Source organism: Cuculus canorus, chromosome 10 (assembly GCF_017976375.1).
Source record: "Cuculus canorus isolate bCucCan1 chromosome 10, bCucCan1.pri, whole genome shotgun sequence".
Classification (NCBI taxonomy): domain Eukaryota; kingdom Metazoa; phylum Chordata; class Aves; order Cuculiformes; family Cuculidae; genus Cuculus; species Cuculus canorus.
Genome location: NC_071410.1, coordinates 15,445,982 through 15,518,070, shown reverse-complemented (window position 1 = coordinate 15,518,070; position 72,089 = coordinate 15,445,982).

Genomic DNA, 72,089 nt, shown 5'->3' with positions numbered 1-72,089 from the left:
GTGCTAAATTCAGCCATATGTGTGTACATATATTTAAGTCCCTGATGTATTACCTTTCTCACTCTGCCCATTGAAATAAAGAATAGAATAGTGCTATGATAATAACATATTTGTCACTAAAATATAGCGAAGATTTCAGTGGCTGCAAAGAACAGCTCCTATTATTGACTTTAGCATTAGCCAAAGAACCTCAATAGCTTCAGCAGAGCCACGGCAAATCTGACCAAATGATAATATTCCAGACCACACAGTAATATTTTCCTAAGCAAAGTAATTTAACCATAAATATACTCTCCTTCCTACTTACAGGAATAACCCATGGCTTTCACTGTATCTAGTTTTCTGAGGATGTGATGGTAGGATCAAGTGTTAGAGCTTTAGCAGGTCACTGCTTTTCTCCGTCAGTAGCACAGCTGAGAGCCGGCCAGGCTAGCAACTACAGGGCCAGCAGGTGGCTGGAAGTGGATGAGAAATCTTTATTGTCTAGTGTCTGTTCCCTGCGTACTGGTAAATAACTCGAACACAGATGTTCCTAACAGAAATCTGTGGTTTGGGACGTAGCTGTTGCTGTCCCATGAAAGAGAAAAGTCTTCAAATATTTAGTGGTCTCTGACAATAGGAACACCTGAAACCACAGGCATTTTTGCAAATTACTTGGAAATAATTAATTATCTTTCTAGTAAAAATTGAAATTGCAATTACTAGCCATTTTAATTTAGGCAACCAACTGTTCCTACTTACAGAAAGGCTGCATTATTGTCATTTCAAAATTACATTGGAAGGTCAGATGTGTGAATTTAAAGTGTAATCTTGCAGATGCTCTCACAGATATTGAACCTACCCTTCACTGCTCAAATTCTCTTGAAATCTACAAACACCATCAGCTCCAGGTCCCATTCAGAATCCCACAAACAACTAAATATCTTCTTTATGTTCCCACCATAAAGAATATATCTCCTCTAAAATTCCCAAAATGTGGTTAAGGGAAAATGAAACAAAATACACAAATGAAACCTGTCTCATTCTTTCCCAAAGCATCAGTTCAGTAGTTTATGATCACAAGGGGTTAATTTCCACTGGAGCTTCAAAGCAGTAGATATCGCACAGAAAATAAATCAGCTATTATATAGAAGGGCCTCCAAAAGCCTGACAAAAACTGACCAACTTTCACTCAGAAAGTCCAAATATTGAAAATCCTAAATTATGCAATGTTAAAGACAAATACTATCTTTGTCTATTCAGACAGGGCTTAGTACCATAGGAGGTAACAGACATAGCATCCAATATGCAGGATTTCAGGCAATGAAATTTCCAGTCTGTGAGGAATTTCAAGATGCTGACTTCTGAGAGGTTCAAAATGGAATGAACGTAAGTAACGAAGAAAGTTCAAAAGTGCCAGTCAGTAATACCGGAACAATCTATACAAATCTTGATGAAAATGATTCATTTTGAGATGTTCACATTCTTAATTTCAAAATACTGAATTTGAAACTGACCTGTTTACTTCATATGCCTCTACTGAAGAAATTAAAAGGTCAACATTAGAATGCTATTTTAATAATTTAGATTTTGACAAAATGCCAGACTTCCTCCTGGGTATTTGTTTTCATTGACACTCTTCACGTACTTCGAATATCTACTGCATACTCTATAGTTTTCAAAATTTGTCTTTTGCAGCTATACTTTTCTGTATGACAACTATGTATTTTAGTTACTTATTTACTGCTTAGGACCAGGAACAAAGAAATTTGCAGTGTACCATCCTAGTTCTATGAAACCAGACAACTACTGTGATGGCAAAAGATTTCCTGTCATTAATGGAGGATGGGGGTAGGTACTGTCTAGGAAAATAAAAAAACAGAATTCCCTTTCCTTAGAGCAACAAGCCCAGACAAAAAAATATATGTATAACCTGCTTCCAATTGCAGGTGCAAGCCAGTCAGCCTGGTTTTTTACCTATCTACCTATTGTTTCATTCATTTCCTACAGCCTCTAATATATTCTGGCAATGCTGTTGCCTCACCACATACCAGTCCGGCTAGCAAAAGTGACAACCAATCAGCATATGTTGTGGTTAGTGTTTAATTATAGTATTTTGAGAATGACTGAAATATTTTTCCCACTTGATAACTTTTTCTAACTATCTGACAATAAAAGTCCCAGAGCCCATGTCTGCAGTGGATTGAAGGGAACGCAACTGTTGTGCCTCTGCATTCCTACTTGCAAGCCTTCTGCAAACTGCATTATCATTAGCAATATTTTAATAAAATTCATGTTAACAATACATGGAAAAGTGGTCATTTGAAGAATAGACTTTAAACTCTAAATGCTGATCCAAAAGAGCAGCAATAAAGTTCAGGCAATGGTGCTCAAATCCAAGGTGGAGAGGGCAGAACTAGAGCAAGTATACACTTATCTCCTTAAAGGATATTTATTCATAGCTGTGTTTCTTACTCCTATAAATCCATATGATGTTGGTCATACTCCAGTCCAAGCTTGTAACTATTTTTTTGTCTCATGAATTCTTTAATTTGAATTTATGCTAAGCATTGCTGCCAGCACAACATATATTAATGATGTAGTTAATGTACATGGAAAACAGAATTCAGGCAAAGAAGGAAGTTTTACTGGTCTGTCTGTTTCCAGTTTATCACATTATCAAGCTGTTAAAGGTTGCCCTAAGCGGTAGATACTCTAATTTAATCATTAGAAGCGCTATTGCTCGATTTGTTTAGCTCCCATCACCTACATGATAAGACAAATTAAGTACAAATAAAGGAAAAAAGAATATTTAACTGTATAGAGGAAGGCCAACTAGGAGACGAAAATAGAATGAAAAGGAAGAAATTGTGTTAGGAAATACAAATTAGTTTAGTAAAGAATGAAGGTAGCACCAACAAATGCTGGTAGCATGCCTTGAAGGGAAGGAGCAAGGAATTTTCTTTGAGTCCAGATTCAAGTGTAAGAGAGTCAGGATTGAGATTGAGTGAAATCACTGTTTCTAGCATCTGAAGTTTTGGTCAATCAGAAGTTGCTCCAGCACAGACAAAGAAGAAAACAATATCTTCTGTGACAACAAAGGTGATTCCTAGCCTCCAAGCTTAGGTTAAAGCACTGTCCTGGAGAGAAGAAACACTGTGAAACCCATATTTCTAGACTGATATTCACAATATGGAAGAAAGCATTTTAAATGCTTTGTATGAAGAAAGCAATAAACTGATGCCACAGTCAGTTGAATTGCAGGAAAATCACTAAGCTGAGGAAATGGTAATCACTATAATTAAGTGAATGCCTAATTAGTGCATTTCATGAATAACAAGGCATATTTGCAATGACAGCCTAAGGCACGAGATAACTCCTCGCATGAGGGTGGCCACTGCTCTCCACTCCAGGGATGGCCACACGGTACATGGGAAGAAGCCCACAGAAAGGTCTTAGGTCAGCACCTCAGTAACCTTGCCGTGGAGCAAGGCTGCACTGTCATATACGTTATCCAAAACTCAGAACCAAATGATACCACCTTCCCGTGAGAGTGGAGCAGAGCCCTCACCTGTAGCCGTGCAGGTCTGCTAATGCATAGCAACAGTCTGTGCCCAGATGTAAATTCAAGGGCCAAACTATAGCACACAGCATGGAATATAAGATCACATATGCACAGCATGCACATCGTCTTCTGATACAACTCTTCATGTAACCTTTACTGCGCTGATGAAGCACAGCGTGCTGCATTTGTCTCTGTAGGTGTTAAAAGACTAATTACATCAATATGCTACATTAATATGGTTTATGATGGAAGGAGACTAATAGATGAGAAATAGCGATGTGCACTTTGAGGAATCAATTGCTGGGAATTAGACTTATTTTCAGTGTAGTAGCAATTTTATTTCATTTTGAGAAGATTTGGGGATTAATAGTTGGAAAGCAAAGATCTTTTTCTCCGTTAGCGAAAGGCAAATTATGGACAGTCCTGATGAGCAAAGCTGAAATGAGCTGAAGAAGATCAGCTGAAATAGACAGGAAAACATAATTCTGGAATTTTCGTTGCAGAACTTTGGCCCCAAAACATACTATAAATCAACGTCTGCTTCCACTACAACACAGACCTTTGTTTCTCAGGAACTGCAAAACCGAGAACAGGTTATTATCATGCTAAAAACTTTAAAAACATTTTATTTTTCTCTGACAGAAGAGTTCATTTGAGATTTAGATGATTTTTCTAAAGACAAACAAAACCCAGCCACCATAACAAAATCCACAGCCACAGTTGGAACAAAAATGTCGTTGTTTTTTACCCATGAAAAATCTCCTGAACCTGAACCTTTCACTACCCCTTGACAATAACATGACAGAAGAAAGGAAAAGATTGTGCAACAGTATCAGAAGTCTCATCTGACTGAAAATCAGATTCAGATCTAAATTTTGACCACTCAGAGTTTCCCTCTCTTGCATGTCATGGCTTTGGGAAAATTTTATAAGCACCTTAAAGAAAACAGTCACTTTATCATACATTAAAGTAGTGGAGAACACAGGCAGATGAATGGTGAAGGGACATATTCACAAAGTTCACCTGCACACTACTGAAGTCGTGCCTCAAACAATGATTCAACCTGATCCAATGACAGATTTCACAATTCCTGACACTCAATGATACTTATTGCCTAGAAATGCAACAAACCCACACATACTTAGGAAAGGTTATGTTTAGTATTACAGTATATGTCCAGCCAGTTAGAAATCATTAACTCATTTGCTCATGAATACTTGTCTGCTCTGAGCTCTATTTTAAACCTGTCTGCATTAGAATATATTTTTAGTTCTGTTTTATTTCTGTGGAGAGTGTAAGAAGCAGAACATTTTATCTCCTCTTCATAAAAGGGATATAAATCATCCCATTCTAAAAAGGTGGAGCAATTTTAACTCTAGTTCTTTTGCAATCAATTTGATCTATCCTATGAAAGAGGCCTCATCCTGCTCCTAAGCTGGCTCTCCTTATCTAACTCAAGTTAGATAACTGTTCAGCAATTTGCTTGCACTAAGAGAAGTAGTTTTTGCTACTCGAATTATTGCTCTGCTGTAGAAAATGAGAGCATTAACACAAATATCAGGAGCTGCATTACGCTGAAATAACCCATTTGCAAAGAGATCATCTGTACTCACTCACGATCCAGCTTGCTACACCAGAACACGTGGGATCTGCTTTGCTCAAGTGTTTGTGCACATGCACTACTGCAAGTGTCTTAACTAACACCAGGAAATTACTCAGGGCCTTCAAGACAGAGCTTGCTGAACTTGGAGCTGGAGAGTCTGAGGCTGACCAATAAATATCACTCACAGTAATTTCACGTTTTCATTTGCCATTGAGTATGACCGGAATAACCAATCTGGCTTTCAGAAACGCTTTCAAAATGAGGCTTAGTCCATGCTCTGACTTATTGCCCAACAAAAAAAAATCTTAGGGCATCTAGTCCCTACATCACACATAAATTCTGAAATTTATATTTGTTTTTATTTTGACATTGATTGCACTAAAGTATTCTAATTATCAGAATAATGATTTATTTTCCCCATAAAAGAAGGTAAAGAATACCGGATTTGTGAGAAGAAAATACTTTGGAAAGAGCAATAACCATTTGATAGAATGCATGATTTAAAAACACCTGAACAACTGGAGTAGAGGGCTCCCTTTATATAATTATAAAATCATTGTTGGTATGACTGATTTAATTTGAATAGCATTCCCCGGGGAAATATACTGTGCGATCAACTTGAAATGATTATGATTATTTGGCCTTCAGCAGCACTGGGATAAAGTCAGCAGCAGAGCTGGATGGCAATATGCCCACAGCTACACCTAATGAAATGAAGCACATCTGTGGCTCTGACAGGAGGAAATACCAGCGAATGAGCTAATCTCAGAGCAACTCATTCCATGCCCAACGTCAGTAGAGTCTCCAAGCACCCATAGGCTATACCCCAAGGTCCTTACTCAGCTTCTGCTCAGAAGTGAGGGAATTTTGATCACAGGCTGAGAACCAAGAGGGGCAGATGTTAGATTAAAAATATTCTTATATAGAGGAGGCTGACTCACTGCCTTGTTCAATTTGGTAGGAGATGCTGGGAGGGGTCTTCTGTGATCCTGGACTACAAGAGCATGAGGTGACCCTCAGTAAGCCATTTCTCTCTACAAACAGAGGTGGTCAAATATGAGAACTAATATTTTTTGATAGGTTAAATGGAGTGGGACTTCATCAAGCTGACAATATCTGCTTCATTTTAAGCTGCTCTCCAAACATCAGCAGGCAATGTTTCTGTGGGCTGTCTTAGCAGTATCTTGCTCTGACATAAAATAGGGGAACCGCCCCAGAAAGTTGTTCTTGGAGGACTTCTGTTCAGTGAACAAGCCCTTGGTGGCAATATAGACTATAGCTTTTATAAATTGCATTGACAGGCTGCACAACATTGTTCTGTTGCTCTCGACTAACAATCTAGAGAGTAGATGAAAAGTCAAACCTCTGCCTTTGTCAGATTTGCTGGCACTCTACTGCAGGAGACCAAAATAGGTGCTTAGAAGGAAAGAGAGTCAGTATGTAGCTAAACGGTGGTTCAAGACAAAGAAGCAGCTACTTGAGGTCATAGATGAAAGGAAAAACCCTGATAGAAAAAGGAAAAAAGAATCCCTTAAGCATATGCTGTGCAGGAAGAACATAATTTGCCATCCCTCTCCGTGGAGACTAAGCTAGACTTTGCTTTCACAATTCATCTGGCCTCCAAGAGTAAAGACCTGTCTATCCAGAGGCTCTGAACCATCTCTGCCCTTGATTTTGTTAATGGCAGCAAACTGGAGGGCAGCCTGGCTTCTTTGTTGACTGCTGTGTCTACAAAATGCCAGCTCCTCAGAGGAAAACGTGATGATGCCAGAAAAAGTAAATGGCTTGTTTTCCATGTAATAGCAGAATAGTGTTCTGACCACAGTAAGCGGTTTTTACTCCTTCCACACAAGGCAAAAGAGGTCTGTGCAAAAATAATCCCCTCTATCACAGGATGAAAGGTACACATAGTCTAAGAATGACACAAACTTTCGCAGGGACACAAAATGATGTATTCGACTTGTGCGGGACCTGTGCAGCAGCCAGTTTCCCTGGGGCTTTTGGGAAGCATCCAGGCCCAATACATAAGCTGCTTATTGTTCAGGTTTTTCATTTTCAGAAATCTGGTTCCCAGTTCTCCCTTCCTGGAATGAGGTGCTGTTAAGAGGCACAATGCAAAACACAAAACATAATTGGGATGGGTAGAGAGATCCAATTAAAATGAGAAATCTTCCTGGAGCAGGAACAAAAGCCAAGAAATGAAGGAAATTATTAAAAAGCTGAAAACAAAAATAATTTTAAAAAAATTTTGATTTTTCTGTAATCTTTTGATTCCGATGGCACCAAAACAAGTAAAACAGAATATGCAGTGTTCTTCTGACTGGAGAGGAGGCAAACCCAGTGTAATATTAATAATCACCATTTTGCTAACTTGTCAGAGTCCCATAAATGTTTCTGCGAACACAAAATAACACCAGAGAAAATATACCATCTGTCCTCAAGTTCTGCAGAAGCCGGTGCCAGCAGGATAAAAACAGAGCACCGGTTTAGGCAAAGGTGGGTGTATAGTACTCATTGGCAAGGAAACTACTGCAGGGAAGACTGAAAAAAGAATGTTTTACTGTAATGAGAACTATGAAGTCACAAGTAGTTTTTTTCCAGGAGGAGGAAATAATAAACTTTGAAGTCAGAAGGTGGGGAAGGACTAAATAGGGAAGATCAGAATTTCTAGAGTAAAGTTCTTATCTACATTTAATATAACAGGAATGAAGTATCATTAAAACTGTCAAAATAAAAACTGCAGTTCCAATGAAGTTCACCAAAGTTCATTAGAAGGTTCTGGGCCTCAGGCTGCCTGTTGTGCACACACAGCTTAAGCACCAGGCTAAGGGTTCTGCAGGCTCAGCACGACACTTACCTCTTTGCAGTACTGGAGACATACACATGGCTCCTAGAAGGGTACAGAGAGCAATCTACAACAGAAACGCAACAGCATAGAGCGTCTTAGCTCACTTCAGGAACAATCAGAAAGCCTTGAAATGTGTGTATGGGAAAAACCAACACCTCCTCTTTATTCTTCAAAGAAATGTTGCTAATGTATTTTCTTGACTAGTCAAACTGGGATCTTCTGACTGCGGCTGTTTACACAAATTCCAGAGGCTAGAAAAATACAAAATAAGCTGCTGGTTCTCCAAACCCTCCTTCTAAGCAGCCTGTATCAACTGCACTCCTGTTTACTGAGGCTACTCAGGATAACACCATGCTGCATTCAGGTGAATTTGTCTGACCTGACATTCCTCTTTACCACATGAATCAAAACTTCAAAGGATCTTCTGAGTATGTATCCTCCTTGCCACAGAGGCATTCTGGAAGATGTTCTGTTGAAACACTAGCTGTTCCTGTTTAGAATTAAATCAGAACAGTTAATGTAATATTAGACTGATTTATCTTGATGCAGCACCGTATCTTCTAGACTTTGTTTTCAAAACTTCCTCTTAAATGATTTTTTTTTTAAAAGGAAGTAGCAATGTTGCCGCGGAGGAGAAAAAACGCACATAACTTTCTTATTATAAACTGTTTTCGACTAAAAATTTAGTTTTAGGACAAATTTGCAAGGGCTTAGACGCTTAGGAGGCAAAAGCTTGGCTAAAATATGAAATCCTTTTAAGCAGCTCAGCTTTCATAGCATGCTACAAATTCATGAAGAAAGGAATACAGGAGGATTGTAAAATTTCATGCCTGGCACTTGCATGTTATCTTTGGGAATCCAGCCTGAATAGGAGAGGCATAAAAGGAAAGTATAAGCTCCAATGTGGTATTATATTTCAGAAATTCTGAAATGAAGCAAACCAAGATTGATAAGTCAGATCTCTCAGACAGCATTTGACATGTGTCCATCGAAATACAAGTTAATTATTTTAGACATTGTCTTGTATCTTGAAGGATGCAATTTGGGATGAAAAATAAATTTAATAGTACATATATGCTGATCAGTAACATTTGTACGCATGGCTAGATACAGACATAGTAACATGAAAGGATAATTAAGATTTAACATCTCTATTTATAGAACAAAAGCGAAGCAGATTCATTATCTTTAAATGTAAAGGCTGGAGTGAGCACAGGTTGATATTAGTTGCTAATGAAAGAAGATATAACTCATTACAAATGTGTGTTCTTTTTCAGTGTAAAATAACATATGAGATACAAGAAAAATGAAATGATAAAAAGAAAGGACAGAAGCTACAACGTAGGAAGTGAAGAACAAAAAACACGTATGTTCTAAGCCACTGGGACATGAATTTTTGCTAAAGTAGTAACGAAATGACTGAAAAGATAAATCTATACAGATACAAGACAAAGTAGGAACAGGGATTTCTCTTTGAATGAACTACTTGCAATAAAAATATGAGCCACTTCTGATTTCAAAACAATCCAATAGCTACCTTTATTTCACAACTGTTAAATTAAGGAAGTCTGTAATGCTCAAGGAAGACCACTTTTTACCGTTGATAATTAAGAATATTTAAATGAACATATAGTTATCTAAAAGAGTAAGGGCTATTCTGAAAGAGAGGTATAAGGATATTTAATTCTCAATTTTATTAAATCCCTTATTATAATATTAATAGTAATCAGATAAAGTAAAGTTAAATGATTCAATGACTCAATTTACATTTCAAGACATTAAAATGTTAGAGCAGAACTTTTTAAATCTTATATTAGGATTAGCTCTTTGAAATATCCCTGGAGAAAACTTGTAGGCTGCTTTTTGGTTTTCTTAGTATTGTACATTTGTATCCAGTTTTCTATAGAACAGTCAGGAAAAAATGCAGCAAAAATATTTCAAGGTATTTCAGAAGAGAGAGATTAGACTGCTTTTTACTTTTCTTTTAATTGACTTACAAAGAGCTGTAGAATGCCACTGAAAATTCCCTATTGCAACTTCTTCATAGGATTTCAACTGCATTGCACTAATTTGAATTCTTTATTTCAAGAAGAGTGCTGCCGCCAAGATTACATGAAGTGTTAAACTCTCAGCTCTGACAATTCATGGCTTCTGTACAGAGAAATTTCCCCTCTTCTTCAACTATGAGTGTTTATTGCATAGCACAGAAGTTCCATTTGGATTTGTTGCCTCTTGTTCACAAACTTGATACGAAAATCAGTGATCATCAAGAACTAGTTAAAGTCTTGTTGAGATATTCATGTGCTTTTTATGTAGAGATGCTAATAAGGATGATTTTGATATGAACTTCCAGTTGGGAAAAGAAAGATGAGCAGACTGAGTTATCACTGTTTGTTCAATACTCGCTAACAGAAAAGAGTAGCCTTCAGGTTAGATGTAATTCAGAGAAAATACATTTGATGCGACTACAAAGTGATGCATCGACATCAATTTTGTCATTTAGATGCAAAACACGAAAAAGAATTGAAACTCCCTGTTAATATTCTTTGCTTTAGTGAGCTGACCTTCTGCAGACTGGTGATACAGTTCATACATGGAAAAAAGATGCATGGAAATTGAATCAGTTAATGCTGCTGGAATGAGGAAGGTTTTGCTGACTCCAAACTACAGACATTGACAAGAAACAGCAATGGGAAATTTGTTCCAGCCTTTCATCTAACCATGAAGCAACTGCATTTAGGAACATTATGATAAGGTGAAAGCAAAATAAGAGTCATTTTATGAAATGTAAATAAACCAGAAAAAAAAGAGATACAAGGGATAAAAATATGCAAACTGGGACTCTGAAGATTTTTTTGAAGTCTTCTTTTGGACATATCATTTTGGTAGGGTAGCTTGATTTTTCACACTGCTTTGACGGTTTTCCAGGCTAGCTACCGTTTTACAGCATGTGAAGTTGTATCATCATAACACACCACCATAAATGCTATTCCTTCCTCACAATGAGACTGCACTGCAGAATGAATGAAAACACGTTTTGTTTCTCTTCTTCCAAAACAGAAACAGCAGGAAAATGAAAAACAGGTTTATATCATTGCATTGTCTAAGGGGCTTGGTGAGTTCAGCAATGGCCATTTAAATGATATTGATGTAATTTATTCATAATAACCATTAACAGCAATATAAGTACTTGACCTAAAAATCTGAATGCTGAAACTGATTTTTCCCTTGTTTTCTTCTGCTCACTACCTTCGCTTATTAAGAGAAGCTACAAGGCTAAACACAGACAGATTGTCCTTTGCCCTTTCACTGAAACAGAACTCTGGTTCAGAAACTTCTTTTTTGGGACCAGCATGCATCTGTGGAAAGTTTCCATTGGTGGTTTTAAGCTCTGCATATTTAGTCGATAGTGTTACCCAGATTTTCCAAGCCCACACTACACAGGGACACTGGCTATCTACGCACTGACTGTGCCCTCACTGACTTAAAATAACTCTGAAAATGCTTCTTCCCCACCTCCACAATTATTATTTACAAAAGTTTTTGCCCATGGCTCCCTGTAGCACAGTTTTATTCAGTCTACCTTTACACTTTTAATGCCTTAGACACCCTAATTGTGGAAAAAAGGGACAAATTGCAACTTTCAGGTAGCTCAGACTTCCAGAGTGCTGTGGCATACAGTGCAGATGCAATTTTAAGACTGGCACAGAGAGCAAATTAGCAGCGAGCTCCTTCTGCAAACACAGAACCTAAGCAAACCAGAATGCAAACCAATCAATGACTGGAACTGAAATCCTCCGAGTTCAAGCAATTTGAAATACTGAACTGCTTGGAAGGAGTTTCACATGTCTTATTTAGCACCTAAAATAACACCAATGATCACTACTAACAAAGACAGTTGTATGTGATACTTTCCAACTCCAGATGACTCAAACCCCCCCATTCATTACAGTGATCTATTTTTCTCACCTTAGCAAATGATGGCTGTCTAAATTACCACGCAACAAGATGCACTGCAGCTGCAGGGTTGATTCAAGAAGGAAGGAAAATGAAGTTTTTATGTTGTGACATCTTTGTTGTTATTTAATGAATAACCTGGCTTATTATGCGCTGGGGGTTATGAAGCAAGACACTTAAGACATGTACGTGATAATTAAGACAGTAATAGACCAAAATGTGAGATTTCTTTCTTAGGGAAAATAGAAAAGGTTAGCAGTTATGAAGTAGAAGAACGTGAAGACAACTAATGAGGAAATAAATAAGGATGGTTCCTCCTTACATGATTGAGTCTGTCCTCTGGAGAGAAGCACCTATTCTCCCATAGCTTGCTACCAGCCCCTAGAAATTAGGCAGTCACAGGCACAAAAATATGGATATATCTACAGGCAACGTTAACAATAAAACAGTTTTCAGAGCAAAAAGTGCTGATACTAAATATAATCTGAAGGGAAATCAGGTATTTCACCCATCTCTCACCAGCCCCAAGGACGGATTTTATTCATTGGTACATCAGCAACCTGGAATCTGGTGAGCAGACTCCTGAGGAAGAAGCTTAACCAAACATACAGGTCAATGACAGAAAACATCAGAAACTATTGCAAGAAAGAGTCGTGGATTCAGCTCAGATGACAGAGCCCTGAACAGGAGATGCAGCAGGGGCACCACTGAGTGATGGCCCTTTCAAAATATGCATTTGGCACAGAAATGGACTACCCATTTATGACTAGATAGATGTTGCCTTCACTGTACTGTTGAATCATAAAGTTGTACATACAATTTCTACGTATGTAAATGGACATAGAGTGTAAAAGTTAAATTGTGTTTATTCTAACAACATGAAAGCCTGAGAATATAAAGGTCTGTCAAGTGAAGCCAGAATAATTCACAATGGTCTTCTTACCACAAGAAAGGACATCACTGAAATGCACATGATATAGCTCTAAGCAACCTGAACAGGAACTTCAGGATTTAAGTGAACTAGAAAGGCTAGAGAAACAGAAATCAATGCTCCCATGGGCATAGCCAGGATTTACACATTTAACTCCTATTAATACTAATGGGATTTATGTCCATCACTACCTCATACATCAAGAGAAGAATTAAAAGCTAGGCCTATCTTGTTTAGGAAAGGAGGGGATTAGCTGTATATTTCTGCCTCCTAGTACAAGACTTACAAGCCTCACAGCTTGGGAAATTATCTACTGTGCAGCAGCTATAAAGTACAGAGATTACTGTTTCAGAAAGAGTCCATGGGAAATTTCAAATGGCAAATATCAACTTTAGAAGCCTGGGGTATCTGTAGGAAGAATATAAATTTCCATGGACAACAGGAAGAGGAACTCCTCATTTCTCCGAACAGCGAGGCAGTAACCGGCACCCTGGTGAATGTCTGAGAGCTGCAGACCCCATGCTGAATAGTTCCCTGCACTCACACACTCATCTGGCCGGGCAAGTGAAGAGGGTACTTAGCAAGCCAAGAAGTAAGAACACAACAGACTGGTAAGACACAGCTGTAGGAGTTGCACTTCAGCAGATGTTCAAAGCCTAATTAGCTCTCCTTTGGGCTGCTACACTAGTACAGAGGGGATTTAAAATTGCTTTGAATTCCCTCAGTGTGTAGGAAGTATGCTAGCTCAAAGAAAAGGGTAGCTGGGTGATGCAGGAACACATTCCTAATAGCAGACCTAGACTTACATATCTCGCCCTTGCCTTAAAACAACTATTGCTTCACAGTAAAAGAGTGTGTTCCGGTCAACAAAGCAGCACAGGACCTATCCCGAATGAAACGTTCACACTGAGGTTCTTTACATCAAGGCAGATGCGCCATTAAATACAGCATATCACTGCTCGTGATGCTTCCAGCTCCTGAGTGAAAGAGTGCTTTAATATCCCCTCAGAAAACGTGGCCTTTCTCACACAAAACATAATGTAAACCAGTATTCAACATTTTCCAGGAAATATTCTTCACGCTTTAGAAAGGTTCCACTTAGGACATCGTTCCACCCTCCACTAGAGAGAGAAACAATTGCTCTGTTTTCATTCAAATATGGATACAGTAACTACCAAAATTTGCACTTTCACCTAAATCTTTGGCCCAGCACCTAACCCAGCTAGAAAATGACATTTGCCAACAGAAGAACAAGTATATTTCAAGCCAGAAGTGTTTTACTTAACGTTGTTCTCAAATTGCTTACTGTTTGCATCAACTAACACCACAATGTGTTTTACCTTCACAGAAGGCATTGTTTACATTCTCATGGTTACTGCTTTGCACAAATACAATTAAATTTAAATAAGCAGGCTCCTCTCATCAGTGTTCTTTCAGTACTTTTAGAAAAGCTAGAAATTCACATTTCTGTTACCTCTGTAGCAGCTTCTCTGAGGTCTGAGCTTCAATGATGTTGTGCGAGTCCATCCCATGTGAATGATCTCAATGGCTTCATCTAAATCAATCAGGTAGAAGAAGAAACATATGCAAGAATGGCCCAATGATACAACGAGAAGCTTTCACTGGGCATCATCAAAATACTATTATTTTGCCCAGCTAAGATTCCCAGATTGTTCAGAAAAGAAGGGACCAAAAAGATAGGGTGGTTTAAGCTTTGCCTTTTCTGCCAGCCCAGCCTTGAATAAGAGCCAGAAATGCGTGCCTTGTCTGGAACTGTTCCTATACTGGGCAAAAACCTCCATTCCTGTAGATAAAGTCATATCTTTGAATACTTTACATAAGAATAAAAAGATCCAAATATGAAGAACCGTTTGCAACTATCTTCACCCTGTATCTGCACCAAATCCTCTATTCTCTTTACATATCCAGGCACGCATATACTGAAGTCAATAAGATAATTCAAGATCTGCAAATGCAGCAATTCATATAGTCCTGGACTGACATTTATACACTTGTTCTATCTGCAAATATAATATGTGCACTTTTAATGATAACAAGAGATGAGCAAAAGAGAAAACATGCTGTTACCAGCTCCAAATTCTTTTATTCCCTTCCAGCTCTCTTTGATATTCATGCAGAGCTCTTGCTCTATTTAAATATCCACGCACAAACTGTAAGCCACCCCTTCGTGTTTTCTGAACATAGCGAAGGAATATTAACAGCTGCTCTTTGTTGGCATTAGTGAGTGATGTATAAAGGCACTGACAATCATTTATTAAAAGACATTAAGACATGCATGCAAACTCTGCAAATGTTTGAAACGCAAACTTCAATTAAGAACTAGATTTCACAGAGTATATTTTTAAACAGCTTGAACTAAGAGTCAAGACTCAAAAGCCCCTGAGGAATGAGCCGTTAGGGGTCTGGATCCCAGTTCTCTTATTAGTAAACCAACATTTTCTTATAGAAAGTTTATTTGTTAAAAACTTCATTTATTTATCAAATTTTCAAAACAAATTATATAATTTGGTGGAATTATTTCAAGCTTTTAAATAGCAGCCTAATTAGTTTAGCATAGATTTGGGAATCAGAACTTCAATTAATATTCACATTTTCAGGTCCTTAATTTCTGCTAAACTAACTGTGTTACTTCAGTTAATAGCTTTTCCTTCCTGCAGCATACAGTTTAACATGCCTAAACATTTCTGTATCAATTACCAAATCTAAATTAAAAGTTTACCGGAGTTATTTATTTTTCAGCATCCCCAAGCATGGCTACGGTCCATGACTCATGAGATAAGTTTTGAAGGTTTCTTATGGTACAATGACTATTAATTATATGTAAAGGTTTGAAAATGAGCGAACTGTTTAAAAAGAGTTTGGATACAACTTAATTTTACCTATCAGCATCAGACCAACTCTGATGAGGAAACGTGTACTGAAGATAAATTGCACTGATGTTGCTGTCAACTGAAAATGTCTAACATGCGGTATGAAAATTATTCTAATTAATTTCTCTCTTAAAAGCAAGCTTAGATGCACAGAAGGTTAAAGAAAAAGAATAGCCAAAACAGGTAATTTCATACAGCACAACCTCTGTCAGTAGTATGATCAATTTAGAACCAGAAGTACATACATGCATGATTCTTTCAAATTATTTCTCCCTTGCTGGATTTAAATCAGGGGTTTAAATCGATTTCCATTAGCTAAGAAGTCTCCCTCCACAGATGAGAAGAGGAAGTGTTACCATGAGCTCCAGTGTAGCACAAGGCAAGGAGAAGGCAGCTGAGAATCTAGTTCCATTATTACATATAATGTTTTACAGGGATGCATACGAATCATGATAACATATGATAAAGAACAAATTTTTTATCTTATATGGACAAATTGTATATAAATCACACCAAGATGTTAAAATAATTCATATTATTTTTTGAGATATTTGATATCAATTTTTACCAGTAGAACCATTTTTACAATTAGCCTGGACCTTGCCCTGTTAACTGCTGATGCCTTCTAGAGTTTGTAGACTATGGGAATCTCAAATTCCTCACCAGACTTTGGTTAAAGAGTCATATTTTGACAACAACAACATTTATTATTTATTTTTCAACATCTCTTCCTGTACATCATGCCCTACTTAACGTGACAGTTGCCGGGATGATTGACGTGAGCCACTGATACCAATGGGGTGTAATACAGTGAATACGTCAGTGGGAAAATGGCATTTTGGAAAGCTATAATTTTGAAGACTAACCTCCAATTTCAGAAAAACGTCTTCCTATAACAAAGCCATTACTGCAGGTTATATTGTTTATGAGCTGAAATTTCTATTTTAAATGGAAGAATTGCCCATGACTGACAGTGATGTTCAGATTCATACTGACGGCACATACAACTTATTTCCTGTATCTCCATACACTATATTTCCAAAATATCTTAATACTTTAATATCACCCCATGTGAATTTTCAAGCTTTAAAACATTGCGATATTTTTTCTAGATCAAAGATAGGGCAAATATACTGGAAGATTTTTCAACCTGTGCCATTTCAGCACAGCATCGAGTTAATATCATTGCTTTCAGGGTCAGCGTAACTTAACATCGGCAGGACAGACAAGATCTTTCTAGAGGTCATTTCGCAAGTCCTAAATGGACACTGCTGGTTGCAGCTACAGAAATTGTGACCAACACATGCTCTGTGAATTTAACACAGCACTTCCTTTGATGAACTGTGTTTGGTAGTATGGCAAGGAGTGCTTTGCAGAAACCGTATTCATACAGGTGAATTCAGGAAGGACTGACAGCTCAGTCAAGATGCAGTAATGGTGGGACTAAAGCAAGAAGTAACTAGTGCAAAATGGGTAACTGCAGTCCCATCTGGTATCTGGACCTAAAAACTTACTTCAAACATCCCTTTGTCACTAGTTTCTTTAGAAGTCCTTTATACTGGCCTCAGAAACATTATGCCTCAGCCGAGAGAACCAGCTGAATACCAGGGCCTGAACTGAACCCATTTCTCAGCCACCCTCAGGGTAGTCTCCCTACACAACATTTGCTAGCTCCTCCCCTCCTGCATCCCTCCGAGGCAACCAGCTGATGAAAAGACTCAGCTCATTTATTTATTTGCTCCTTCTGGTCACCACCTATCCTCTATTCCGTTGCAAGAGGTTGAGTACAAACAGTACAAACGTTAATTAAAATTCCGCTTGAAATAACTCAGTCTTTTAAAGCAACAGAAAAAGTTCAAAAACTAATAAATTCAGAAAGACTCTCCTATTGCATTGTTAAGGATTGCATACCTAAAACAACCAAGGAAATGGGCTTTGACTTTGAAAACCTGAACTTAGCCCAGATCACTGCTTTTGTACTTGCAAGTTCAGTAAAGAAAGGACAGGAGAGGAAGAAAACTTCTGGAAGAGTTCTGCTGGCCCTGCCAACAGCAATGGCTTGTCAGTCACAGGCACCTGTGTTACAAAGCTCAGTATTGCAAAGAAAAGCACAGGCTCTGGAACCACGGTAGCAGGACATTTCTTTTTGACAGGGATATAAAGTTTTGAGGTAAAGGCCTTACTAGAATTTTCTAAAAATCTCCCCTAGATTTACAACGCTGTTGAAGAAAACACCATTCACTTTGGAGCTTTACTGTATTGGGTTAATTAAACAGGTTAAGTTGAAGAGGCTGCAGGAGGATGTCAGAGAAAGAAAAAATGAAAGAAAAATGAAATAGATTCCTTTAAGTTTCAGAGAAGGCCTGGATGAAAGGATTAGGAGACAGCCGAAAGGGAAGAATTTCTCAAAGAGCCATGCAGACATTTCCTGCAATTCAACAGAGAGGCCACTGCCTGAAGAATGCAGAATCGGCGGGTGTATGGTAAGGACAACAGGAAAAGTTATTCTTCAAAGGGAATGGAGTTCTGAGCACTGGCAGGTGACGAGCTACATTTACAGATGGTGGTTTAGTTCTCTAAGCTTTCTCACTGCTCTCAGATCAGGATCTGTATACCTGCCCTCAGACAACGACTGCGCGCCTTCCAAAACAACAAAGGAGAATGAAAGTAATTCTTGTAGTGTCTAAAACCAGAGCTCTTGAAGCTGTTCTAGTGCTAAGAAACATGTACATAAAGACAATTAGAAGGACACTGCTATGGAAACAAGCAGAGACTATTAGAGAATCATCTATAGTTATTCCTATAGGCCTCCTCACTGTAAAAGAAAAAAAAAACAACACTGTGTTTCAGGAATCATCCTAAAGTGAAACAGCTTTGATTAAAAGACTTCTATGGACACCAACCGTAAATTAGATTCTTTCAACCAAAAACAATTAAAGACTTGATTGAAAATGTTATCTTTCTTTCTGTGGCCACCCATGCCTAAAACTTAGCAAGTTCTTCTAGAAGTTTTCTGCTATTTCACACTTAAAATGTGAATAAGCCCCTATGGTTTATGAAACATACAACAGAAGCTTCAAAAATATAAAGAAAACACTAAGAGGATATGGCATAAGCTTTGATACTATGAAAGAATTTGCAGAAAAACTGGTACATTTAATCTTGGGAAACATTGTTCTGTTTTCAAATTAATAACAAATGAGGATGAATATTTGTTTCCCTTTGATGATCTAATGCATTATAAAGCAAAGTGAGAAAAACCAAATCATCACTTGATTTTCAGTGGTGTGTTGGAAAATTTTCCAATACCCACCCCTTCTTCAAATGTCAAAAAAGTGTCATAATTTACATGAGAAAAAATTCCACTGATCTCAAACACATAAGAACATACTTCAGGGTGTTCAGGGGATTTTTATACATCTGTCTTGCATGAAGATTCCAATCTATTGGAAGATACGTTTGTACATTAAGCATATTTACTAAGTTGCAATTTTCAAAATTATCTGAATGTTAAGAAGCAGACGACAGAAAATGCTCAGGTGCCGGATGGGTGAGAATTGCCTGTGCGTGTTTCCAATGTGCCAATCACCATGTTGAAACATTCACAGTAGTTTCTAAAAACCAGAGAAATCTGATCTTACAGAAGATGTTTCTGCCATGCGACATTTATCAAAGGCTTACTAGAACAAGGACTTGAAGACCAATTGTTTGATCAGAAATGTATTTTTCATCTAAAAGTCCATTACAGAAAAGAAAGAGAAAAGATTTCATTCACATGTTGGTTCTTAAATAGCCGACTTGAGCAAACAAAGTTACTGTAAGCTAACTAAGCTATTTTCTGTGGAGAAAAAACCCACAATGTTGGCCTTTCAGGATATTATAAGGATTATTTGAAGAGCTGAAATATGCAAAGGCCAGATATGGACTGTTATATGAGGAGTATTCTGCTCTGAAAAAAACCACATTAGAATGTTTAAGCTTGCCTCAGAAGCTTTGTGCTAGAAAATTGTCTAATGTTCTTGCTTCAAGCTCTAGGTCTCCTGATTCCAAAAGACACAACGAATTCCTACCTCAGCTTCAGCAGTGGAAGAATTTGTCCCTGAAATGCACTTCTTCATAATGTAGATACCTGGTAAATATGGTGTCTGCTAGAGAGGAGCTTCAAATTAAAGTTAAATAATCTCTACACATGACTGAAATAATTTAAAGTGATAGATTAAAATAGTCGAATCCTCAGACTGGTATTATATTTTTCAGGACAGTGATGTAAACCTGAGAGAGAAATCAGTAAAAATCTTAAGGAGAATAATGTTCTAAATCTTTCCTTGTTATATTGTTCTGCATTTCTAAATTTTTTGCCGTTCAAGTAAGACAATGTATCCCACATTGTTTCCCATAGCCCCATATTACCATGAAAACTTAATTCCTGGAGGAGATGTACTCGAGGATTCGGGCTTTGATATGGGCAACAAGATACACTGTGGATGGTGAAGAAGAGACCTTGTGATTCAGGAGAAGTCACCAAGGGTGAAACCTACAAGTCACTATAGGTGCAGCCATAGGTGAGAGAACAGCAGCGTTCAGAACTAGTTAACAGAGATATAGATGTGTGCAAAAGTAGCAGATTGGCCTCGAAGTTCCCATGAACACTGTGTACTTGCTCTTCTCTGAGGCCGGATTGCCCTCTCATGTAACCAGTGACCAGACCCAGGAGAACGGACTCCCAGCAGGCTCTGCAGACTGGTCAACAGAGATGCACGTAGAGCATATTTGCTAAGGAAAGTAGCAGAAATTTAACATTGGTTGTATTATTCTAAGCAACAGATAGGGTTTTCCTGTTCAAGCGCTAGATATTTGTGCTTTGGAAAAGCATAGTGAAGATAATCAGCACTGAACTGCAGCCCAGAGATACCTCTGGTGTAGACTGGCGATAGGATGCGATAAAGAAGTTGTTATCTAAAATTAGAGCTATGCCAAATCTGCCAAATTCTGCAAAGGTCCCGTCTGGTCCCCCTACCCTCCCAAAGTGTTTGATCTATACCCTTAGTGCACAACCCGATACTGCCGCTGGGTAGAAATACCACTATTTCTCATTTTAGTAAAACACAGAGTGTATGTCTCCTTCTGCTATCCTGGAGTATGCATGAAATGCAGATATTTAGTATAGTTGTCAAAACTTAAAGAAAACAGTAACAAACTGTTCCCGTTTTGGTAAAGTACATTAGGTCATTAGGTGCCTAAAATCAGATGGAGAGCAACAGAAATGCGAGGAAAGAACAAGCTGCTGAAATGCTAAGCTTAGCTGACTCATACAGGTTCCCTAGTAACAAAAGCAGTTACATTTATAAATATGCTACGGCCCCCACAATATGGATTATTTCCCATTGTTATTAAAAAAAAATGGTGGCTTTAAAAATAAAGAATAAAAAAAAGAACAAACTTTTGTCAAGATATACTAAAAATTATTTTCTGCCCCCCTTGTTCGCACTGAATTATCCCAGGACTATTGACTCTGAGAAATGAATTGCTCACTGTGAGCGTAAAAGGAGCAAAATCTCCCTTAGAAATGAGGCGCTACCATTAAAATGAAGATATCCAGCTTCCGCTCTCACCTTTAGGTTCTTTTTAAACTAAGTATTTCTAATAAAAATATTCTGCTTATTTAGTGCAGTACATAAAAAAACTATAAAGTCGAAGGCTGTAGGTGTTTTTACATAATTTTATTTTATAATATAATAAAAATACACAATACGTAAAGTAGTACTAAAACTGAACTTTCTTACTCTCCGCCTTAAGGTAAGTATTAAGAAGCCAATTCACATTTGGACAACTCTGCATCTATTTTAACTTTGTTATAAAATAGCCAGCAGCCTAAACCATATCAAAGTACTACTTATACGAAAACCAATCTATTTTTGATAACACTAATCTATACTTGAGTCACATCAGTCACGACACCTGTCTTCATAAAGCTGTAACTCACTCTCAAGTCCTCAAAAGTATATAAACTTTATTATTTTGTGGCTTAGATCCATAAACTGGAACCCCAGCTAGAAATAAATCTAGGTTTTAGAGAGTATCTTTTAGAACCAACAGTCCAAGTACTAGGTATATACTAAAGTAATGACAGAAATTAAGGGATTTCTTTTTAAAAACATTAATGATAGGTCTGGTTTGCAGAATTGCAGCAGGGATTACACCAAGCTTGGTGTTAAAAGAAAACAAGAGAAGAAATACCCAAATCCAGAAGAACATAAGTCAAATTTCTCCTCCAATTCCAGTCTCTTTCTGAAATTACAAGGCTGGCAACAAAACACAAGAATAACCAAGCCAGCTTCAGGCAACTTCATACCCAACCTACACCATCCTTTCCTATGGAAAAGAGATGCACGTGCTCAGTGCTTTCTCTCTTTTCCACCTCTCCTCTTGACTCTCCTCACTGCATTTCTCTCTGCTCTCTTCAATTCACAGAGCAAAGCAGCTCTGGTCCCTGCTGCGACAGCCCTCACTGACTACCCAATGCAGCAAATTTTCTAGCTGTTCCCAGTCCCCTCAATTCTATTAATTCTATTCCTTTTCCCAGCTCAAGTCCAGCACCTGTCCATTCCCCAAGCTCAGCAGTCTGCACCATAAACATTTATTTTGTCTTCATCCTTGCATATCCTTATACTGATGCTCCAAGAACTTTGCGGTCTTTACTTGTTTCCCTTCCTAGCACTGCAAGGAGCTGCCGAGCACTTTCCACTGCCTCTTCCCACTTTTCTTTCAGGCAGGGTGGCATCAGCCTGCCCCTTCCATAAATGTTTTACTATAAAAGTCTCTGGCTGTGGAAAGGTGGATGCTTTCTGCTTCCCTCAGTATCTCTGATCAGACAGGTTCCTGCACAGCACTGCGATTGTGACAACCAGGAAGGAATGAAAAGCCAAGAGTGAGCCCAGGAGGCACTGCAGGATCTTCACTGCAGTTCCTATTCATAATCACTATTATGCCTTGTTTATTGTTGTTCTTAAGTATACTATAAAATATAAAATTACTAAGCAACACTTATGACACTCCAAACTGGGATCAGATAATTCCCAGGCACAGGTTTGATTCCAGGAATATCCCAGAACTGCAGCCAGCTGGATCTGCAACACACACCTTGTGCTAAAGCTAAAGACCGGCTAGCATAGCTAGGAAACCCAGAACCACCCAGAAACTTGCTTATTAAAGAGGAGTTTATGGCACTACATAGCTTAGCTCAAATTTAAATATTACAACTTGAATCTGGGGATATAAAGCTCAAAAATGGTCAAAAAAAATTTGTTATATAAAGTTAGATAGGAGGAATTTGCATATATGAGCCCTAATCTTGTACTCTGGAGCAGAAGACCATCTTGCAGAAGGGGAGACAATTTCAAAAGTAGGTTCCCAGAGCATTTTAAGGAAGGGTTCCTTTCTTGCATGCACACCTCCATTTCAGAGCTAAGGTCTTTGGCAGCAGATCAAGGGCACTCAGGGTCAGAAGCTCAGGCAGAGAGGGACTGGGCAGGTCAGAGCAGGAGGAGCCTGCTTGGAGGACAGTTCAGCCTCATGGGGGTAGAGCTGAACACCCAGATGTGGATGCAGCTGGAGGAAGACAGAGGTTTTCCCAGCTTCAGGCTTAAAACCAAAATTGCTGCTTAGGCACAGGGCAAAGTGACCACACACCCACAGGAGCGATGTTGTGAAAGCCCAGTGCTGGGGCAGAGGAGCAGTAACCCAGCCTTCTCTGTCAAGCCTCACACGTGCAATGCCATTCGTCTGGGCAAGCAGCAGGTCTGCGTGGTGCAGGCAACAGGGAGTGAAACACTGGCTTGAAGACGAGGTCGTCCTTTTGAAGGAACTCAGGGATGAAAAGGGAGGTTGAGAGCATCTGCAGGAGCGCTGTTGAGCAGTCTCATCTCAAAGCAAGCATCAAGCCCACTCCTGAGAAGAACGACAGCCGGAAGGTAGAAAAATGTTCATACACCAGTTTCAGGAGCAATACACAGTGGGACTCATCTAGAACAGCCACAATTTCAAAGCAGAAAGGCATCAGCACAGCAAAGGGGATGCCAGTAGCCTGCCCAAACCATCAGGAAACTTGTGCATCCTTGTACTGAGGAAGCAAGACCCCTGGCTGCAAGAACAAAGCACGTGGCAATGGAGAAAGACTCAGAAAATCAGCAGTTCAGCTTACAGGGTCGTAAGGGAAACTGAGATCCACCAGCAGCAGCTGCTGTCACTCCAAAGCCAGGGTTTGTGTTGTCTACAGTCATTCAACTTCTCCTTTTCCCCTCCAAACACACCAAACAGTCGTTCCAGTGAGATAACTGATGGTGGTAAACATAGAAAAATTGTTACTTTGCACAGCAATTTGTCATAAACAGCTTATAATTAATGCAGGAAGAACACGAAGATTGAGTGAGAACAGATTGAGTGAGAAAACACTGTAAATGGCTCATAAGAAGTACCTGAGAAACTGACAAAAAATATGACAATCTGGGACAAACTATCACGATTTCTAAATTCCATCCAGCTCATCAGTGATCAGAAGAGATCACAGGGATGGTCTTGGAATGATCAAAACTTTTCACTCAGTCTTGGTTTCATTTTATTAATTATAAGACCAATATTTTAATAAAGCCCTACTGCTGTGAGATGTCCTCTAACAAAAACATTCTTCCTTGGAGGAACTAGAAAAAGCTTGCAAAATATTCATTAAAATAGTCATATTTCTGAAAAATCTCCTACTCCCACCAAGGTACGAAAGCACTGCTGGTGTAGAACACCAGTCAAGATTTGCATGCTGATGTTTTTGTGCTTTATAACTTTGTGCTTTCTTCATCTTTCCGTTTTGGTTATGAGATTGACGGTGTTTTCATCTGTTCATATACTACCGATGAAAACTGAAAGAACACAAAAATTAGATCTTCCCTGGGAAAGATTTTTCTAGACTCTCCCCTCTTCAGAAATATTCTAGCAAAACCCCTCACTCTGTCAGGAAACAAAGCACTGAGCTCCCAGGCACAGGCTGTGAGCCCTCACTATGGTCTTGCTGCAACCTGTCCTTAAGGCAGGTAAGAGAGGAAGAAATTAGCCCACAACAAGCAGATTTTGCAGAGTTCTGAATGACTTTCATTGAACACATCTAATCAAAGAGTCGCAAACAAGTGGCAGCTAGTCAAAACACAGAATGACTCTGCCCGTCCAACCTAACATTTCTAAAGTGGAAATTTGCAACCCAAGCCCCGGTACTTGCTCAGCAGTCACTCCTCCAGGCAAAACCCTCAGATGGGACAGCAGAGAGGAAGCCCTACCCAGGTTTTCAGAGACCTCCGCAAACTGGTAAACAGCTTCGCTGGTTCCTAACAACCCAGACTCGTGGTATGGCTACCGTGGGAGGGGATGTGAGCCAGACTCTTACTCATCCCTATTTGCAAGCATGGGTGCATGGGAGTCCAGAATTGCCTCACAGTGAGCTATTTAGAAGAATGAGAAGTATGTTTAAGAAATATGACATTTCAGAGAGTCACAATCTGTTTGCCAGTTTTTTTCTCTTCCTCTATCAATTAGCAGTAAATGTCTTATTCACTGTCCATTCTTTGCCTTCTTTTCCTTCTACATGAGGTTTTCTTTTCCTTTCAGTCTTAAATGCTTAAAAAGGAGTAATTGTATTTTTCTATATAATATATTAATCTTTAAATTGCTTTAATATTCACATCACTGTCAAACCCAAAAGCTCCTTTGCTGATGGCTGTGGTACTGCCAGAAAAATTTTAAATTTAACTCAGAATACGTACACATATTTTCCCGACTTCCCCCCACCCCAACAAAAGCTGCACATTCAAGCTGGAACTTCCTTTAAACTCTTTAATTACACAGGTTATTTAGTCTGGCTCTTTCCTTTCCGATTACTTTTTAACTAAATTAAATGTCTGCCTCTTGCTGTCCTTTCTACTTTAGCAGGCCTATTATTGATTTTTATTATCTTTCCAAAGAGAAGTTTTTGCAGCTGATTGCGATTTACACTGTAAGCAGTTCACTTACGCTGAGAATTCCTGCTGCCACGGAGACTGCTAAAGATGGTTTTCTCACAGCTCAGCTATACCCAGAACTGAACCTTGTGCTCGTGTGAACATTATACAGCTTTGCAATGGGAAACAAAGACAAATACAAAAACACTTCTCTGTAGCATAAAGAGCACAATGTTGTTGTTCATTTATGAAGCACTCTTGTACTGAAATAGCTCCTCCTGAATGTTTATCATTTACCAGCCAGCTCTCTAAAGAGGTTCCTATTTACTCGCCAGTCTGCAGTGATGTTTGCAGAAGCAAACACGTTGCTGCTGCTGCTTCTTCACTTGGAATCAATGTAGGGAAAATGCAGGTAGAAGGGAAGGGAGAGAATGAGGGAGACAAAAGTAGCGACTGCTTTAGATGTTTGGCCTTTTGACAGCCCCAGAGCTGATAATGAAGAGGCTGACAAAGGATGGTTCAAGTCCAGAAGTGTCAGGACAGTTGGTCACCGATGCATTGGCTAGAATTACTGGCAAACAAGAGAAGGGTCAACTCTTAGCAGCTATAGATCAGATTTTCTTTTTCTTTCTTGGGTACATCTGAACAACAAAGCTCTACACAGCAAGCTGCTTCAATAATAGCTGTTGTTTATGATACCTTCCTACCTGAATGCTTCAGAGACCTGATTTCTCATTGATGATGCTACTTTCCATTCCTAGCAGCAACAACAGAGCAGAGGAATCAGAGACCAAAGCAAGAACAAAAAAAAAAACAAAACAAAAAAAAAGCCTGAAGTAGGAACTCTGATTTGCTTTACCTTTACACTGCAAGTGGGTGTTTTTTTTCTCAGCTACAGTTTTAAATTCCCAAAGCACTGCATAGATGGTAAAAACCAGATGAAAATAAAAACATAAATTGATGATTCAGAGGCAAAATTGGAGAGGAGCACATTTCAAGCAATATATGGTTTACAATGGATTGAGAAAATAACTACAATTCAAATAAATACAAAGCCTCCTGATAAGCCTACTAAAACCTAGAGAATGCAAGACAGTATAGGAGAGATTATAAATCTAATGACTGAGAATATGTAACATATTAAAGCATTTATAACCTCTGCATTTGTCTTAAGTATATATACAGCTGGATCAAAACACCTCTCACCAGATAATTGAATCGTTTTATAATTCAGGCCTTCACAACCTATGGGATTTATATAATGGGATGCAAACTTCTCCCTCTAAATTGATCAGTACCTTTAAATGATGCAGACAAATCTATTTGCTACTCTGTATGACTGTCATCTCATTTTAATCAGGGTTGTGGGCATCACAGTGATAGCCACAGAAATAATTGCATTTGACTAGGAGGATGCTTGGTATAGTTACAAACTAACCAGTCAGGTAATGGTCGTAGAGTGAGTGCAGTGGCATTTTCCAAACACCCACTACAGCTTTCACAGGGGCATCGTGCTTCCAGTCAGCATCTCTCAGCCTTCTGCAGGGAATGGGCAGTGTTTTGCAGCCCTGCCAATGCAAGTTCTGAATAAGTGCTGCCCACAAGATAGGCAAATCCCATTGACCACAATATAAATGGGAAATGTAATTCTGCTTTTTCTGGAATACATATGTAATATGAATAAAGTCACTCGCTCAAACATAAGGCCTGTGAGAACAATTCCAAATCCCAAGGAGTTAAAAAAAACAACTAACAGTTCTTCCTTCCTGCAGAATTTCTTTTACTGTTCCCTGAGTCATCCTCCCTTGTCTCACAGTGACTTTTTTCTTCACTGGTAACTGTACCTTCAGGTGCAGGGATTGCGTGTTGCACTGCACCTGTATCTTTGACTGAGCCTATTCCTTATAGCACAAACATTCTGGAAGCTTTGAAATTAGTGATTCTGCAGCATCATGAAAATATATCAGATTCATGAAAGAAACTTGCAGTCCATCACCTTTCGTGCTTTATTCCCCTCTGTGCCATTGTTAGTATTTAATTCCATCATTTCCATATTCTTCCTGGCTTTTATTGGCATGTTGGACCATATTCCTCTTTTCCTAGTAAATGAAAATTAAAGTACACCTAACTCAGTGGAGTTTTGCCACGTACAACGGGTTGTACATGTTAAGTACATGTTATGTCATAGTTAAGTAATGTAATGTCAAAAGGTCATAAGTATCGCTCTTCACACACCAACCTCTATGTTAGAGTTAATCGGACTCAGGGACGGGGACATATCCCCGAGTGATTTCGTGGCAGACCCTCCTTAGCTTTCTCATGACCCACCCTTTCCCTCCTCCAAATCAAAGCTTAACGCCCCTATTCAGACTAGCACATTTTCCCCTGCACCCCAAGAAGCCCCGTGCAATGTTCATTCCAGAGAGACAAAACCAAAAGGAAGGTACAAATGTCGGCCATGGCCTTCAAAACATGGCAGATTCATTTTAAATCATTTCTATCATTTGGTATTTGAAATGAATGAGAATAAACTCATCTTCAAATTTTGAATCAAAAGCATTTTAATGCCTTGTGAACCGCTACATCAAGAGGTCACATTCCACAGGTGGGTTTTCCTCCTCTACCAGAAGAAATTGCAGTGTTGCAGGATAAAATTGTTTGCCATCAAGCCCTTACTATTTCATAGAACCTGATTCACAGCACTCTGCCAGTAACCTTTATTAAAATTGCATCAGTCTTCCCTTCAAAACAGATGATGTATGCATTTTTTCATGCTGCACCAAACACTGGAAGAACAAGATAGAGAAACACATTTGAATTTACATAAAGATTGCAAGCTGTTGTTCCAAAGTAATTCTGAAGTGGTGCGCCCCGTGTGTAGGCACTTGATCTGATCGCATATCTGCATATTGAGTGTAACATGTATAAAATCTATAATTGGAGTCTGTTTTCTGAAAAGAGATAAATGGCTTCCTTCCGTTAAAAGAGACGATAGATTTCTGGACAGGGTTTTCCAGTCCATTTTTTCATGTAATTTTTTATTTCTTTAATCCAATAGATATTTAGAATAGATAACAATTTTGGAAAGAAATGTTTAAATATCTTTTCTCTTAAAAAAAGGTAACAGTTTGTTAATTTTTTTTCGCCCTGAAGTGTAAAAGCTGTATTTTACTGCTTGCTTAAGGGCTGTTTATATAGAATCACTAGGTTGAAAAGGACCCACTGGATCATCGAGTCCAACCATTCCTAACAAATCCCTAAACCATGCCCCTCAGCACCTCATCCACCCATTGCTTAAACACCTCCAGGGATTGTTATTGCATACCTGCCTGCATCAATTTGCCTCTTCTGGGCAAACACCTATGTTTCTGGGGGTTATGACTTGGTTCGGTTTTTCTTAGCACTAGCTTATACTTTTACTAGTCTATATACTTAAAAGATATTACTGCATTTCAGACTGGAACATCATAAGAAAAAGCTCCCTGTACAACATGGAACTGCCTAATCAATCAATTTCCAATGTCTTCTAGTCTCCACGAGCACTGAAATTCCAGAGGAAAAATAAAGAAAAAATGATGGATTTTGTTTGGGTTAAGTTTTAAATTTTAGTGTCAATTTTCTCTGCCTGGACAGATCAATTTTTCTTATGAATTGCTCACGTCCTCTCAGTCCCCTTTATTCTAGAGTGCTTTGTTCACAACAAACAGCCGACTCAGAACATTTCACTATTTCTTCTATTCCTAAGACAAGTTGAAATTTTCCCAAGTTTGTTGCTTTTTCCTGAAAGCTACAGATGAATGAAACTCTAAAAGCAGACCTCATCTTCCTGCTCTTAAAAGTTCAGATCACAAGTGCTGTATTTTTCCAAACTCTAAACCTACCAAAACCCAAATAGGAGATAAGTAGCCACAGCATGGCAGTAATATACAAAAGTATGGAATAACAAGAGCTTAACACACTGTCTCCTCTTGCAGTCTCTAGCAAGAAGGAAGCTGGCAGCAGGCCTCAAAACTCTGACCCTTCCACCATCATTGCAAAAGCCGAGCCCAAAGCAAGAAAGAGGCTGCTCTAGATAAAAGCTCACAACTTCAAAATGTAATCATAGAATCACCAGGTTGGAAAGGACCCACTGGATCATCAAGTCCAACCATTCCTAACACTCCCTAAACCATGCCCCTCAGCACCTCATCCACCTGTCCTTTAAACATCTCCAGGGAAGGTGACTCAACCCTCTCCCTGGGCAGCGTGTTAAGCTAAGTAACTTAAGGAAATTAATGTAAGGTAGATAAAAACCAAGAGTATAAAGAAGCCAGGCACTAACCTCTCCCTCTGAACTGAGAGAATTCCAGCAAGCACTGAGACATTTAGTTTGCAATTTTAATAAACTCTATATGTAATTATATCTCCAAACCCCAGGAAAATTAGACATAAGCACTGCAAGTGTGTGCCATGCAGACGGAGCTACACGTCAGACCCCATCCTACACCATGTTAGCAAACTTTCTGGAATCGGCAAATTGTTGCAGATGTCCCTTTCCTAACTGTGACCCGACTTAAAGTAACCCTAACCCCTCAGGGAACAACTGTGCCTACAAAAGCAGAAAGGAATCAGTCTAATACAAATGCAGACTCTTACCGTCTGTCAGACTTTAGAGTTTTTGCTTTACAACCTCTGCACCTAGTCCTGACCCTAGAGCGTACTTACATAAGCAAGAGCCTGGCATCTGCAGAAAATCCTTACCTTCTAAAAATAAAATAAAATGACTGAGTACGCGATCCAAGGGCTATTAACAAGTACAGACACCAAAAGAACAGGGACTATGCTCGCAGATCTCTGATGTTGTTTCACCAGGGACAACTGCTTTGTTCCTGTAAATCACAGCGCCCACGTGGCACCTGCCCGCTTGCTCTTTCATACCAGGGAAGGCGAATTCTAGAAAAGAGTCACTGTCTGTTCCTTCTAATCCCTACAAGCAGCCTCTTTATTTCTTTGTCTGTCCTTTGAAACCCATATGGTAAGAACTGCACCTTCTTAGAAATACAGGGATTTCACTGCTTTATTTTTCCAAGAGTACAAAAATTCTCACTATGAAAGATGCGGTGAATGGGCTGCTCACCGTTGCACATTTGTGTCATGGCCTATCTTCCAAATGGTTTGTTCTCACACCTCTCAGGGTAACAATATCGAGTAATAAGATGTCAAAAGCAAACAGGTGAGCAAGATATAATTGGCAAGAGTTTTGAAAAGTAGAACCATATACAGAATTGTAGGTATGCATGTCTCTCTGTGTGTGTTTTTAGCACCTGTATACATAAAAATGCCTACACATATAACAAAATGGGTAAATAACAGAATACACCGTATACTTCAGTGGATCTATTAACAAAATTTTACATTTACCCTTAACTATTTGCCTTTTTCCATGTATTTTTTTTTTTAACGTCAAAGGATACGTGTTAACAAAAGAAGTTTCTGAAAACCAGCAATTCCTGACATCCAGGGTTATCCGCAATGTAATATTGTAGTCTAAAAAAATTGTATCTCCTACATTTTTCCAGTTTTGTCTAAAATATCTAAATATTCAATATCTAGAACTTGTCTAAAATATCCCAACCTTGTCCTTTGCCTCTTGTACAAAGTCTGCAGAAATGTCTTGCTGAAATAGGTTGAGCTAGACAGGCTTTAGCTCACCAGGCTCCCTAGACAAACAGCATGCTACTTCTATCTGTGTGATCAGCAGCAGAAGAATAAGTCTAAGCTGAACAGAATGAGAACAGAATAAATCCAAGCTGGTTTGGTTGCAGGGCCTTCAGAATAGGGGATAAAAAAGTAAAACAAAAAAAAGTTTATTGTGCCAAATACTTGATTTACAGAGAACGGAATCATAACAGACGCGAGCTGCTCAAGCTGTCAAAGTAATTCCATTTAGGCATATCTTCAATAAAGAAATATTCAAAAACTCCAGAAAAAAAAATCTTTTTTGTGCTTATCAATTAAGCTGATATTTGAATATTGGCTTTTATTATATTTTGTTTCCATTATTTCAGAGAGTTAAAAAGGTCTGTGTTGGCTTTGGGACTGTGATATATGAGGCTCAGCTACTATTCACATTTGGTATCTTGTATATGCCATTCTAACTAATGGAAAAAGCATGAAAATCAATATATCTCAACTAAGAACTGAAACTATCTAAACTGACCTATGACATAAAGCAAAATACACATTTCTCATTGTTTTCTAAAATGGATTCTGCATTTTTCAGCTCCACAGTAATTTGTTCTTTGAAAAATCTAAAATTTAACTATTACATTTGTGGGAAATGGTAGAATGAATGAACTATGCCCACTTTAGGACATTTCAATATCAGAGATGAATTTATATTTTCTAGCAGAACTAAGGAATACAGCTACCAGCAACTTAATTATGGTTGTTTCACGTGCCTTAAAAAATTCAGATCTCTGGGATATTACACTTCACAGCCAAAATCCATGGGCCCTTACACAAAGACAGCAGACACCTCTTAAATTATAGGCTGCTAGCTATACATTGCCAAATTATATTGTAAATTATTATTTCTTTTCCATTCATGCAACAGGAGGGAGGTCATTCTAGTATGATAATCAACTAATGATTGATATAATTGCTTTCTGCGTATCAGTCCTTCCAAGGCTAAAATTAGTCCTTGTCTGCTTATGTTCAGGCTGCTTGCACTGTCTTGAATTTGGGAGTGGCTGATGGCTTGGTTCACTATTCTCATCAAATCCAAAGAATTTTGATAGTTCATAATGTACAAAATTGGTAGCTAGTAGCTATAACTATTGCCAGAGTGCTGCAATTCTGATATTTAAATAGTGCCTTACCCCTCCCAATCCCACTGAAACCTTCATTTCCCTGAACATCAATTTAAACAGATCTTTGGCTTCTTCATACCTGCTTGTATTGCTTCATCTGGAGATGATGCCATATGACACCTACTGTATGTTTTTGAGGGCTTAATAGAGAACAAATATGAGGCTCCTATCTTGTTTCTTTTGGTGTATGGTTTCCCGGAATTCTAGATGAAAAATTTTGCAGCAGTTTGCAAGTCCAATCAGACAGCTACATGCAAGTTGACCCACATTCATGAAGTTACATTTGTGCATAACCGATTCAAAGCTAGAAGCCCACATCCAGAAAACATCTTCCCAGTAGCAACTCTGGACTATTTCCTTTGAGAAATCTTAAAAAAAAAAGTGTGCTGGAAAAAGATTAACAGGCCAAAATTTGGAAATCTTTCATCCATTTCTTAGAGAAAAATTATCTGTTATTCACTGGTTTCATGGAGACAAGAAGTCACAAGAGGAGCAAGGATGTCCAGAAATCAAGTCATGCTGTCCACACACAGGAAGAAGACAATGTCCCAGGTTCTGCATTTTAGCACAAAAGAATAAACGAAAACTCTTGCCAACAATTTGTATGCCAAAAATCAGAAGCCATAATGATAGGGTTGTAAAGTTCTATGTATCTATTAGCATGCAGGAAAAAAAGGTAAATCTTCAGCTTGCTTAATATATTAGTTCTTCAATAAATGCACCTATTTAAAGAACATAATTGTTCTGTTCCACCAAAGAAAAGCAGTCAACTGTTTTCTATAATTGCAACCAAAGAAAAATTTTGTGTCCCATTTTAAAGCCAAAGCTACATGAAAAGCAGTAAAAACTTCAAAGAAATCTTCCCAGTGAGTTCTTTCAAGGGCATGGGTTAAAGATTAGCATGAAGTTACTTGCACAGAGAAATGAGTACTTTCATCTTAATATCACAGGTCAAATTCTTACTAATAAACATGCACCTGACACACTGTGCATCGTGTAATCTTCTTTCCTGTCTGACTCCAGCCCTCATTTTACATTTCTGTCAATCCATACAGACTGGAAGAAAATTGAAATCCTTTGCTTCATTCTTAAAAAGCTTCTTATTCCATATTTCAGCAAAAATCCTTCCTGCTGTATGTACCTCTTCAATAAATGTTGCTTCTCCTCACTTTACTTCACATCTCTGCCTCCTCCAGTAGAGACAATCCCATGCTGGAACTAAATTAAGAACTTGAAAAATGCAAATGAAGTAGGCAGAAAATGATTTATTGCAACACCAAGAATTTGAACTAATAGAACAATACAGTGTTTTTTGATCAATCTACAATGCCCCACAGGCAGTTTTATTTAAATCAAAGCGTTATCTAAAATAAGATGAAGGAAAAAGTAATCCAAAAGTATATTCCAGAAATATTTTAAATTGGCTTTGTAGAGACACAAGGGTACTCGCTTTCTGCTGCATTAATACTGATAGGCTGATACGATATCTACAGAAGCCACGCAATTAGCGCAGTACGAGATAGTGCTTGCAGGACTTATTGAACTGTAGCATAGTTAGAAAAACAACATAAAATAGTCCTAGATGAGAGACATTTAAATAGGCGAGATACTTATATTCAGAACGATTATTGACACTTGTAATTAAGAGTTCTAAAGGCTTAACTTTAGTAACTAGATGCTTTAAGTCTACATAATTGAATACATGCTGCCACATTGTTAAATTCTCTTCCCAAAACAGGCAGAGAATTTTTTCTCAAATTCACTGAAGCTTTGTATCACATGATCTTCCGTTGTACCTGCAACCTGCTTAAACCTGCCGGCTCCCAATATCTCATTCAAAATACAGTAGGCTAAAAAAAGCCCAACGTGAACCAGTATCAACCAACCTAGAACAGACCTGCATCTGCACCAACACAAAGCAGAAGTTTTGAGGACAATATTCAGTAGTTTGGCAACAACAGAATTCTTAGCAAAGTATTTGGGTTCTCTTATATAGATGCTCCCTTTCCCCTAGGACCATCAAAGAAAAAATAGCATTTCTACTGCAGCTTTACTCCAGCTCTAACTCCACAGATATTCAACATGCAAGCATGAAGGGGGTCCTCATGAGGGGAGTCATAAGCATGAGCAGTCACTTCATGCCCCAAAAGCAGAACCTCAGCACTTACTTTTTTTTATTTACTGCTTCCCTGAAATGAAACTCTCCCCCACAGATAAACTGCATCAAGAAAAAGAATTTGCAGTGATGCTCAGAGAAGTGAAATGTGGAAAACTTTTATTTCTGGGTGAACCACAGCTCCAAAATTAACCCAGTTTTGCCCTGAGTAATCAAGTGTCCCGCCTCTTGCAGCTGTCTAGATTTGGGATCATCTCCCTATCTTGTATCAGCTGCCCCTTACACAGCAAGGCCAGAGCAGATCCATCTTCCCTGTCATCTTCCTGTGGGCTCAAGAGCCCACAGAAAGCAGCTATTAGCCAACCAGTCCCTGCGTAGAGCAGAGGGCTGCATGGTAAATATCCCAGTGACAATTTCCCTGTTCTCTGAGCAATAAAGCTCCAGCTAAGCATTCAGGATACACGGAGGACTGTATTACTGTGCTCCCTCAGCTTTGCTACAGACTTGTTTGAGCTTCTGTACCAGAGCTGAGTGTCGCACTAAGATATCAAAAGGCTTTTCTCCAGCTTGCTTCACTACTGGACCATCAGCAATCGTTAATGTTTCCATTAAGTGCAAAGAGAGATAGTGGCTGCTGAGAGCTGTGAACCAGGTGATACCCCACTGAGCACCGTGTGTAAGCCAGGGCAGAACAGAGGGAAGTTCTTGGTTTCAAAATAGGCTGTCAACAGGTTTAGTGAACTTTTGTACAGTAGCATCCTTAGAAATGCTTTTCAAATAGAGACAAAGAGGCAAGGAATTATAGCTAGGTCTGTTCTGTTTGAAAAGGATGAATTACAACACTGTGAACTCCATACTGAAGATGGTGTTCCAACTTGTTCACTTGCAACATAGGTTTTCTTCAAAACACGTGCCAGTGTGGAAATAAGGATGGTTCATTCACTTCTCATTTGCCCCAAAGAGAGGATTCACTTTAAAAAAAAATATTTTTTGAAAATCCCAAAGTATGTACTGTGTATGCTTTTTCAGCACTACAGCCTGCTGCTTCCGAGAACGTGGCTTTTTAAGCCGCCACTTCTTTGCCAGATGGCTTGATATTGTTCAAAAATAGAAATCAAAAGATATTTGGTCAGTAACTGGGACATCTTATTAATACTGAAAGATGAAGAAACTAGAAAAACTGACATTTGACAAATGAAAAACTACATTTAGACATACATGATCCTATTATTAGCACACTCCCATGAAGAAACCTTAAATCAGGACTATAAATTTAAACACCTGCAGATACTAGTTCTGCTGTACTAATCTGCTCTCCAGCTCTTCCTTACTCTGCCGAGTTGTGTGCAGAGTCTCACAGGAAGGATGTAACTAAAATCCTTTCTTCTCATCACTCCAAAAATATTCAACTTAAGTACAGGACTTCACTACCCGGAGCAGTATTTCAGAGAGTTGGAGATAAATATTGGTACTCGACTCCTTCTTCCCAGAACTTTTCTAAAGGTTCACTAAGGCAATGTCACTCAACTAAGGACCTCTTACACCGCACACGTTTTAGATAACTACCACAAGGGAGCTAAATTTTAACATGATAACAGAAATTAGAGGTGACAGAACTTTGCATAAACTTACTGCCAAAGAGAATTATCTTATTGTTCTAGGGTAGGCAGAGGTTTGCAGGAGGACCAATAGCGATTGATTAATACCTCCATTTCTTGTACAAGGAATGCCGCGTTATCCAGCTTCCTTAACAAGCTCTTTATTTTAGCCTAGTTGCAATTAAACACAAAATAAACAATCTGAGTGAGACAACACGGTTAAAAACATTTATAGAATACACATCAGATAAAATGAAAGGGAAGGGAGATCTCTGTCTGCATTTGGTCACTGCAAGGTAGCAGCGTGAGTTTCAACTCCCAATGAGCCATGCCTAGCTAAGGAAGCACCCAAGAGAAGATTACCTCAGGAATCTTAGGATGCCTTAAGGAAAGTCATCTCTAAGAGCTCCCCACAGAAAACTCTCCAGAGGCCCTCCTTGGGCAAACCTTCAAACCTCAGGGGATTCAGAGCAAGTCTGCCTTGGTGCTGCCTTTGTAGGTTTAACAGCATTTCAGAGAGATTCAGCCTCTACTCCCCTAAATTCATTCTGTGCCTCCCTTTTTCAAGGGCCACTCACAGTCATGAGCTTTCTTGAATAAAATAATAGTCAAATATACAAATTAATTTTTGGTAGAAGGAGAACCACCTCATACATTTAAATGGGTAGGAAATCACCTCAGAGTGAAAACTCTCTCCACCTCCCTGAGTGCCTTACATACATTCTTCAGTATGAAACTCATCTGCTGGAGCTTATGTCTAAACCCATATCAAAACCATTGTGATAAAAGGCCTAAATAGGGTAGCTCATGAGAGGCTGCTGACTGAGATCAGAAATAGTAGGGGAGCAACGGGTTTGGATGAATGTTCCCCAACCTCCCTCTCTAACACCCAATTAAATTATTCTTTAAACAAATTATTCTCTGCTGGTTAGCAATTACAGAGTAATTTGTGTGTTTATCAGCTATTGCGTATCAAGTACGTGCCATGAAGATAATGCTGCTGCCACCTAGATATTGCTTACCTAGAACACAACATCAGTTAAAGATTTATGAACAACTTTTCTTAGAAACGTGGTTCGTAACTGTAAAAGTATTCTTGAAAATAATTTGGCCACTTATGGAACACAGTCGGTTGTGTCTTAGGATACAGAGTAGCAACATACAAAAATCTCACATATTCTGTTAAGGTTTTATTTCAAGCAGTAAATGAATCAGGACTCACTTTAGGTTAGGTATTTCTAAAGTGGTAATCTGGTAACTCTTCATCTCTCTAAAACAAAGTAGTGGCCTTCAGTATCATTCTTCATAAGCGAGAATCCATCCTATAAAATCTAGCATCCCACCAAGCATGACCTACAGAGGTTGATCTGGAGAGACACGAAGACCAAAATATCTTTACTGCCTAGCAGAAATCATTCTTCCTAAAAAGAATTGGAGATTTCAGCAGGAGAACAGTCAAGGTGCAAGGAAATATGACAATATTTGTGACAGAGTTGCTCTTATTTTCTTCCAAAAGACCATATTCACTGAAAAATCAGCTCCTTTCCAGATATTTGGTAACACATTCTTCATTAAATTCTATATCGGATTTTAAAAAATTAAAACCTGTTTTCCAAAACAGAAAACATCTACACTGAGCCAAAACCGCTAAAGTCTTGGACAATATAATGCAGCTGCAAAGAAAAACTTGGCAATTTTTCATTTCCTCTATCATTTCTGATAGAATATTTCCCCTTAGACTCAAAGTTTAAATATTCTCATGAAAAGAAATGCAGGTGATTCTTACAACAAACAGATGTTAAACATGAACTGCTGAGGAAATTTCTTTTAGTAACATATGACAGAAATTAACTACTGAACTAGCTGAGTAGGTAGCACAAGCACAAGCAAGCACTACATAAATTTATTCACTGGCCTTTTTTTCAAACAGGTTTTTTTTTTCCAGGAGGATGCATAGTTTGCTCTTTTAAATAGCCTTTTTGTTTTATCAATTGTCTTCCCATAGGCATAATTTTCTCTCAGGACTGTAATGTCAGTATGTTACCTACATGCTGAAAGTGCAGGAAAACTTTGACATTTAGAAGCATACTAATTATTTTGCTTTAGTAAATGCTCTGAAAGGCTGCAGAAATTAGCAGCTTCTAATACAAAGAAGCCAGTGGTCTGGACAAGGAAAAGAAATGTAATGTTCTATAAAAGGCAGCAAATGTTTTACTTAGAAATTTTCTTCTAAAGGAGGTATGTTAACACACCAATTATTGTAATATTCTTTGTAATGGGATAATTTATTTTCAAAAATTGCTAAAATGGGAAAAGAAATATTCCATTCTTATTTTCAAGGAAGAGTTTCGTGGTCTAAGACCTGTTAGCCTGATTTTATCACATACAAACTTTCTATTCTTCTCGGTTCACAAAGAGCTCTGGAGTCATTTCCCCAGGCAATTGCTCAACCCTGTGTTTCTTGTCACTGCTTTCTCCAGTCCTGCCGCTCCATTTGACACCTTTCTCATGCCTGTGCTGAGAGCAGCAGAAAGTGGGACCTGCGAAGGACAGCTTCTTACAGAACAATGACATAGAGTGCAAACAGACAATCCATAGCACATTCTGTATTCATTCTTAAAGCAGCCCTGGAAAGAGAGGTGCCACAAGTTCTTCTTTCAGTGTCCTCAGACCATCAAAAATGCCTGTTCTTAGGGACACCTTTCATTCCAAAACTGTACTGACACAGAACTGTATAGAGAACAAAACCTCTTCCTATTCAAATATATCAGTTCTACCACAATGGGAACTTAGAAATACTACTAATAAACAAAAGCAGCATTTTTTTTCTGACCTTAAAACCTTACTCACACAAGCAGCACAGGAAAAATCTTGTTATATCTGTAAGGAAACATCACTATATATGACCCTGTATTAAATTACTGAGTCACTCAGTCCAAGCTCGTGTGTTCTTTACAAATCAATGTAACAAACCAATACAAACTATTAAACCAGTTCCATCAGCAAAATCATTGTCCAAATGCTCCTTCTGTTTTTTGAACAGTGTGGAAGAAGTTACAGCTCCAACAATTTAATTGACAAAGATCCACTAACCTGATTAAATTTTAAGGAATACTTCATCTGCAAATCTTCAAAACCATAAAACGAGGTTCTCTGGTCATTTTAAAGTGTTCTGATAAGCCTGTAAAAGAATACAGCAAAGCAGATTTGTGGTCACTAATGGAGTACAATGGCTCTAGTGTTAATTCTAGAATATAATGTGACTGAGATCAGGAGAAGTTGACCAGGAGATGGTAGATATCAGCCATCACAATCTGCAGGCAATTCTGTGCTTCAGGACAGGAGAAACATTTCCAATAAATCCGAATGATACTGTTGCCAGTACGCAAATGGACCAAGAAAAAAATAAATAACAAAGGAGGAATACGGCAGTGCAACTTTTCAGGCCAAACTCTAATAAACTATACAGCTGCATTTCCATATCATTACTGAATATGAGCAAATGACCATAAAGCAAATTATGTTTCTAGCATATTTTCTGCAGCTTCACACAACACTTAGCTTAACTATGGCTTTGATAAACCAAGACATATGCCACTATGTAAAGTGCTTTATAAATATTTAACTTTTACTACTAAATCAAGTAGTTCATGCCTGATGTAAACATCAAAGGACAGGCCAGAGATTTCTCAACTGTTGTAGCACTAGACTGGACCTAAGGGACACGGGAACCTTTTTTTTTGCCATGCCATGCTCACAGTCCCATAGTTTGAGCCCACTGTGGAAACTACAGTCATTCCAATGGTGAGATCCAAGGACTGAAGCAGAGATGCTAAGGGTGTTTTGAGTTTGGGTTGGTTTAATTTATTTGTTTGTAAATGGAGGCCCACAGGCACAGGGCTAGCCATCTTCACACCAAAATCAACGAGAAACTGCGGTGTGACCCCCGAGGCAGCTACTGATGTATGGCACAGTTACAAATTTCCAACCCAAGTCAGTATGATGCGTCTGATTGCAATGCTATTATAAAATCATGTTAGATCCTGATTTCATACATAGAGTATTAACACAGGATTTTAAGATGATCCTTTCTGTGATTTTTGTTTTCAAGTAGAAATGTTCCAAATGTAGGGAGATTGTTTCCGGAGAAGAAAAATTGACTATTCCCTCAGTGTTAAAATTGATTTGAATCAGTCAGACTCTGGAAGTTTACTATTTACAGGCTTGATGCTGTGATATACATACAAAGTGACTGATTCAGTGAACTTCTATGCCTTAAAATATTACAAATTGCTGGATTGAGTGAATATTCATGTCAGCTACAGTAAGAAAAAATAAATATATGTACAGTAAGCTATTACTCAAAGAATGCCAAAACACAGCAGGATAAGTGGAGGAGACCAACACAGGGGCAATGCTTGTCAAAACCTCAAAGAAAGAAAGAAATATACAGAATATAACCTAATACAACGTTTACCAGAACATTAATTACTGGCAACCTACAACAAAGCAATTGAATCATTAGGTATCTTTTGTATCATTTCCCTTTGTTGATCTGCACTCATCAGCCTGTGTTTCAGCTTTCAAGTCAAGACAATAGTATAAATAGAGGAAGGGAAAGAGTTCCCAAACCATAAGTGTGTAACAACTGCTCTGTTTCAGGAGAAACTCAATTCTAGATGATTAAAGTAAACACTAAAGCCCATCCATGAAGATGGGCTTGTTGGTAATGATTGTTTGTAAATCAGATCATATAGAAACTCAGATTTGTAGGACCCTGATTTTGATTGTCTAAGCACGATAGACTCTTTGTTATTACACAGGTACATGCAAAGCAAACTGACCAGCAACTCAGCCTTCGGTCTGCAGACATCAGTCACGTGAGTAGTCCTGACTCTTCTGAGCTGGGTGGTTTGTATCAGTGAAGGAAAAAATTAAAAATAATAAAAGCACACCCGCAATACCACAAACGTTGACTAATCTTTGTTTGATTCCAAGAGTAATCACTCTTATGCACTGCTGCTGAACTAAGGATTATAGTTTCTTGCCCTTTGCCACCATCAGAACAAGTACCAAAAATCTGGTCAGTGACAATGCAAATCTAACCTAACTAAAATATAAGCTCGTCATCTCCAGTCAATGGAGAGCCACCCAAGACAGACGCAATGAGTTACCGTTTATTACACAGGGAATCTGGACAGCTGGCTAGATTCTGAAATTTTGTGGGGAAATTCAGCAAGGTAGCACACAAGTACTAGAGGCAACACGTACAATAAGTTTAAGTAGATCTCCTCTGGAGACGAAGGCATGGCTGACCTTCAAGCTCACTTTCTGCTGTTATAATATAACCAGAACTTATCAGAGCTGATACACCAACTGCAGTGAAACCCTGCTAAGAAGTATTAATTCAAGGGGAATGCGTGAGAACTACTTAACCTACACTTAATTTAAGAATTGGTCCTTTGTGGTGAAGTATCCTTGGTTGTAAGCATTTTAGGAAGCCATGGGGGCCAAGTGACAAGGCACTGAACATTCTCTAAGCGACCTGGGAAACAGCTGAAGCAGAACTATTTTGAAATGTGAGTACTCCCTACTGACTTCCCTTTCCAAAGCTGAGACTTTAATCAAGATCACAGCAATTCACATAGAAAGAATTTAGATATTGCTTGTTTGACTTTTAACTTGGGGGAAAAAAAATACTCTGAGCAACTGAGCTGACTTCTGCCATCTGCATCAATTCAAGGACAAAGCTGCCTTTCTGAGGTTGTAATCATTGTATAAAGGTAGGGCTAAGATCTGTTGTTTTCACAAAGCATGTTAAGTGGCAGATTTTATCTGGCTTATAATAGCAACTGCAAACTCTCACCCCACAAGACAGAAAATGCTTCCTGAAAGAAAGGGCTTGCTTTCTTCAAAAATGAGATCTCATCTCTATCTCCCACTTTCAGCTGAAAAATCTTCCCCCATCATTCTATGCCTGCGCTCCCAGATAAAGATCCCCTTCCCCTGCTTTTCTTTAAGCCCCAATGAATGAAGTAAAGAAAATGTCTAGCGTATACACAGATTCAAGACCCCGTCGCCAGATGTCTGCATGTGACTCCACGTGAGGCTCACGTATGCAGTTATTGTACCTGCCTGTACCTGTACCATCATGCTCAGAGTAAGGTTTTCTTTTGGACATAGAAAAAGCTTTGGTCTTCAATAACTCTAATTAGACAGCGGAAACAATGACATTCTGCTATGGAAATGCCATGAATAGAGTTAAATTAGATGTAAAGTGTAGAAGATTCTATTTCAGTCTAAAAATCCAGAATATTGACTTACAACTGGGGGGGGGGGGGGGAAACGGGGAGGAGGGGGGTTGCAGTGGATGAGCAGTCAGTCACCCCAGGGCATGGCTGTCTTTTGTAGAAATCCTTTGTTCTAAAATTCCAGTGGGAGATTTTCCCTGAGAGATGGCTTTTAGGTATGACAAGCAATGCTTCCTACTTTCACTTGAGTCAGAAAAGCCAACATGCAAATAGTCAGAAATTAAATCCAAATCATTGACAAATTACTGTTTCTGAGAGAACTGAAGTGGGTTAAGTCTCCAGAAAACAAGCTGCTGAGTGCTAATCTAGTACTTCAAAAGACCAGCCTACCCAGTCAAAGTAGGAGGATGTCATTAATAAAACACTAGCAGTTTCATTTTTCTTTAAAGAATGTGCTCAGAGCTGAAGAACGTGTCTTCAAAATCTAAAGCAGAGGTGGGTCGCAGAGTCCCACTTGCCTGGAAACAACACAACGGTTTGCTATTTTCTTAATTCAGAGCAGAAAGAAGCTAGTGCAGGATAGCATAGCAGAACTGCAGAAATCTCCCCGAAGCCTTGTCAATATAAAGGTACATGAGTGGGAAAAAAAAATGTTAAGGATGCACTTAAGGAAACATATTTCTAGGTGCTCATAAAAATAAATGCATTCAGGAAAATCTTTTATGTCACATGAGAGAAACAAGCTGCAGAGTAGGTCCAGCATAATTGTATGGATGTAAGACTGCATTTGACAAACTACTAAGGGCATGGAATCCAGGGTTAGGACTGTTGTTCTCTTTTAACTCAGTCTTCTGGATGTGCTCCTCTGTGGTATACAGGGTCTTTGTCTCAGCCTCAAAAATGAAAAGGATGAAAACATCTAATTTCCTTGCCTTTATGTTTACAGTGAAAATGAGGGCTGACTGGAAGGCTATATGAAGGCCCCTTGGAATTCAAATGGCAAGTGAGGAAATGCAGAAAAACTGAGACACCTGCAGGAAAACAGCCCAAAGTTCATGCACAGAATGAGGGCTGCTGGCTTAAACGTGCCCACTCAGAAACCGACTCTGGAGGTTAAAGAGAAATTACATTATGATATTATATTGTGTGCAATTCTGGTCTTCTATCACCCCCAATACCATTTCAGAAATTATATAGAAGATCTGGAAACAGTTTGGGAAAGCACGACAGGGATAGGCAAAGATAGAAACAGCTGCTGAACCTGTCAGAGTAGAAGGAAAAATAATAGAGCCGAGGAAGAAGTCTGTAAGATCATTAGCAGTGTCAAGGAAGGTATTGATTGTCCATCAAAAGATAAGAGTTAAGGAACTTTGGATGAAAATCAGCAGGAAAAGCCAAACACAAAGTTCCATGTGTGTTTGGATTCTGCAAGTCCTGAAAGGGCATCAGGGCTCAAAGGAAAATGGGACAAATTCACAGAAGAGAATTGGGCCATTGATTACAAGGTCATTACATCTTGTTTAGAAAACTCTTCCACCAAAAAGTGTTGGAGGTTGAGAAAATATCACATTTGCTCTTTTAACTATTTCCTCCATGTCCCTCACTTTAGCTACTGCTTATTGTCATCAGGACATTATTTTATAGTAAATTTGAAGTAGCCAAGTCATTTGGGAGCTGATCCTGGTTTCTTTCAGTTCTAATATTTGTCATAAATTCCTTGACTCCTTTCAGCCAGCACCTTTAAGCTGTATACTGGATTATTCTGCTTTAAATTAATTGTTGCCTGCTTGTGAAGTTATAAGGTATAAAAATGACCAAAGAGTAGAAAGAAAAGGTTTTCATAAAATTCAGGACTCAACTGGCGCTCAGTTAAGTATTTCCAATGACACAAAGCAGAAGTATTACCAGCAAAAGTATTTTTCAAGTACCCTTTATTTGACCAGGACTGGCTGAGAGTCAAGTAGAAAGACAGATACGAATACTGAACATTATTCCACAAATGGTAACATGAAATTACAAGATATGGATAGTCTTTTCAAGAGCAGGTGCTGCTATTCACACACAGCAAGTGCACTGAGCAATGGGCTGTGTCACCACCCCTCTAGATTTCCATGAAACAAAACAATTAGCCTTAGGTAAAAATGAGCTATAAGTAGCAAAGATAACATCCAAAGCATAAATAATCAAAACACTTCAGTACATTCCTCATGTAAGAGTACTCTTGGAACTCTACATATATGCAAGATCAGATGTAGGAATGTGATATACGCATGTAAGGAAGGAAGATAACAGATGCTGAATACATTCCCTGTTTATTCAAAGCAAAGCTGAGTGGTGCTCACGTGTGTGCTCTTCAGTTTACTTTTCTAACAATACCTGCGAGATTACAGAAAATATTTCTGTATTATGTATGCAATGGTCTAAAGTTCAGACAGGATCTCGATAAATATTTATCAACAAGTAGTCTGCAGGAAAACAAGGGAGTTATGAGACTTCAGAAAACTTAAATAAATTTGCTGCCATTCACATTTGGGCTACTTCTACACTGTCTCATCGCAGTAGCATCTATTGCTAGTTTTAATGTATTTATTGGTCCAGTTTTCATGATACAAAATGCAATACTGACATATCTGAAGTGGCTGTAAATTCTTATTAATTACAACAATAAATCTTCAGAATTTCTCAAATTAAAAAATGTTTTGAACTCTCATTTGAAAAATGAATTGCTACAAATAAAATATTTTCTATTATTTTTAATTTTATTCTTCAGTTTTCTACTGTTAGTTTATACCCATCTTTGTATTTCTTTTCTTACAAATACAGACTTTGTTGCAAATGAATATTTTAATGAAATCTTCATTTTTCCCAAGTTTTTCCAAAATTCTCTTCAGCGGTTTTAAAATCAATTGTTGCTTGTTTTGATCTTTGAAACAAAGATACAGAATTTTTCAAAATGCAAAAATTCTGAGGCTTAATCAGCCATATGTTAAATCTGCACTCAACATACATAGCAGAAGAGAATGGAAAAACAGTAATTCAGCACTTTTATGCAAATCTGCACGAATCAAAGGAAAAGCAAATGTTCCTGGAATATTCTATGAAATTCTCTAGCGCTTTTACATAGTGTCCTTCATCAAAGGATTAAATACAATTGTCATAAGAGGCACTGAACCAGTATTTCTGCTGTTAGCACCTGGTCCTGAGGACTTTGAGAGGTCCTTGAAACCCTCAGTGATTAGAGTGGGTTCAAAATTTGACAAAGCGAGCTCGCCTACCCCGAACGCTTTAACAAAACAGTCTGAAAAGCCCTGCGCTTCCACAGAAAGTGCGTTTATGTTACAATGTGCAACACCACACTGTGTTTATCACTTTGGCAATGTGTAAGGCTACAGGTTAGTGAGGTTTAAGTGATATCGCTATTAGAAAACAATCATTCGACTGAAACTAAAACATTTTGCTGGGACAGTTTTATTCAAGTAAAATGCCAGCTGCAAAAACCTGTTCTGGTTCAAATGTCTAGGCACAAAGAGGGCAGGATTAAACTGCTTCCTCGTCTTACCAGCTAGGGTCTCTCCTGTTCCAGTTCACTTTGCCTCACGTACTCTAATTGGCTACTAGGTACGAGCTAGTAGACATTTCAGGGATAACCTCTCAAAATCTCTCCTACTGGAAATGAAACTTTGGAAAAGTAATCATTGATGATAGAGCATCCAATTCAAGTCTCTTCTGTATTTGAGTGCACTACACTACTATGGGTTGTGGTTCACTCATTTTTTTTCAGGTCAAAAGCCCTTCCTGTCCTGCCTAGAACTGCAATGGCAGAGTCTCTTCAGCCCGGAAGGAAGCGTTGCTTTTATGGAAAGTAAAAACCTGCAAAATACATCCACTCTTAAAAACAAAATCCATGACAAACCAGTCTGACACCTACATAAAGCTAAATCCTGGCACACAATTACTGAATGCTCTACTTGCAACACACACAGAATTCTAACAAGAAAAGTAAGTCTCTGTGTGGGATGCAACTTAGAAAGGATTTTTCTCTGGCAGGTAAGCCATGTCAAGGCAAGATTGCTAGCAAATTTTCTTTTGTCTTGCTTTAGAGTTTGATTTATATATGTTAGTCAGTCTTTAATTTACCTAAGCAGCACAGTTGGCTAAGTGTGGGAGGCTTTTGCATACTTAAATAATAGAAGAAAGAAAACCTTAATACTGCTGCTGCACAACAATAAAAATAATAATTTATCATTTCTCCAAGGACATTTATGGTGGATGAACAACTCATGTCATCGTCAAATGCAATAAAATAAAACTAAGTAACAAAACAAGTTTTCCTATACTTTCCAATTAATGTCAATTTATGAATCTCCAAATAACATAGCCAAACATCTATTATGTGTTATTTTCAGCTTCTTCATGCCCTAATATAATAAAAAAAAAAATAACCCTAAAACCAGCAGAATAGCCAAATAAATATAAATCTACCAGCTAACAACAAGTCTGACCAAACAACATCATCCGTTGTGACAATTCCAGAACAAACCTCTTCCTGCATGTTCTGGGTCCACTTACAATAGCTGGACTCTGCTGCACTTTATTCTGAAGCCCAGTCTCGCCATGCGTGATTTGAGGGGTGAAGAACATCCCAAACTATGAAGACACTGTCTTCCAAGCAGGGGAAATCTGTGTAAGTATTTTTGGGAACTGCAACTGTGGTCATGCAGGAGACTGTATCTAAGCACGTGTTTCAAGAAACACCAAGCCCTTGTATTTCTGCCAGCGAATATCTTGGAGCACCTTCTAACCTGCTGACAGAGGATAACTACCAATCAAACAGGTTGCCTTGTTGGTTTAGCGTCTATTTGCAGATGAACCCGAGACACATTTCACAACACACAAGACCCCTACCCTTAGGCAACAAAAATAAGACCAGCACCAATGAAAAGCAGCAAGAAATGGTCACAGCCTCACAGGCGACTTTGGTTGGTGTCTGCACACAACCAGAACTAGAAGTGCCGTTCATTCATAGATTTCCAGCCTGGATTTAAACTAGGAAACTTAAGTACAAGCAAGTTAGTCCTGGCAGCAAGGATAACAGCAAGAGGTGGAAATTCCTCTTGGCCACCAGGAAAATCTTCAGACCATCCTTCACTTAGTTCTGTTCCTACAAAATTGACTCTGCAACACAGAGGCCAACCAGAGGGCAACACATGAGGCGGCATCTTTGTTGACAATTTAGATCTACCCAAAAACGAAAATGAAAGAAAAAAAACCCACAACTAGTAATTTTTTCTGTTTAGGAGCCTACAGCAGTGTAGGAACTAGCAGACATCCCATTTGCTGGGCAACTTCTCCTGCCTATAACTTTAATTGGCAATAGATTAAGCCGCTGAGATGTATAGCAGCCTTCCTTAGCATAGCTTGACACAGTCAGTGAGATTGATACCACTGGCATAGGCAAGAGGCAAATATTTGGGGGAATCTTTCCATCTTCTCACCTAAATTCCTTGCACACTTGTGGGCTAAGAAGAACAATAGTACCAGGACTCCAGAATATTGAGATACAGATTTCTTCTTGGGATCCCTGAGAAGAAACTTAACCACAGGAGAGCACCAAAACCACATCTCAACTGAGGACAACATGTAAACATAGTTTGGTCTGGAGAACAGTGACTGATGGATGGCCACTGATCAGTGACAAATGGTATAGCTAAAGACAAAAGTTAATGAAAAAAATAAAGGAAATCAGAACCTAACTGAAAATCACCTTAACACCACAATTGCCTATTCTCCAACTAAACGTGGAACATGAACCTAACAATAAATCACTGCAAATGTTGCCAGTACTGGAGAGGACATTTTAAAGCAGGAATTAAATGTTTTGTCAGCATGCACTTCTTCTTGACAAAGAAACTGGAAATTGCCCCTGCAAATGACTCTTGGGATTTCTCCAACCAAAACAGATGAGGCTTCAAAGAGCAAAGCATGCCTCCACAAACCAGGAGATGTGATCTCTCCTATCCTGAAATGAAAAATAAGGGTGTAAACAGTGACTGTCCCAGAGTATAGGCAGTTAAGATAGTTGCCCTTTTCCACTGCAATGGCACATGTAGGCTTTCAAAGTTTCACACTTTATACTTTCTTTAGATAAGAAGGAAAGAAAACCTTATTTGTGCAGCCATTTGGATAATTCTCTCTTCTTTTTGGATAACTCTGGGCATAGTACTTTGATGAGCTTTCAAGCTCTTCCAAAAGATGTGAGAAGGTTTGGGAAAATATCAGGTTCTTCATCCAGAGACCACTCAAAAAGGTTTTTAAAAAGTCTCCATCTATGGACTGGTGTATGTTTGTGCACTGCACACTGAGTTGTCGACTAACCTCCAAGACATAAAAGTCAAGTATTTTTAATCACTAAAATAAAGCCAAAAATAATTTTATGAGTTTAAAATCAATACATTTTTAAAAAGAGCTTATCATAGCTCCCTCTTCCAAGTACTCCAACGAGATGTCTACTTTGCTATCATTAAATGAAAAAAAAGTATTTTCTATACTAGAAAAGTAAATAACTTTATGTAAGAGCATAATTTTATTTCCAAAGGGCATTTTAAACCCAAAACTTAGCATATAATGTTGAAGCTACCCATGAACATTGCCGTTTCTTAATTTCAGACACCAATGCTCAATGGTTTGAAAAATTTTAATGAGAATGGCCATGTCTGAGATTGAAGACCTTGAAAAAGAGAATTAAAAGCTGATGTCTTGATTAGCATTTGAAAAAGTGACTCTGCCTTTAAGCATGCAAGAATTCTCATATAAAATTAATTTCCATTCACATTTGGCTGCTGTGTATGACTGCATCCCCATAAGCTGGCCTGCCTAAGACCAAGCAATGCTGTGCAGGCAGAGAGGATTGAATTTCTTTATGGAACAAAAGATTTCTTAGACCTTTTAGAGATGGAGAAAAGTATGCCTTAAATTTCAGACTGAAGGTGAAGCCTTTGGCTGCCATCAAATGCATCTTCCCTCGTGATCAATAGAAGCAGCAACACTGACTGAAAATCAGTTCTCATTATCAATTCCCAGATAACTGCAAGGAATGCTTTTTCTATTAAAAAAACCCAGGTCTACCAAACTTTTCTGCCAAAACCTGCATGATTCCTACATTCCTACACAGAAGGAATGTGTTATTAGAGAGGTCAAAGAGGGTGCGTAAGTGATAATAAAAGAGCCTTTAAATTTTATGGCATGTCAGATTTGAGCTGATTTCTGATGGTTAATTCTACACTACATGTGTTAGCAACAAGTTTGTAGGATATGAGCTGAATTCTCCTGCAAGCATTAGTTTCTCCCACTATTAGCGGTGAAGGTCCCTCGTGAAACTAAAGAAATGTTATTGGCCATTGAAAATCACCCAATAGAGAAGACAGTACATGTTATTAAAAAGATTTCTAAAGACAGGAGTTTGGGGGGTTTTTCATCCCTCTATTCCCAAGTGAATATCAATATTGTAAAAAGTGTAAATCGGAAGCCCAGAGAGGTCCAAATCTGAATGTTCTCTGGTCTGAGTTATTTTCATTTCTATATAATACAATTTAAAAATGTTAGAGACTCATGAAAACAAAAAAAGACATTTTCTAAATGCACTCAGAGCAGTTATAATAAAAACACACATTTCAACAGTTTAAGTGTCAGCCTGCCTTGTTAGATATAATCACAGTGACTGAAGTTTCTGTATTTCAAAGGCAAAAATAGCAGTGATATTATAAGGAAAACCTATTGCAGTTCATTAGTCACAGCACATTGGAAGAAAGATTCTTTGGCAATTTTATGGTTATTTTAAAAATTGGTGGCTTCTCAAAAGAGAAAGTTTTAAGAGGTTCACATCTCACTTAATTTTCAAAGGCTGGGTAAGGCACCTCTAGAAAAACCGTGAATTCAAGCAGGCCATGCAGGAGAAAGGAAGAAGGGATTGTGAGCTACAAATCCAGTGCAGAGATTCAGCATCCTGTTTATTTGTAGTGCCTGACCTACATCTGAGTACCCAAACACTTAGAGGAGGGGAAGAGTTCCAAAACTTGATCCGCATCTGAAAGATATGGCACAGACCTTTGTGGAGAACGGTAAACAAGCAAGACAGGGGAGAGAGAAAAGGAGCAGATTGACTTTTTCCCCCTACAAAGCAAAAGCAATGTTACATCCTATAAGAAGCCTACACAGCTTGCACTGAAAATTTTACCCCATAACCAATATAGGGTATACAGCTGAATTACCATCATTAGCAAAACAATGATTAAACAAACAGAAGAGAACCTTTGTGTAATAAAACCAAAATATGATTAACCAGACTGAAATTTTTGTGATTTCCCACAATGAAATCAATGTGGAAAGAAGGAGACAAGAGGAGAGTGTGAGAACGAGAGGACACTTCTCTGATGTGAACATCAGCTAAATATTGTTGAATGCATATCCAGTTATCAAGAAAATGTTTATTACAGGCAAGAATGTCTGCTTGTGTGATATTCTTCATAGGCAGCTTTTAGATTCATCTGAAGTGATGCACGTGGTGGCAGAGAGGGAGGCAGTGAGCTTAAACCTAGTTTTCCATATAAAGTTATCATCACTTAGGAACAAGTCCTTAGTGTTTGAAAAGATCGCTTCATGAAAACATCAGCTCAGTTTCCAAAAGTTGCTTAAAAAGGGAAGCAAATATTAGGAATCATTAAGCCAGATGTCAAAAGCAAAAAAGAACCATGATGCAGTTTTCTGAATCTACAGTGTCACCATATCTTGAATACTCCAAACACTTCCAGTTGCCCTACTTTAAAAATGAATGGAGCGGAAATAAGAAAGATGCAGATAAAAGAGAAAGATGATTATCAAAAACTTGTTATAGCTTCCATATTGAGTACTACTTAAGCAAAAAGAAAAGAGTGGGGATGCGGCACAGATCTATAAAATCATGACTATCATAAACAGGGGTAGGGAATGCCTGTTGAGCGTGGCTTCCAATAGAAGAATTAACTAGACTATTGCTGACTTCAAAATATTACTGTAAAAAATACAATAATAATTTATGACATCCAATTTAAGCATTGCAACTAGATACAACACTAAAACTGAAAGGCTGAATAAACTGAGCTGCAGACCAATGTGAGAACACGCCTATGGAGAGTAATGTCTTGCTTAGTTTTGTTTTCAACTGGTTGATGACACAAGCTAATGTAAAATAATCCTAAGTTTTGACTTATGAATGATACAGTGAATTATTAATGTTAAAGGTACATTAGTGTTTACTTTATAGCATTTACCACACTTCTCTGTTTAACTGCTCTTTGAGAACACGGACAGCTTTATTGAAGGTGATAAATAGCAGGCCCTTTTCACACTATAATTTGAAGTATAGAGTGTACACACAGACATCTGACCTGGGAGCCTCTTCAGTCTCTAGAGAGGATTGTACATGATCACCAGCCCTAGAACTAACAAAGGTTTCATCCAGAGTCAGTGATTTAATGCCATTGTCCAAGATCTTTACAAGCTACAGTGAATCACACCGAAGGCAAAGGGAACGTACACATTAAGGGCCTAATCTTGCAGATACCTGGCATCTGAGCTAAAACTGTTCACGTTTAACCTAAGTTATCATTTTCTCAGGAGGCAATGAGGTGGGCATCAGTCATGTATTTACAATTCTCCAGCTTCTTTTGCTGGATTAATGCTTTTAGCATTGGCTTACAATGAAACACCACCCTCTACAAGTACCCACCTCCTGCTCTACTGCAGGGAATAGTTTTCTTTTGTGTGTAAAACCAGTTTATATCATGCTTTGGATTACCAAGGGTATTTTCTCACCATAGGGAAATTCCAACAGGGAAAACTGTAACGTGCAAGAGTCTTGGGTTGGAAGGGGATAGAAGAATTAGGAAAGAAAAAAAATTGAGTCCTTTTTTTTAACCTGCACACTTTCATTGTCGCTAGCAACCATCTCAAGATGAACCATTTAATTTTGCCTGGTATATAAGCTGTTTCTGATACTAAACAGTTATTGAGAAGTGGAGAGGTAAGAAATCATGGACTATGAAGTACTCAGCCTCTTTTCATTGAAGTTAAACAGAGCTGTGTCACTTCAGTTAGTGTGAGCAGAATAAAATAAAATCTAGTCATTTTCGATTCTTCTATTACACAAATTAACTGTCACATGCAGTTTCATTGCTTATTTCAACAACAGCAGGAAACCCAGGTAAGTTAACGCATTTTTGTTTTACAATTTACACTTCAAATTATACAAACACCCACAGCATGCTGCATTGCAAGATACTGCAGGCTGACAAAACACAAGATGAGAGTTTCATTGCTTGCAACAGTCATTTCAGGACTGGCAAGAAAATGGCTAGCACTGTTTTAAAATAAAACACTATCACTATAGTAAATGGTCATTGGGATTTCTTCTTGGGCAAACCTTTAAAATGGCTCCAACACTCAGTGAAATGTTTTTATGTATGTCATCATGACCTGCAGACCATCACCTACTTCTGAAAAGTTGAGAGATATAATAGGCTTTTGTAATCAAACATGGAAATGAAATCAGCTTGTGGCATTTATGATCTTGATTAAATTAGACCTCTCTTCACTTAGAAACATGTCATAACCTGTTTTCCAAGTGACTGTCTACGAATCCCTACCATCACTGCTCAGATTCTGCAGAGAGCCCAGTAGACTCTTCCCCCCATAGGCAGCTCCATCCTGAAAGGGCAGCATCACTGCAAACAGTGCCTCACATTTCCCAGCACTTCCTTCATTTATCACATGGCAGAGGGAAAATAGCAGGAAGCTGGAAAGGGCTTAAGCACTTGCATCCTTTTAAAGCTGTCTGGTGGAAAGCCAGATCTCTTTCTGCAAACAAATAGCTCTAAGTACAGCCTTTATCAGATGGGCTTGGAATCTAGTCCATGTGTTCCAAGTAATGATGAATCTCTTCTCCGCTGCTGATGAAATATCCTTAGATTTAAACAAGCTAAGAACCATACAGCTTACTTAAATGCACACGCATTTACTTTTGGGAAGAGAGAAGTGCTAGGAATTCTTGACCATATACAGGAAGATAATGTCAGCATTTAGTCAGCAACCAGCAAAGCTACTTCCTTTGAAGCTGTTGAGAAATGCATCAGAACAGGCTAAAAGACTAGACTAAGGCAATCTCAATCCATAAATATGCATCTAAATTGCTAACACAAGTCATAAGGAAAAATCGGAACTGAAGGCATTAATTTTCATCCTGAAATGCACACGTAGCCTTTTCCCACTGCACATGCCCCTTCTGTTTTCCAAACTCATTACAGCACAAGCGTGCTCAGCACCGCGTCTTTGAACATGACAAAGAGGGATTTCCCATGAAGAAAACTGTAAGAGAAGAAAAATCAGAGTAGCAGATTATACATTTCTTATTGGCAATGCTTCAAGGTTTTTTGGTCAAAGAAACCTCAATCAAAACTAACAATGTTTCAGTAGGAGATTCAATTAGATCTGACCTAAAATAATTAACTTCCAGCGCTTTCATATGCTGGTAATCCCCTGTCCCACACGCAGTATAGCCCTTTTGATCTAGGTGCACAGAGAACTATGGGAGTTTGCAGCAGTTTCCAGAGAGAGGAAGAGAAAATTTAGTTCAAGTTATAATGTTAACTGGAGGGAATTTGGAAAGAGAGAGGGTTGCTTTTTTCCTGAACACTCCCTGTACTCAGCCACTCTTGCTTATCAAAGACTATCGTTTTCTTTCACTGCAGCTATTGTTGCATCAAAGAATGATAACTCGATGCCTTGAATCCACCTTTCCAAGAATAATAATTAATAATACAAATAAATAAGTCATATTACAGGTGCCTCCTGGAGGTTTTGCAACCCAGCCTCCCTCCCTCTGAAGCCTGAAGTAATAATGCAGGAAACTTTTCCTGTAATTTAATTACGACATCACTTCAGCGAAATAAAGAATCCATAGACCCAGTTCACTTCAGGCCAACACAGAACAAGTAGGAACTAACTCAGCGTTTGGCCTTGGACATTTCTGAATACAGCAAAGTCCTGACACTTTGAAATGTTTATTTATTGAACCTTACCTCCTTCTATATGATTTCACCAAAAGTCTTAAGGGACCACTGTATGTATTTCACATGCAAACAATCCTCCCTAGAGGATGCGTTATTTTCAAATGCATAGCATATGAAATAACTATTTATACTTGCAGATTAGCATTTTTTTTTGAGAAACAGTTTTTAGGATTTTTGTTCAGTCCTATTTCCTAACGTGGTGGAAACTTCTCACTATAACAAGACACTCCCAATTCCCACAAGAATTTCTCAAATAATAAAGAGCAGATTCTGCAAAGCTACTGGCTTTTCAATATTTACAGATAATTTTAGATTTTTATTACTCTTTTGTTAATTATAACTACTCTTATCCTTCCACAGAGTTACTAACTTTTACTATTCTATTCAAAGCTTGCAGCGTGTCACCTTTGGAAAACAATCAATGGTCTGTAGGTAACAGTGAGTGGTCATTTTCTGAAACCAAGGATCTCCCATTATTCTGCAAAACTGATAGTGTAAGGTGGTAAAAATAATAAAATGTACATTTTCTATGAATTATTTGCTTTGCAAATGATCAAAGGCAATCTTATATCTCTACCAAGATTTGTCTTCATGTCTACAGGTCCTAGGTCATCTGAAATTTTCTACACTTCTGAAACTATGTTCTCTTCCCAGTCACCGAGTACATATGAGTTCTGAAGATCTGGTAATTTTTTACAGCCTGAGAAGATACGTCTTCAGAGCGATATGACAGCAGTTCCTGATCCCTTTAAGGGGACATCAGGGAGATGAAGCCTGGCTCTTCACACAGGTGGCATGGTGGGAATACAAGAGTGGAATAAATTGGAGGGCAGACAAAATGGGAATGTTCACAGAAGATTTAAGGAAAGACTTTTTCCCTGTGAGGACAGTCAAGGGGTGGAACACGGCCCAGGGAGGCTTTGCAACCTCTGTCCCTGGCAGTTTTCAAGGCGCAGCTGGGTATAGCCCTGAGTAACTCAGTCTGTTGTTTTGCCTGTCCGTGCTTTCAGCAGGAGGTTGGACTAGAGATCAAGTATGTCACAATTCAAAACCCCTTCAAGCTCTTCCTCCTCCTACCCACAGGTATGAATAAACAACTCATTTTTATTGAGAGCTTGACAAATATCCCTTCCCCAATTCCCCTTTCCTGTTTTGTATCAGACAAAACATTCCCACAATGTCCTTCTTTTTCAGATGTGTAAGGAAATTATATATAAATAACAGCCACATTATGTTAGATTACATGTTTGACAAGCGTTGAAGTCAACTGGTTTTATGCATTTCACAGATAAAAGAAACTGGTGGACTATGTATAATTCTTGAAGATAAAATGCACATATAAACATAAAATAGGCATGATATTGGCAGTTAGATGAAAAAATGGATTAAAGAATCACTTTATGTTACCAGATGATGATTTTTCAAGGACTGCCCTTTTACTTTCTACTGGTTTAAAATTTTTGTTGATATCGGATCTCATAAAGATGACAACATAATATGAGCATAATGCTCTGCTCTGTTCAGCCGTATGCAACACCACCAAATAAATTCCTCTGCCACTATGCAGGGACAAAGGAAGAATGTGATGAATGTGTAGTGCTCCTCTTAAACCTCATAAGCTGATTGGAGATTTTATTTATGAAATAAGTTTCTGAATGTCTCCGGAAATCTCACTCAGCCACTCTGGTTGGTAAAGAAAAGGTCACTGACTGAAGATGGAAAGCAAAGCCCCTACACTACTACAGATTCTTTTCTTAATGATGTGACAGGCATTGACCACAGAGTGACTTCTGCATCTGTGCTATTCACGTTTGGAATCTATTTATATTTCCTCCACAATGCCAGTCTTGGTCCTTTTAACCTCATTACCGCTATCCCCTGCTTCCGCAGCAGGTAGCAACATGGAAAAAAAGTCATACAGAAGTGATTCATATGCAATGTGAATAGAGGCAAGCGCTTAAGAGGTTTTTTTGTTTTAGAAGTGCTCTTTTCTTCCTGACAACGATACTTGCAGAACTATATTTAGGTATTTATCTGCTTCTGGATATGTTGGAGTACCTCAGAAATACTTACTCCATAGATTTCATAGTCCTGTCTGCTTAAAGTCAGGAAAGGAAAAAACGAGCTCATTTATGTACCACGATGCATTATAACAGTATACAGTACGTCCCTACATCACAGAACCCATCTCTTACAAAAATAAACAATGAGCTATAACTTTAAATAACTGCGGACATTATTCTTTTGCTCCAAAGGGAAAAAGAGAACAGAATTTTTTCAAACAGCCTATTTTATTGAAATGAGGAAATATTGTTGAAACACTCTTATAAATGTCTAGATCATCATCAGTAATGCCTCCCAAATACCATCTGTACATAGTCCTATTTTTAATGTTGGACTGTTCTTGAAAGTCGCTAAGAAAAACATTTATTCATAACACATAAAGCTGTATCCTGTCTATGTATTTCCCTCCATTTGGATGGGATCCCAAATGTTGGTAAAATTTTTGGAATTATTTTTAAGATTCTAAAAGAAGCTGGTAACATATTTTAGTTTTCTTCCAAAACTAACATTCAAGGATCAGATCCTGTAAACTTTATCTCTGAAGCAATTCATCAAAATGCAAATGAAAGCTTTCAATTCTGCGAGATAGACTCAATAAATACGTATCACTAGTAATTAAAGGTTACCCATTCAAACACCAGCCATTTTATTTTAGCTTACGCCTTTAACAAGAACTGATGTGAATCAACCCTTTCCTTCAGCAAGTCTGTGTTCAGGGATGCAGCAAAGACCTCTCCAGAAAGTCTGGGTAAGTGTATTACATACTTATACACGTAACAGAAATTTTATTAGCTCTTAGAAGCAATATTATTGAGGATTAAGAGTCTTCTATTGCAGAATACTTGCATCTGGTAATCCACCATTTCTAAACCAGAACATGTACTGTGCTGCATTACCTAAGGTTACTATGGCTTTGTTTTTTCAGGTTATGCATACATCTTTTGTCTATCGTAGGAAACTCAATGGAATAGTTTTTCTGAAAACAAAACGGGTGCTGCTACAGCCAGAAAACTCTGCAGTCAGTCTTTTTAAAAATTAGCTTACCTATAGCACAGCTCTTGCTCAATGTACAGACCCGTTGCCTGGAGAGCTATGCCTGTTGAACCAGCCAGTTGTGTCTCATTTAGCAAAACGATGCGTTTTATCTACTTTTTCCCCTTCAGTGAAATTCATTAGACCCTCACATCTTTATTGTCCCTTTATGTACCCTAGTCTTATGCTGATTCCTAAAAGTTTCCTGTTTTTTTTTAGCTATTAAACTTATATTCTCAAAATACGGTAATTTGGGAACTCTGTACTTGGCTATACCCAGAAGAGCACTGAAAATCTGCTTTGCTAACTCTGCCCCACGCCAATTTCCACAAAGGCCATAAATACTGCTATAAAACATCAGCTCTGCAGTAACTTTCACAAAATAACATCACACACAAAAAAACCCCAACCTAAGCTCAATAGCTGCAGTTTTGTGTCAGAAGAAAATTCCTGATAACTGTCAACATCTTTAGGCTTAAAGAATGTTGTACTAATTGCTGACTGTTCACCTCTGTATCTTTACAAACCTGAGGTTACGGTGTATTTACCCTGTACTCTGTAGCGATTACGCACTTGCATGATGTATTGTTATCACGTAGTGATTATTTGTTTCAGCTCTGTTCCAAGGCTGACAGAAAAACTTGGTTTGGAGCTGACATGGCACTGCAGCCAAACAGGTGCAAGTAGTAATTGGGGCAGCAAGCCTGAACGGTCTTTTCATCACTTTTATTTAAAATCAGATTGGTGAGGGATTATTTCCCTCCTGTTTTAACTTGGTACACAATTTTACATGGCACATCTCATCAGCACCTCGTAACAAAATGCTGTGTTTCCAAGGGAACCAAAAGGGAGCATTCCCAAGGGGCTTGAAGCAAGGTGAGTGCGCTGTGGCTGTGGTTGCTAACACAACAGGCACGGGCTCTTACTGTTGCAGTACTGTCTCAGCTCCAGAGACACGAGGAAAGGGGAAAAGGAAAAGGAGTACCATTACAGAAACCCTTCACCTGTAAGACTACCATGAGGCAGGTCAAGGTGCCCCAGGAGAAGCCAACACGAACCAGATTTCAGCCTGTTTCTACCTCACCGTGCACCAACCTCACTCAATCCCATGCTGCTCCTCCCCAAAACTGCCCCTCACTTCCCATGCCTCCTGCAGACTCCCAGAAGGACATGTTGTGTATAACTTGACTTTTCCCTATAAGAGGAACATATCTTGGAAGTTTAAGACAGTACCTTGAAAAATAAGAGTTTTGCTGGCCTGGCCTTTCCCCTCTTCCCCCTTCTACAAGTTGATAATTGATACTTGTTTTACTTTCATCATCAGTGCCAGTGGTTTTAGCACAAGCTTAAGTATGTTTCATCATATTTGTGTAAATACACTTGTGATCAACTCTGTAAAGGTAAGAGACAGCCAGTCATTATTTAGAAAAAACCTCACCCCCCTGATTTAAAAAAAGTTAGTAGGAAAACAAAATCAGTTTGAGCTGGGTTTCTCTCAACTCAAAACCTTGCAGCTTTCCGGTAAATGCCTTTCCCTTCCTGCTCACAGAATCCATTTCCCAAGCTTCCCAGGTCTTTTCTGTTTGAAAGGTTAAGTTTCACCAACAATTTTACATATAAATGTAGTTTTCTACTACTTTTGAACAAGTGAATTGCATCAATCTGTTAAACTCCAAAGCTTATAAAATACACAGAATTGGGATTTAATGACAATCCAGCTGGGTAGGGGATACTGATGCTCAATAACACACATACAGAGAATTTCTCTTGTATGAAGTAAAATGCATTTTATCATTAACATACTAAAAATTAATGGAAATCTGTGGTAGCAAGCTCTTCAAATAAAACTGCATTAATGAGAATAGAAATACAGCAAAAATAGAATCTGGATGACACTTCTGGTAGGCGGAACCCCAATTAAACAGTTGTCTATGACACTGCTGGGATAAAAACCACAAGATCTTTTCCCCCCACAAAGATGAGTCTATTCATAAAACAGTTTCTCAGTCAATTTAGTTCCTGTATACCTATTTCATTTCCACACGGATACAGAAATGAAGCATGACCCATACCAGCAAAGTGCAAGCAGAAGTCCAACTTTAAGCAGGTAGGTATCCATTTTAAACTCCACGTTTGATTGTTTGTCTTTAATACAGCTCTAAATCACTGAAATCAATAGATTTACTGAAGGCTGAGAGCAGAGATTAACCAAAATATATGTTATTTCTAAAGACAGAGCCTATATTTTCCATGTGCATAGATCAAACGACAGAATCCAAATCCTGAGCGAACGCCCTCCGCTGGCAACGAGAGAAAAGAGAAATGCTGAAGCCCTCTTGGGCTTCCCCCTCCATTCTTGCCTGCCTGCCTTCAAGTTCTTATGTCTTATCTGCCCATCCAATATCAAAGAAAGCCTTGCTCTTAATTTATTATGGCAATTTCCTTTGAGGAGCTGTATATGAAACCATTTCCACACCATTTTCAAAATCTGCATGATTTCCTATCCAAACAATCTCAAGTTTTTGAAAGTATCCTTGCTCTCTGCTATGCAGTTATAACAAAAACAAAGGCACTGATTTTAGCATTGTAAATGTCATCCCTTCTCTCCCAGCCTTGATCACTCAATAGGGAATTTTTAACTCTTTTTGTGAGGGGTGGTATTTTGCTGCATTCCAGCAGTAGACGGATGCAGTCTTTGCAAACAACATAATAAATAGTAAGTACAACCCAAATCCAAGTCTCAACCAAAGATCCCAACAGGACACCATTCCCAAATCTTTGCTTTGAAATCCTACCATGCTTACCTTCTCTACTGCACACTAATCCTCCAGACTTTGCCATGCTCGTGGAAGCAAACCACAGCAAGGAGCAATGTTTATTCAAGAATACTGCACTGCCACAGGCAGATATGTCTGGAGATTCAGTGTCATCTGCACACTGCATTTACAGTCTTTTTAGAATTACCCTGTATTAAATACCAGTACACCTTGTAAGTCATAGAATATGGTCTGAATAAAATTCGATACAAGAATGTTAGAAGATATAAATATGCAAGCACCACAAGCTGAAGTTCCTAGCTTTTCTAGTTAAACTCTTTTTTCTTCAGATCCCCACTCAAATTTCACTTTTATCATCAAGCATTCAAGACTTGGGAATTACTAATGAGAAGATCAGGGAACATAAATCTTTAACAAAGACATTCTTCACTGATTTGGTAGGATATACTCAGACAAATTACTGGTCTCTGAAATAACTGTTTTTACCACTCTCACCTCTTTTCTGTCTTGGTCTTCTGGTACAAAAGTGAAGCATGCACTGGAAAGAGCCCCAGAATACAGCTCTCAACACTAGATAAACCATAATAAATATGACAGCATTTACAATGTGTTTCATTTTCTTTCAAAACTGAAGTAGCATTTATTTCTTGACCACCCTTCAAAAGGAGATTTCTATGTTATTGTACCTCATATAGTGAAAACTCTGACAAAAGCATTACTGTATTTTCATTTGATCTAGAGCTTCCATGACAAATCATTTTTAAAAGCTAAATTTTTTTCCAAATGTATCACTTGTAGCAAAACTTCTTTGGAAAAGTGTTGCAAAGGATGCAATTTTCACCATTCAAGTTAACCTGGAATGGCATCACCTGAGACAGAGATCTCTTCTGTCTCTGATTTAAAGCAGAGATGCAAATGCATTATCCATATTCCTGGCAAACCCTTGAACACCAATTCATAGACTTTGTCCAGAAAGACACACTATTCTGAGTGGTTATATTTTGCTCTTAAAGTCTCATATTCATCCTGACATACATAGGGAGAAGTTTAAAATTCTTAAAAAAGTTTCTAAGAGAGAATTTTTTCCATCATCACTCACTTCTAATTATATCCGTTCCCTCTGGTTAATATTATTAATACGGAAGTGCGTATTTTTTTTTAGAAACATAGTTTGCTGATGCATCCTATGATGTTGATTCTTTGTATAGAGCATGTCTACCACAATCACTTCTAAGTAACTCAGCATACTCTTAGCTTTTATTTCCCTTTTACTTGATCATCACTCTCATGGTGAAGAAATTCTTCCTAAGGTCTAAGTCTAAATCTGCCCCTCTCCAATTTATACGCATTCCCACTTGTCCTATCACCACAAGCCTTCATAAATAGTCTCTCCCCATCTTTCCTGTAGACCCCCTTCAGGTACTGGAAGGTTGCTATAAGATTTCCTTGGAGCCTTCTCTTCTCCAGGCTGAACAAGCCAACTCTCTCAGCCTGTCCTCATATGGAAGGTTCTCCAGCTTTCCGATCATCTTTGCAGCCCTCCTCTGGACCTATTCCAAGAGCTCCATATCCTTCTTACGCTGAGGATTCCAAAACTGGACACAATATTCCAGATGAGATCTCACAAGAGAGGAATAGAGGGGCAGAATCACTTCCCTCGCCCTGATGGCCACAATTCTTTTGATGCAGCCCAGGATACAGTTGCCCTTCTGGGCTGTGAGCGCACACTGCCGGCTCACGTTGAGCTTCTCATTCACCAGCACCCCAAGTCCTTCTCTGCAGGGCAGCTCTCAATTGTGTCATCCCCCATCGTGTACTGAAAAAGGAGATTGCCTCGACCCACGTGTAGAACCTTGCACTCAGCCTTGTTGAACCTCATGAGGTTCTCAGAGGCCCACTTCTCCAGTCTGTCCAGGTCCCTCTGGATGACATCCTGTCCTTCCGGTGTGGCAACTACACCAGTGGTCTTGGTGTCATCTGCAAACTTGACAATGTCTGCATGACTGGTTTAGTAGCCAGATAGAATATTTGTACTGTATGACCAGCTATACCTGTATGATCAGCTATACATCTGCTGAGGCTCACTGATGTTTGCTATATAGAAGTACATAATAAACAATTACCTCTCACCAATGCTCTCATCTAACCACCTTTTGCGTGCACTGTTCCCAACTCTCATGCTCAGTCTTAGAATAACTTGTTTTTTTCTTAACACAGTACATTCAGAGGAGTGTTTGGGTTTTTTTCTAAAAATTAAAAATCACGGCCCTCATCACTGCAGAGAAAAATGAAGACATGCTCAAGCAACAAGGCAAGTACATATATTTTTAATCTGTTGATTTTCCAGGTCTGATTCATGATTTATAAAGTGTAAGATTAGTCACATCTCAACTGTATCATAGGCTGGAGCTCTTTAAGGCTGAATGGGTTGCTGCTGCAGCTTTTAAAAGCCTCCACAAAAACTGTCTCTTTCTCTGAAAAATGCCTTCTAAGTGTTCACTTAACACAGCCGACCTTATTTTGGCCAGCCAGATGAATATAGATGCTGACATTATATGGTGTCCTTAGGATGCATGAGTATAAACTATATTCTTTTATCACCACTAAGAATGAAAACATAGCCTGTGCAACTTCAGTATCTGCAATTTATGTTCTCAATAAAAAACGTGTAATCCCATATTACTGGTAAGTTTAACATCGCACTTCACAGCAACCTGAAGCCCATTCCTGGGAGTCCTGAGAGAGAAACTATTAATTGGAGGAGGTTTTTTTTACTCATTATTTACTCACTTGAGTAAAATGTATCCCAAGAAAATCCTAAATATAGCCTACTGTTTCCAGGAGTGGTACCTCAAGCAAAGAGATAAGAAGGAAGTAGATTGGGAGGAAGATTAACATCACTCAAAATTCCTCAAGCTTTTGAATTTATTCCATAAAAGTTGCAGGGCTGTTGAGCTCCCCAGTGAAATGCAGAAGTCAAAGTTCGGTATAGAAAGGTCACCAGGAACATCTAACTACTCTGACTAAACACTACCGCTCAATGCTCAAGTGCTGTTTTGATCAGTTCTCGTGATGAGGCTAAACTCTGTGATCACAGCACCTGGTATGTATTATTTCTCCTGATCAATTACACATTTAGAGAACTGCAAAGAGAGGATTACTGTAAGTTCAGAATAATCAAAGGATAAGGAGGCTTTATCCTCAGACCCACCAACTGCAACTCACAGGCATGATTCACAGTACTTTTGATGTTTTATCTGCTAGAAGACCTGTCTTTAACTGAACTCTTGCTATTTTACACTACCTTGAAATAGTTGGAGATATATTAAATGTCTTTGCTCCCCACAAAGTTTTTCTCCCTGGGCTTTTTATTCTTTGAGTATAACAGTATATTTTTCCTTTTTTGTATTCCCATTTCCGTCTACATGTTGTGGGGTCGTGTGTGAGCTCCCTCCTCCCATCCCAAATCACAATAAAACATCACAGGATAAACATGCAAATCATTTTTTTATACTTAGATTTTGATTAATGATGTTCTAAGGACAAAGACACTCTCTACCTTAATGAGGCAACAGCTATACTGTTGGATCTAGGACCTTTGTTAGGAAGAAAGTACTGCAGAACTGCATTTTATATCTAAAGGATTGTGTTTAAATATAGGAAAAAACTTCTAAGAATTGCAACAGAAACCGTAATGTTCTGTCTTGCAGCCAAGCCTGCTCAGTAACCTTTCCTAGAAGGAGAAAGACAAATAAAGAGGTAACACTGCTTGTGCAAATCTACTTATTCTTTACTTAGAAATCGAAGAAGCTCTGATTTCACATTTTGGAAAAAGAAGTACTTAAAGAATATTGTATACAGAATCTTTGAAGTACAAATGTTACACAATGCATTTAGTTTCAATGGTCTATCTGACTTTCAGCATTACAGTAGCAGAGTGTTGATGAAGAGTTCTGCAACACAATTAGACAATTAGGAGACCATAGAATTGAATATACATTCAGTAAACATGTATTCTAGTGTGTGATTTGCTGCAGGCAAAGAAAAACAGTAACAAGAACTTTTCAATAGGAGCAAAACGTGAAAACATCCAGGAAGAACTGAAGTGATGGTTGTATACAGACCACCAAAAGAAACTCTGTTAAATTGTAAATTCTGATGATCTAGATAATATCATGTCTCCTGATATTTATTTAAAAAAAAATAAGCAACAGAACAACAGAGCAAAACAATAAACCATCTTTTCATTTGGGTCTTTTTTCATTAATCCCAGCCTGATATATATAAGGAATCTGCATGGCAAGCTACGGGCAGAATCACAGAATCACAGAATCACAAGGTTGGAAAGGACCCATTGGATCATCGAGTCCAACCGTTCCTAACACTCCCTAAACCATGTCCCTAAGTACTTCATCCACCCGTTCCTTAAACACCTCCAGGGAAGGCGACTCGACCACCTCCCTGGGCAGCTGTTCCAGTACCCAATGACTCTTACTGTGAAGAATTTTTTTCTGATATCCAACCTGAACCTCCCCTGACGGAGCTTCAGGCCATTCCCTCTAGTCCTGTCCCCTGTCACTTGGGAGAAGAGCCCAGCTCCCTCCTCTCCACAACCTCCTTTCAGGTAGTTGTAGAGAGTAATAAGGTCTCCCCTCAGCCTCCTCTTCTCCAGGCTAAACAACCCCAGTTCCCTCAGCCGCTCCTCATAAGACTTGTTCTCCAGCCCCCTCACCAGCTTTGTTGCTCTTCTCTGGACACGCTCCAGAGCCTCAACATCCTTCTTGTGGTGAGGGGCCCAGAACTGAACACAGTACTCAAGATGTGGTCTCACCAGTGCCGAGTACAGAGGGAAAATGGGGAAGAAATGGGGAAGAATCTCCCCAAAATAATAAAGATTGACTTTCTGAGGAAGCCATCATTTCAGTATTAATCACAAAATAAACTTTTTCAATTTTTTTTATTATGTTGCGTCCCCTGAAAGAAGAAGACATTATAACTGCTCCCTTGTTGATGCTGGTAACACTTTCTAAACATTTTGCATTTCACGTAGATTAGAAATTAAAATCTCCTTGACCAGGACAGATGGATGAATATGCTTTAGAGAGATTACGCTTTAGCTTGCCATAAATTAGCAAAATCCAATTAACAAATAGTTCTACTATGAAACATACCACACTTTAAAATTCAGAGATGCTGCAAATTTACTTTCTGAAAGAAAACCATCACCAGGGAGTTTGTGGAGAGCACAAACATTAAGGAAGTGTGGACAGAGATAATCCCATTTACATTTGACTATATATTATATTATCAAGAGGGAACCATGGATGGTTTCCACAGGTGAAATGGTACCGCTCACCAGAAAATTTCATAACATCAGCTTAATTTAAAAGCTCTCCTGGAACACACTATCTTTTTCTCCACAGAAAGAACTGAACACACACTTCAAACAGAGTTTCAATGATTTAAACAGTAGAAGTAAAAGGTTAAGCTCTCAACTCTGAAGAGGTGTAGACTTATAAATAGTAGTATTTCAAAGCAGCACAGAATGTTGGGTCTGCATTTTCAAATAAGAATTTTCTTTTGGCAGAAAATACCGATTCACTGGAACCCAATTGCTTTTCTAGACATTTTTTTTCCCCCTGGAAAAAGCACACATATTCAGATGTGGTGCTGGAAAAGGTTTTTCCAGTTCATGTAAGGATTTCTACTTAAAAGTATTCAAAAAGAAAAAGACTCACATGCCCTAGAGCCAGAATAGAAAATGGCCCAAGAGTTAGGGGAGACATGAAGGACTGGAAAGACTCAGCTCCACAAATTCAGAAGCGTTATCTCATTTGTTTTTCAGTGAAGAGAGGAGCTGTATTTTAATTCTACAACAAAACTGTTTTCCTGGCACATTGACAGCAAAAGGAAGGTTAAGGGTGGTGATCAGAGAAGCTGACCTCAAGTTCTGTGTCTATCCCTGGGCAGGTAAGTGCCCTGGAGCAAGCCAGGGACTGGATGCCCCCCTTGTGCCATGTAGGAACTGGAGCTGGTAGGGTGAACTATCTTCCATAGGCAGCTGAAGATTAATCTTTTACCAACACTGGCTGTGTTCAGCACTATTAAAGTATTAAACACGATGTGAAGTCCCTTCAAGCTGATTAAAAACTGTGGAACATTTGTGATCAACTGAGTGCTTGTACAAACTAACTATACAGTAGATTTGACACCCATCCAAACTGTCCTTAAATGATCCAGGACACTTGGACAACGTAGCCCAAGAATCCTTCTAAGCTGCTTTCTGATTGTATTCCCACAGAAAGTAATATAACTCACTAAGAAAGTAATAATGCATAATTTTTTTGCAGTTGCAGCTTATAAAAGTTAATTATAAGAGTTACTTCTATCCCTGGCACATTACCTACCTTTTAATAAACATGGTAATTGAGTGCAGTTGTCCACCACAAGCCCATTCCGTGTACCCAGAGGCAAATATATTAATACTTGAAATACAGAAGGAAGTACAACTATCATATAAATTAAGCTTTAGGACAAAAATGCTTTGACAGATGAGCACTGCTGCAAAATAATACTAAATGCACACGTAGTTTCTTTTAGGAGTTCACTGTATGTGCAGATGAGCTGCTCACATTTAGTATTTCTGTAGCTCTCACTGCTATAGCATTTAAGTCCTTGCACATGAATAAAAACATCATATGCATCAAGGATGGGTTGGAAGCTTTTTTTATGAACATTAAAATGTTGTTTCCTGCTTTTTCTTCTCCATTCTAAATGGCAAACTTATCATCTGTTATTATAAGACCAGGAAATGCAGGTTCTTTGAGAAGAAAAGACCACACTCAGATACCATCCCCAAAGCAGAATTGTTTCATATTTGAGATATAACTATTGATCAAATATTATTTACATACTCAGAATCTCAACCTCAGCATTTCTCAACAGTTTTGAATGAAAATGGGCGATCTCTATTGATAGACAGAATGGCACCAAGCCAACTTGAATGTTCCCACTCCAGACAGCATTACCCACCTCCATCTCCTGCACAATCACCTCAGTAAGGACACATAAAACTTCAGCTCTGTGGAGGAGGCAGTATAAAGAATGCACATCATATGTATCCTCCTTCTATGATATACAGCATAAGTAGCGCACAGGCCTGTTGGAAGTGGATGACATGAGGGTTTTCTTTGTGTTTGTTTTTTTTTCCTTGAGTGAGGAGAGCTCGTTTTATCAATGTTTGAAGTTTTGAAGACTCTTCACATAAACAACACAACTGTTCAACATTATGGTTACAAAAAAACAGAGCAAGAAGGGCCATGTGCTTTTCTGGTTTAGAGAAAAATGATTTGGAACAGTATTTAAAACTTTCCACCAGAAAATCATACACAAAAATCAGAACAAATGTGACAAATACCTAGACCTTATCTCCACCATAACCAACTGGAGGGCAGCTCACGGGCATACATTTGGAAACCAGAGACAGTCCGCAGGATTTTCTTACTACATCACAAGAGCAATATAGGGGAGGAGGAAGCAAGCCTGTCTTGTATTACAGGGCTCTGAGGTTCTCATGATGATGTTGTGACTGGGATCATCTAATAACTCAGACTTAGTCAAGCAAGTCTATAAATAAAAGAATCTTAAAAAAACCAACACAATGAATTTCAATTTAATATGTCATCATCCCCTAACTTCAAAAACTGCAAACATTCACAAGAATGGCCATGTCAAGAGGAATTTAAAGCACCCAAAACTGCTGAAGAGTCTTTTAACGGAGTCTTATAGAACGCAATATACCACATTGCCAAGTTATGCTGTAGCTAACCTAAGAAATTTTATACGCTAAGGTGATGTGCTTTGAAGATAATCCAGGAAATCTGCATGACAATACCTGAATTACAACTAAAATGTTTCATGTTCCTCCAGCCTCCCTTTAAAATATTAATACATTCAGCGAAATGCAGTTTTATACCATGCTGCTTTGACCTTTGCAGTATTTTTTATTTTGAGCAAATGGCCATTCCATCCCTTTCCCAAAGACTAAAGAGACCGTAAACAGGAAGAAATGAGGAGCTGCGGCCAATCTAATTACAGAATATTGAAAAGGTCAAAGAAGTACACCAAGCCAGTGTAATTTGCAAAATGAAAGTTATGAAGAGCCCTGGGATGTGGGGAAAGAAAAAAAAAAAAGGAATAGAAATAAAGCTGGCAATTGCTATTGACCTATGCCCTGGGGTAGAGAGGGAAACCCACAAAACATACATATCAGGAACTGGAAAATGCACGTCCACAGCAATGCTGCAGGCATAGGGAAGTTTCAAAATGTCAAGCAACAAAATCCATGTACAAATGGGCTTGCACTAATATCCCAGTACTCTTAAGTCAGAATTTAATTGCATTTATGTAATTGCATCAGTGTCAATAGCAAATGGTTGTGGTACAACTACCGCAACACCATTGCTGCATGACCACAATAAGTCTGGCCAGCATCATTCCCATGGGGCCTCACAGATATTCCGGGAAACAGATGTCAGCCACACACATCTATTGTATTTATAAAACTAGTAGCAGCTTTTGTGGTAGTTGGAGAGTTATAAATAAGAACAAAAGTGATCTAATAAGAGATAGTATCTAGAGAGGTAAAGGAAAGAAGCGCAAAGTCTCTAAGTACTCCAGATTCTTCTGAGGCAAAAAAAGTGTGATTATTGGCACCAAGAATAGAGCAAAGCTTGTTGCAACACAAAGTCAAAGCTAAATCTACCACCAGACAAAATAGAATGCACTTGTGATTATTGGGTCTTCCTTAGTGGAATTTTTCTTCCATTTGAATTGAAACTCCCAGATTTTTCTTCAGTCCAACTTAACAGTGACTTCAAGTTAAAGTTAACTTTCCTTTTTTTTCTAAAATCTCCTTAAGTTGGCTAAAAACTGGTTTTAATGCAGATCAATAAAAACGAGGGGCAAGGGGTGATTCCTGAAGGGTTCCTCAGACGTTCTATAAGTAAGAATTTGAGATGCTGCTTTGCAGTTTAACAGCCTCTCTTGGCCTTCCTTTTGCCTATGAAACATGACTGTTGGACCTCAGTGACTCCCCAAACTAATGTAAATGAATTCTTCATTTTCAGACTCAGCCTTCTGCATTTGTTGCATGTTTAAACAGAACTAATCTACCTATTCGCAAAGGCCTCCAGTGTATAATTTATGAAGAACTATGAACAAAAATCTCAAGAAATTTCCATTTGTATCTTGGGAGCAATGCAATTTCTGCTTTTTTTTAAAAAAAACCCTATAATACATACAATTTTAAAGAAAATTAAACTGAAGGAGAATAATGAAAATAATCTTAACACTGAGGAAGTAAGTAATGTTAAAGCAGCAGCAATCTCAAATTGTAAAGCATTAACAGCTGCAAAAAAAAAAATAATCTTCAATCACTCCAAACCTCCAAGATTTTTAGAGTTCGATGACACTTCCTATTATGCACTACAATACAAGATACAAAGAACAAAAAGCCCAGTTTTTCCGAAGTGAAATTCCCTTCTTGCACAAATCTAATGCCACGACTTATTACTTAAGATATTTACAACAGTAACGCTTTGGGGTGCAGACAAATTCTTCTTGCTGTGTAACCAGGACAGTCCCACCCTAAATAGATTAAAAGTTCTATCTGAAGCACAGTAGCCAGCATCGGTTCTCAGTGTGTTGTCCACAAAGATTAACCAGCATTAACTTAATGAAGAAGGAGAAATACATCTGCATCTCTTCTCGCCAGATTTTTGTTTACATTTTCTTGTTTATGACATTCCAGAGCTCATTACTGATGTAAATTAAGAGTTTTGTGTCATAAGAAATTCTAGGGAAACTATTATATTTAGTGGTCACTTATGCAAGGTGTGCAATGAAACGGGATAATCGTGCCAGTAAAACCACTTCCATATAAAATCATTGGAAAGGATGATAGATCACAATCAAGAAAATGGATGAGGAAGAATGAAGGTTCACAAATTAATACCAATATATAAAATGAGGGTACAGAAATATGCTGTGCACACATTTACATTAAGTATTTAAACTAATGTCAATAAAGAGATACAAGCTAGGAAGGGAGGAGAGAAGGGAGAAGGGAGCAAGGAAAGTAAAATTAAAAAGTTTTTCTTTCCTTTCAAAGAGAAGAAGGCTGTTTTAGGAAGGTTCTGGAACAGTCAGACCAACTGAAAAGCATTTGAGGCAGACAGACTTGGCCTTGAAACATGGCAAGAGCTGATTTTACTGGATAAACTAGTGTCAAGGGAGGAAAAGGAGGAATAAGTGTGCCTGGCGTGATGCAGGCTGGGGTGATGCAGGCTGGGGTGATGCAGGCTGGGGTGATGCAGGCTGTGCTGCTGCCTTTCAGCCCGGTTTGGGGGAAGGCAGTGGTAATGGGCTCAGCTACAGCAGAAGCGTTAGCAGTGCGAGGCGCTGGGCTAAGTGTAACCCTACTCGGCTTTTGCAAAACCCCTTAGAGGGTGGTACATTTTAAGAAATGCTCAGGCAATGCTAGAACATGACTTGCTAAATTTCTTTGAAATAGATACCAGCTGCACGGTTGCATGTACTTCATTTTACTCCCTTTTATTCCCAGAAGCATGCTAAATATTTAACAAAGCTGGTATTATTTAAACCTGGGCATCACAAGTAGACAAAGGGGACCTCCAAGATTCTGTCAGTGACAGAGGAAAGATGTGATAAAGGCTATCTAGTCTCCAAAGCAAAATGTTGCTGGCTCCTAACGCCTCACCTGTCTGAGTGAGTGTCATTGTCCAATATGAGCGCGACAGGTTTAGTTCACAGAAAAGTATATAAATGTCAGATTTCACCCTGAGCTTATCCAAACAGTTGAGGTTGAGCCCAAATTATTCATGCTACAGTCAGTGCTGTTTTGGTGTTACTTGCAACAGTAGGATTTTTTAGTAAATACTGTCTAAGATCAGGATCAATCCATGCCACATACACTGAAAATTTCAGTGAAAAAACACGGATTACAAGTTATCAGTGACTGCAGCCCTAACCTCTGCTATTTGTCAATTCTCAAAATATTTCTCATTCAGATCCCAGTAGTCATAATGAAAAGATCCATCCATCTTTATTGCTTCAAAGGGAATATATTACCATCTAAAGTGTCACTTAATTTTCAACACCAACCATGTATTTTCTAGTGAACAATTTACATGGAAACCATATCCACAGCATAGAGAACAGATGATTAATGTCCAATCAAATATAACAGAGTTTCATCCTAACAAATATTTTGTTATCACCAGTCACTATGATTTATTGTGATCTATAAAGCTTATGTGCTCTCCCCTCTTAAGGAAAAAATAAATGAAAGAGAGAGAGAGACTATTTTTATAAAATGAATTTGTGTCTTCCCCACAGAAAAATTCCATTTTTGACTATTTTCAAAACAGATGAGAATAGCATTATGAAATGTCACAAATCATGCCTTCTTAATAGAAATGCTGGTCTGTTGTGGGCTCTGATACCACCCTGTGAAATGGCTTACAAT